At 37.2% G+C, this 72,089-nt stretch overlaps 4 protein-coding genes across 15 annotated transcripts; 1 reads left to right on the top strand and 3 right to left on the bottom strand.

The window, feature by feature from the left end:
- Nucleotides 1-25,242: 25,242 nt before the first annotated feature.
- On the bottom strand, nt 25,243-26,043 carry LOC114318007 (uncharacterized). The gene has a single exon (XM_028264818.2). It carries the CDS (start codon nt 25,945-25,947, stop codon nt 25,450-25,452), a length of 498 nt encoding a protein of 165 aa, XP_028120619.1. The 5' UTR covers nt 25,948-26,043; the 3' UTR covers nt 25,243-25,449.
- A 2,149-nt stretch (nt 26,044-28,192) lies between these two features.
- Nucleotides 28,193-53,156, bottom strand: LOC114318006 (FAD-dependent oxidoreductase family protein). Of its 12 annotated transcripts, none has more exons than XR_014350367.1 (12): nt 52,584-53,099; nt 51,359-51,508; nt 40,757-40,971; nt 40,587-40,657; nt 38,868-39,027; nt 38,248-38,434; nt 37,326-37,369; nt 37,080-37,238; nt 36,873-36,961; nt 36,410-36,554; nt 29,535-30,036; nt 28,193-29,462 (listed from the first exon to the last, which is right to left on the bottom strand). XR_014350367.1 is itself a non-coding variant. In XM_082905360.1 (10 exons), exons 2-9 carry the CDS (start codon nt 51,489-51,491, stop codon nt 36,450-36,452), a joined length of 1,119 nt encoding a protein of 372 aa, XP_082761486.1. In that variant the 5' UTR covers nt 51,492-51,660; nt 52,584-53,073; the 3' UTR covers nt 29,776-30,036; nt 36,410-36,449. The 12 variants fall into 12 exon arrangements, 3 of the variants coding, with proteins under 3 accessions (XP_082761486.1, XP_082761485.1, XP_082761487.1); XR_014350368.1 differs by having other exon boundaries at nt 29,535-30,031; XR_014350363.1 differs by lacking the exon at nt 37,326-37,369.
- LOC114318004 (linoleate 9S-lipoxygenase 6) lies at nt 28,520-32,748 on the top strand. The gene is made up of 9 exons (XM_082905358.1): nt 28,520-28,709; nt 28,791-29,071; nt 29,157-29,397; nt 29,496-29,822; nt 29,928-30,013; nt 30,498-30,587; nt 30,843-31,141; nt 31,493-31,756; nt 31,860-32,748. Exons 1-9 carry the CDS (start codon nt 28,520-28,522, stop codon nt 32,626-32,628), a joined length of 2,547 nt encoding a protein of 848 aa, XP_082761484.1. The 3' UTR covers nt 32,629-32,748.
- Nucleotides 53,157-61,897: 8,741 nt separating the features above from the next.
- On the bottom strand, nt 61,898-67,560 carry LOC114318003 (Polynucleotidyl transferase, ribonuclease H-like superfamily protein). The gene is made up of 8 exons (XM_028264815.2): nt 67,024-67,560; nt 65,068-65,198; nt 64,141-64,329; nt 63,948-64,060; nt 63,697-63,813; nt 63,497-63,611; nt 63,178-63,393; nt 61,898-62,936 (listed from the first exon to the last, which is right to left on the bottom strand). The coding sequence occupies exons 1-8, from the start codon at nt 67,362-67,364 to the stop codon at nt 62,284-62,286; spliced, it is 1,875 nt and encodes a 624-aa protein (XP_028120616.1). The 5' UTR covers nt 67,365-67,560; the 3' UTR covers nt 61,898-62,283.
- Nucleotides 67,561-72,089: the final 4,529 nt, after the last annotated feature.

Genomic DNA, 72,089 nt, shown 5'->3' with positions numbered 1-72,089 from the left:
CATCCTCATCTACATCTAAGTTGGTCCAATCCAATATGTGCGATGAATCTGGCTCATACTTCCGAAGCATGCTAATGTGAAACATATCATGAACTCCGAAAAGCTATGGCGGCAAGGCCAAACGATAAGCTACCTCTTTAATCCGCTTAAGGATCTCAAAAGGCCCAATGAATCGAGGGGACAACTTCTCACTCTTTCTAAACCTCATCAAACACCTCCTACGTGATATCTTCAAGAAGACATGATCTCTCACTTCAAAAGACAAGGGTCTCCTCCTACAGTCGGCATAACTTTTCTGGCGACTCTAGGCTGTAGTCAACCTCTTACGGATAAGTGCAACTTTCTCCGTCGTTTCTCAGACTAACTCCGGACCTAACATTAGTGCATCACCCATCTCAGCCCAACATACAAGAGATCTATACAATCGACCATACAAGACCCCAAATGGTGCCACACCAATACTCGACTAAAAGCTATTGTTATAGGCAAACTCCACTAAGGGTAAATGCCTCTTCCATGAACCCTTAAAGTCAAGGACACAATCTTGAAGCATATCCTCTAAAATCTAAATGGTACGCTCTGACTACCCATCAGTCTGAGGATGATACGCTCTACTAAAAGTCAGTCTAGTGTCCAAGGCACTCTGTAAACTCTGCCACAATCGGGCCGTGAAACGTGGATCTTTATCCGAAACAATTATCATTGAGACCCCATGAAACTTGACTATGTCCCTAATGTAAAGGTCGACAAGATAATCTACCGATTCATTTACACGCATAGGTATAAAGTACGCCGACTTAGTCAACTGGTCAACTGGCAGCACCACCCCGTTGAGTCCTCGGACGGCCCACAACAAATCCATCATGACATGCTCTCACTTCCACTCGGCTATGGGCAAAGGTTGCAACAAACCCGTTGGCCTCTGATGTTCGACCTTCACTTGTTGACAAGTAAGGTATTTCGACACAAATACGGCTACATCCTTCTTCATTCCCCTCCACCAAGACTGGTAGCTAAGGTCGTGATACATTTTTGTGCCTTCCGGATACACCGCAAGGCGTAAATGGTGAAACTCTAGGAATACTTCCTCTCAGAAAGGCTCTGGTACGAAGAGACGGTCACAGTATCTAATACTCGCATCGGGATACACATTGAAGCCTTTCTCCACCTTCCCACTGGAGATCTTCTCCGGAAGGGATTCTACCTCAAGGTCACCATTTTGTGCTTTTATCACTCGGTTCACAAGTGTAGGTTGTGCAACTACAAAACAAGGCTGCAGACTCAATAGACTCTCCAAGATGCAAATCAAACTCCCCAATAGCACCCAACATCTCCCATTCCTGGATGGCAACATTAGCCACACTACCAATGGATTTTCTACTCAAGGCATGGGCAACCGCATTGGCTTTTCCCAGATGATAATGCAATTCAAAGTCACAATCTTCTATGAACTCCATCCACCTCCTCTGCCTCAGATTCAAGTCTTTCTGTGTAAACAGATACTTTAGATTCTTATGATCAAAAAACACCTCAAACTTCTCATTATACAGATAATGTCTCCAAATCTTTAGGGCAAAAATCACTGCCGCTAACTCTAGGTCGTGGGTAGGGTAGTTCCTCTCATGTGTTTTCAACTGCCGTAAGCCATAGGCTACTACCTTTCCCTCTTGCATTAAAGCACAACCCAAGCCTTCCCGTGAGGCATCACAATATACCGAATAACTCAAACCTCTCTCCGGAATAATCAATACTGGAGCAGTAGTAAGTCTAACCTTACGCTCTTGAAAAGACTTCTCACAAGTCTTATTCCACACAAACTTAACTCTCTTCCTCGTCAGTCTAGTTAATGGGGAGGCTAATCTAGAGAAATCATTCACAAACTGATAGCAATACCTAGCCAAACCCAAGAAACTACGGATCTCAAAAGCATTCTTAGGTTGCTTCCAATCTTGCATTGCCTCTATCTTGGATGAATCTACAGCCACCCCTTTTCCAGATACTACATGGCCTAAGAACTTAACTTCTTCCAGCCAGAATTCACACTTCCCAAACTTAGCATACAGTTTATGGGCTCTAAGCAACTCAAACACTATTCGTAAGTGTTCCTCGTGCTCCTCCTCTGAGGGTGAGAAAATCAAGATGTCGTCCACAAAAACGACCACAAAACGATCTAGGAATTCACGGAAGATCTGGTTCATCAAGTCCATAAACACAGTTGGTGCATTGGTGAGCCTAAAGGGCATCACTAGAAACTCATAATGGCCATACCGCGTACGGAATGTCATCTTTGGGATGTCCTTCTCCCTCACTCTTAACTGGTGCTAACCCAATCTTAAGTCTATCTTAGAAAAGCAACAAGACCTCTTCAACTGATCAAATAAATCATCTATACGAGGCATTAGGTATTTGTTCTTGACAGTTACCCGGCTTAATTTTTGGTAATCTATGCAAAGTCGCAAAGCACCATCTTTCTTCTTAGCAAAAAGAGTCGGTGCTCCCCACGGCGAAGTACTAGGGCAGATGAAACCCTTATCTAACAATTTATGGAGTTGAATCTTCAACTCACTCAACTTGGTAGGTGCAAATCTATATGGTGCCATAGAAATTGGTGTTGTGCCAAGCACTAGATCAATAGAGAACACAATCTCTCCGTAAGGTGGTAAACTAGTAAGGTCCTCTAGAAAGACATCTGAGTATTCACTAACCATCCTTGGCAACTCAAGTCTGACTTCATCACACTCAGTGCTCAAGAAGTTAGCAAGAAGGCAACTAAGCTCACTCTGCCCACGTGGATCATACACCAGTGATAAGATTTTATCAACCCAGTCCCTCAAGAAATAGAAGTAATCACCGCTCAAGGCACATATAGTAACCCTCTGACGGTAGCAATCTATGACAGCCCGATAAAATGACAACCAATCCATACCCAATATAACGTCAAAGCGAGACATACCAATCAATACAAATGCAAATGGAGGTCGGCGACCAGCAACGTCTATATCACAACTCCGACACCCCTGTTTCAAGACAACCTCACCACTAATAGATGACTCTAAACAGATAGGTGTAATAATCCCGACCTCCGATTAATGCTAAACCATGATTATTTATGCCTAACAGTAATTTAGAAGGAATCCGAAATTAAATTACATATGTGTTGCATTATCTTTGTGCTTTTATCTGTTTGCCATAAAATGATCTATTCATGTTTTATGTTTTAAACTGCTAATTGAAGGCCTTGTCAGCGGCCGAATCCAAAACTGATTAGTGTTTTGTGCTAATTAGAATTAATGTAATTTTATGATAAATTTAGTTGAAATTTGATTTGATATGATTAAATTGGATTAAATGAGCTAAATTACATTAGTTCAAGTTAATTACATCATTGCCCTTGAGTGGGCCACTTTCTCATACATTGTTTAGACTTGATTCATACACCATTTTCAGCCTTTTCCTTGCCTAAACCGTGAGAGAGAGGAAGTGAGGGAGGAGATTGATTTCATCTAGAGATTTTGCTTGGAATTGAAAGAATTGAAGAGTAGTTGCATATTTGAGCTTCTAGGCTTGGAATTCAAGACTTAAGGTAGGAGATTCCCCTTTCAATTGTGCATTTAAGTTTAATTCTTACATGGTTCATGGAAGATTAGAGTTTAAAGTCTAGAATTGGTTTAAAGAGTTGGCTTTGAGAGTGAATTCAGGCATGCATGCACATATTCTTGGATTTTGGAGTTATTCTTCATGAATTTCCACATGCATGTCCACATTTTTGTTATAGTCCATGAATTCATCCTATTCTTGAGCTTAATCTTGTTTTGGATCATGTTTTGGAGCATTAGAAGTCATGAGAATTCATGCATGTTACATTTAAGTTATGTTCTTGAAGTTTTATTTGAAATTCTGTTTAATTGACTCACCTCTAGGCTTTGATTTTACAAATTGATCTTTGAAACATCTTATACTATGAGTTTACAAGCGTTTTCCAGAAAATGGGCCCAAGAGGTCGAGTTTTGAGGTGTTGAATGCTTGGTTTGAGCTTGGGAGGCAAATCTGGAAATTCCAGAATTTGGCTTCCTCGCTCGAGCGAAGGATTCCATGCTCGAGCGACCATCATTTGTTCAGAGCTCCGCTCGAGCGAAGAAATGATGGCTCAAGCGTAAATTGCAAGCTCTCAAGTTTTTGGTGCACGCAGACGCACGCTCGAGCGACGAGACCTACACTCGAGCGAAGAGCTGTGTCTCACGCTCGAGCGAGCATCGAGCGGGTATCGAGCGTAAAATTTCAACAACCAGTACTTTTGCATTTTACAGACCGCTCGAGTGAAGGAGTCTACGCTCAAGCGACCTCTCTGTTTTGACAAGCTCGCTCGAGCGAGACCCTTGTTTTTAGCAAGTTTTGAAAAATGTTTTCCAAGGCATCTTTGCATCCTCATTCTATCCTAGGCATTCCTAGGCCATGTTTAAGACTCTATAGTGAGGATTTAAGGTTAGAAACACACTAAGAACCAACGACGTAAGTTTTGTGCAATTAGAATGTGTGTTTCAAGTGTGTGTCCGTTGTGTGTTCATGTAGGTCACGCGCCTCAGAACAAGTGAGAGCGGCTTTACCATCTAGTTAGGGCTACCAATCATCTGTGAGTAATAACTTTGTAAAGTTATGTTTACTTTTAAGTATTTTCTGGATATTATGATACGAAGTAATTAGTTCTCTGAAATGCCATGCTATGTTTGAAATGAATGAATGGTTGTCCAAAATTCTAAAAGTTATTCGTTGCATCCTTAGCATCATATGATATGCGTCCTTTTATAGGTCATCGGGTCCCTTTATGGGTCATCAGAAACGTCTCTGTGCACATGAGTCATCAGAATGCCTTCGAGGCCGTCCCTTTATGGGCCATCGGATTTGTTAACGCTAAGGGATGTACCACGTATGATTATATGCGAAATCTGAATATGGAATGATTATAAATATGTATATGAATCTGTCTCTGTTAAGAATTTGATTTCTAACTCTGTGATGGACATCATTCATTAAATCCTTTGCTCTGTTATTATTCATTGGGCTTTAGCTCACAGTTTATATTATGTATGTAGGTGAGGCGACATGTGACTAGGGCCAAAGTTGACGGCCTTCCATTTTGTTTTAATCAGCCAACTGTTGTGCCTCCCGAGGAGGTTCCGAACGAAGTTTAAAGCCATGGCTATTGTTTTTGTTATCATGCTAGTCTTTGTGTATGCTCTGTAAAGTCAGGTCTTGGGAAGTACTTTCTGTAAATACCTTATGAATATTGTGTATCTGGACTGGCATGTTTATGTATATGTAAATAAGTTTTGAAATGTTCTGTGCCATGTACGTTATCATAGCTCATTGGACCTTGTTTATTTTGTATTATTGCTTACGTAGCCCCTTATTATTTGCTAATCTATTCAGAGGCCTTTGGTAATCCACGGATTACTGGCCGGTTACGGTGCTAAACCTACAAGGGCGGGTTTGGGTCGTGACAATAGGGGATGCTAACTGAGCCAACTTAAACTCCAAAATCGATGCAAATACAGATGAGATAAAGAATGGGATGCACCCGTATTAATCAACACATTAGCAATTGAATTGAAAAACAATAAGGTACCTCTCACTACCGAAGGCACTAGTACTAAATCTGACACAATAACAGTATACACACGTCCTATAGGCCTTTGTTGAACCTGCTTACCCCCTGGAGCATAAGCCTGATGCACTGATTGAGTCGAAGAGGCTCCCTGATTGGCCCTCGAGGCCTATGCTAACTATGTTGGCTAGTGGCTTTGTGTTTGTCTTGAACCAGACACACTGGGTATGCCACCCAACTGAGGGAAAAATCTCTTCATGTGCCCCGCCTGCTCACACTAATAACAAGTAAACGGCTGCCCTCTCCTCTAACTCTAGATCTGAGAACGAGTCGAAGACGATGTAGATTGTTGCCCTCATCCTCTTTGCGGACAAGCTAGAGACTTGTGGTCTAACTGGCCACACTTGTAACAAGTGAAATCTCTCTGACCACCTCTCCTAGAACCTAAACTTGGCACTGGAAAAAATGAACCTCAACTGAGCTCCCTGGGACTGCTGTGGGTTAGAACCCCTCTGCCTCTTACTGTCTCCTTGCACCTCCTAACCCCTCTTGAAACCCCTTATCCTCTTCTCCTCCGCATGCATCACGGTCTCTAGGTGAGTCGCCGCCTCCACAAGGCATCCGTAATCTGTAATCATTGACCCAGCCACTTTGAACATAAGCCCGGTTCTCAACCTCTTCTCGAACTCTAAGCATTGACGCTCCTCAGTCGCAACAAGTTCTTGTGCAAACCTCGACAGACTAGTAAATACTGCCTCAAACTCGGCCACTGGTGTGCTCAACTGCTTGAGCTGAGAAAACGGATCCCTCAACTTCTCCCTAATAGTGGGAGGCAAGAACTTGTCCAGGAAGGTGTCAACGAAAACCTCCCAAGTCACTCCAATGCACCCAAGTGCATACTTCCACCATTAGCCTGCATCTCCTTTTAGTTAGAAGGATGCCAAGGTCACCCTCAAACCCCCATCTTTGAAGCCGAGCATCTCAAATGTCATCACCATCTGCTCTAGCCACTCATCTACTTTTAGTGGCTCCTTGGGATCACCCAAAAATTCATCTTGATTCGACCGGAAGAACTCCTGCTTCAGAAAAGATGGCCATGCCTCAGCTACTCGTGCCTGGACTTGATTCTCAGCCTTGAGAATGTCCGTGGATTTCCTCAATACTCCAGCCATTTCGCGGGCTAAGGCGCCCATGGCCTGTTAACCAAGTGGTTCGGCCACATTGGCCTGACTAACACCCTCCTCCTGTACCGAAATGTCATTCGGTATCAGTATCTCCTGCCATCTAAGCCTACCACGTCTACCACACCTACTACCACGTCCACGTCCTGACATCCTAATGAAGATAAAAAAAAAAAAAAAAAAGATTAGCACATTTACAAATGTGCCGAAACTAATTCACTCACGTCCTAATGTGGTGGACAATGATAATTCACTTCACATAAACACGTAGTCACATAAACATATACGAATTTCATTCCCGGATAATGACCGTCCTGCGGCGTTGCCAGAGTTCTAATTAGAAAGAACAATAATCAAGTGCTCTTCTAATAGAACTTCTAGAAACCCGTAGACTTAATCAATATCCTAGAAATTTAATCCTATACCCATATAATCACATAAGCACGTTATTATATAAGCACATATCATTCATACTAAAATCTTTAACAAGCGAGACAAACCCATTATGGTACTAACCACTTCTTACGTACCCAAAGTATTCAAACTCGGTACGCTCTGATACCAAGTTGTCATGCCTCAAAATAAACATGACAAACCCATCTCATTTGTGAAAATAGAATTGAAACAACATACTTTCATTCATCAAAGTTAATATACAAATGGTAACACATGCGATATACATTCATAAATGCCCTATCCTAAATGTCACGACCCAAACCTGCCCCTATAGGTTCAACGTCGTAACCGGCCAGTAATCCTGGAATTACCAAAGGCCTCTCAACCGAATTACAAAATATAAGGGGTTACAGAAGCAAATATACAAAGTACAATGTCCATAGAGTCGTGTAGACATACATGGGACAAAAAAGATTTAAAACTTATATATATAATGTCAAACTTCCATACGTCATGTGTCGCTATACAGATACAGATAGTGTCATAAGAGACTTAGCCCAAAGTACAGATAGACAAAAACGAAACAAAAACATCATTCACATGATTCACAAACATGACTTGACAAACGAGAACCTCTTCAGGAGGCACGGTAGCTGGCTGACAAAACAAAACTCTCTAGACAATAGCTTAGGCCTGGTTACACACCTACTCACTACATACAAAATATAAATAGTAAGCGAAAACTCAGTGAATAATAATAGAATAAAGGGTTTAATGAATGTTGTCCATTACAGTTACAGAAAACGGAATTCATAATCATGTTTAGAAATCATGGTTCATATCACAAATAGATTCAAAATTATACTCATAATCAGAATTTGCAGTTAATCATACATGGTACATCTATTAGCACTAGCGGAAACAATTGACCCATAAGAGACGGCCATAAAGGCATACAATTGACTTATGTGCACGAAGACGGTACAATTCGCTCATGAGACGTATAGTTGGCCCATAATTGGGACGTTCTTAAGGATCCATATGCAGTTGGCTCATGAGACGTACAGTTGGCCCAAAATTCGGACACAACAGAACAGATAACAGATGTCGTCTGAAGCTAAGGATGCCATGAATATATTTCAGAAATATTGGACAACCACTTATTCATACAGAAAATAATATTTCAAAAAACAGATTATCTTATATCATTCAAAAAATACTTATAATTGAACATAGCTTTATAAAGTTATTATTCACAGATGACACCAATTGCAGAATAGATGAAGCAGACAAATCAGATAGCTTATGGTGCATAACCTACAAACAACACATAACATATACACATTGAATCACACGCTCGGGATTCATTACAGTCATTGTGTTTCGTTCGTAGTATGTTTCTAAGTCTTATCCTCATTATTGTGTCTTAATCATGGCCTAGGAATGCTTAGGATATGATGAGGATGCCAAAATGCACTTTGAAACACTTAGTCAATTATGCTAAAAACAGGGGCCTCATTTGAGCGCAACTTCCTTCACTCGAGCGGACGCCCAAACATGAGAATGTCGCTCAAGTGCAACTTCATTTGCTCGTACGGTCTGCAAACTCTGAAAAAGTACTAGTTGTGTGATTTTTTCACTCGAGCGTGAGACTGAGGTCTTCGCTCGAGTGTAACTCTTGTCGCTCAAGCGGTCTACAAAAATGTGTAAACTTCTGGGTGCATGCATTTTACACTCGAGCCAACTTTTCGTCGCTCGAGAGAATGTACAAAAACAAAAGTGGTCACTCGAACGTAAGATCTGTCGCTCGAGCGGAGAGACAGAATCTGGAATTTCCAGATTGCTCTTCCAAGTTTGAAACTCAAATTCAAAGCTACAAATCATGGTATTTTGGGCCAAAAACTTAAGAAGACAGTTGTAAACTTATGAAACATCATGAATTAAGGTTCATTACACAAAATCAAGGCCCAGAAGCAAGTGAATTCTTTAAAACCAAACTTGAACAATATATATACATAACATGCATGTGCTGTTAAGAACTCTAACCTTCAACAACATGTACAAATGGAGTGTTAAAGTGCAAAACCACAATGAGCTCCCATAATTGAACAACAATAGGTTCTTGTATGTGAGAATTTGTTGAAATCAAAACTCAAAATCCATGAAATGCCCATACATGTATGAAATGTTCATCTTCTCTACTTTACTACCTCATTTCTTGCATAATTCAACTTACTCCCCTAGGATTCATGTTCTAGATATCATAATTATATAATGTAAATGTTGAATCCTTACCTTAACTTCTCAATTAAGCTCTGGTTGGTGAATTCACTAAGGCTTCAAACCAACTCCCTTGAATTCTCTAGCAATTTCTTCCAAGCTCAAGTTTTGATCTCAACCCTCTAGGTCTCCTCTTCCTCTCTCTCACGTTTTGTTTCTTCTAGGCTCAAAGATGATGAAGAAAAGATGACTCAAGTGGTGTGTATAGGTTTTTTATAGGCTTGATTAAGACACTTAATTAATTAAGCTTACCACTAAACAAATTAGCTCTAATTAGTCTAACTATTTCATTCCGAATCGAATTTCAATTAAACCTACCATAAAATTCTAAAAATTCTAACTAACACAGAAATCAAGTCAATTTCGTAATCAGATGCCGATATGGCTTTCAATTCGCAGTACAAAACAAAAACACAAACAGATATACTTACGCAAAACAGATAGAATCTCATATAGCATATCACACGTGCAATTAATGCAAAATTCTGCCTTAATTACTTATTAGGCATCCTTAATCATGGTTTAGCAGTTAATCATGGGTCGGGATTATTACACTGAATCTACAGCATGTGTTACTAGTAATCAAAAAATGAAAGTTGAACAGATATTTAAATGTCCTAACGGCTTTCATCTTTCCAAGTCATTCATTCGTTGCAACAAAATGAGTCTAACTCAATACAGTTAAAGCCCTTGGCTATACAAATTAAATACAACAAAAATAAGCCCTTGCTCCAAGTCTCTCCAAGCTATTATCTTGGCGAAGGCATGTCACCAACACCTGAAAATAATTTTCCCAATAGGGTGAGCCAAAACCCAGTAGAAACAATCTAACATAATATATGAAACTTAACAAAGGTATAAACATGAAATGTATATCTAATGCCCATCATAAAATCAATCATATCTTACAACATCATAATATGCCAAATTCTTTTATTCAAATCTATTTTATTTCAATTTCATTTATGTCAATTCATTTCATCTCAATTCATGAGTCATGTTCATTATTATCCGGACCACCCAACTAAGACTACAACTCAGTGGTTCTCAAACCTACATAATCAATGCACAACACTTCAATTTGTCATTTTACGAAAATTTCATTCGCCGGGAATCGACACTCATGTATACGCGCAATTTTCGAGTCTTACATTCAGGACACACATGCCAACTTAATTCAATGGAGTTCATCCTCTTTCTCTTTCCACATATAGAGTACATCCCTTTTCTCCTCCCAAATAGCATACATGTACAATCTATTATAACACAGTCATATTTAATGACAACAATGAGAGATTAGTTTCAATTCGCTCAATCCTCATGCAATTTCTACAACAATCATGACTATTCTCCACCAATAGCCCAAAACAGATATATCTAAACAGATATACAATCTTTACAATAGATAAATTATCAAAATTTTCATAGGTGCGAGATAATACATATCTAACTCCATCATTTGTATGAACAACCTTCCAATTTCACACTTTTACTACCAATCCATTATTTATACAAAATAATCATTTGAGTCATTTTAGGACCAAGCTCTCCTTTTTCCCAAGTTTATCTCAAACACCCAAATCAACTATGTTAACACAATACAAGTTCATATCTACTTCCATAACAGTTCCCGTTACATTCATTCGAAAACCCCTCTTGAGATTTTAAATCAAAACCCTAGGTTTGTCTAAAATCCTCCAAATCCCAATCTTGTCCATACAACATCAAACAACTAAGTTAAAAACTATATGAAAGTATAAAAAATCCCTACCTCGAGCTTAGAAGACCAAAGAAAAAGATGGAAGAGCTTCAAAGACACTGAAACCAAGCTTTAATATGATCAAAAGAGAGCTCTTGAGACGTGCACCTTTTCAACAAAGGCACAAGGTTAAAGAACCCACTAGATCTAGTAAATATATATATATATATATATTGTGTGTGTGTGTGTGTGTGTTTTAGAGAGAGAGAGAGTCGGTCTAGGGCTTTTAAGAGAAAAGATGTCAAAAAGTGATATAAAAAGGTATTTCTGCGAACTGATATACGCGCAGCTCGCTCGAGCGCAAGAGTTGTCGCTCGAACGACCAGACACAAATAAATCACCTCGCTCGAGCGCAGAATACACATTCCCAGAAGTTTTACAAACAGAAGACCATCACTCGAGCGCAAGAGTTCTCGCTCAAACGAAGAACACTACCCTCCTAGTATCTTTGCAAGCCTGCAAAAGTACTGGGAGCTCACAAAGCTCGTTTGAGCGCAAAAAGCTTCGCTCGAGCAACCAATTTAAACCAACTAGCAACCAACTTGTTCCAAACACAACCAAGGCGCTTCAATACTTAATTTCAATGAGGAATAAGAGAGGAAAAGACAAGAACAACAATACAGAATCATGAAACTCAAGCCTGAGATACAATAAGGGCCGGTTCAAAACCAGAATCGCTATATATTATGTGTTCATTGTTCTTGTTTATGAATACAACTATGATGCTAGATACCCATCAACTTCAGCCTCTTATAAAGCCCAAAGTATCAGATGAGTGTGCATTTTGCCATTCGTGGGGCCATTGAGAGAATCATTGTCTCAAAAAGAGACATCTACCTGCCCCATCTCTTTAGTAGTCTCAAAATCAGTTCCATGTTCCTCCCACCGTTTCGACTACATCCGCTCTGGCTCTTGATCCTAACTTGGCTTCCTTGAGTGCTCAGATTAGTTAACTTCAATATATACTGTCTACCCCTCAGCCATCCCTGTCTGCCTCCATTGTTTCCTCTCTTCATTCAGGTTTGCTTTGGTCTTCTTCAGGTATTTCTTCGTTTGTCTAAATTTTTGACTCTGATACCTTTCATCATATGAGTCCCCATCTCTCATTCCTTTAAAATTGTACTCCTCCTCCCTTTCCTATTATTGTTAATGCTGCTAATGGGTCTGGTATGTCCATTACATCTGTTGGGTCTATTTTACCGTCTGCTATGTCTGTTGTCTTTATTCCAACTATCCTTTATGTTCCTCAGTTATCTGTCAGTTTATTATCCATCATTTAGCTTGATACCTCTGATTTTGATGTTCTCTTTTCTTCTATCTATTCTGTGCAGGATCGAATGTCCAAACAGCAGATTGGGACTGGCTATAGAGTTGAAGACTTTTATGTGGTGGAGAGCTTGCATCTGCCTATGACAAACTCTTCAACTGTTTTTTTCTTTTTTTTTAGTTAGATTCTATGTCTAGTCCTTTCTTCTTGTGATATTCTAGATTATGGCACTTATTTGCTGACCACTTATGGTCTTTAGCTCTGTCAGGTATATTAGGTAAAGCTTCTCCTAGTGAACTAACTGAATGTCGGTGGTGTAAACTTGCCAAAATGACAGGCTTATCGTTTCGTAAAAGTACTTCTATATCCGATACACCGTTTTCTTTAGTTCATACTGATGTTTGGGGCCCTTCTTCTATTCTCACCAAAAGGGGTTCTGCATACTATGTGTCTTTTGTTGATAACTGCACCCGTTACATTTGGGTTTATCTTATGACTCATAAGTCCAATTTGTATCAGATATACCATATCTTTCAGTTTATGATTACTACTTAGTTTGGGTCTACAATTAAAGTTTTACAGTTTGACTTGGGTGGGAAATATTTTAAAAATGAGTTTGTGAGTATTTGGCCAATTTAGGTACCATTCGCTAAACTTCTTGTACAGATACACCTGCTCAAAATAGTCGAGTTGAGCGTAAACACCATCATCTCCTTGAGACAACTAGGTCTCTTCTTTTTTCTATTTCAGTTCCGGCTCCATTTTAGGGGGAGGTCGTTCTTACTGCTGCTTTTCTTCTCAACCGTATACCTACTTCCCTTCTTCTGGTCGGTCTCCTTATAAGATTTTATTCTCCCAAATTCCTAACTACTTCCTCATTCGTGTGTTTGGGTCTACCTACTTTGTCATTCTTTCCTGCAAAGATAGGACCAAACTTAGTGTCTGGTCTATCCTCTATGTCTTTTGGGGTTATAATCCTATTTAGGAAGGCTATTTGTGATAACCTTATTCTGTGTTACGCTAATTAATCTTAATTATACTTATAATTATATGCTTGATATGATCTTGAGTGCTAATTACATGAGTATATATGTGTTTTTGAATTTTGATCTGTTCACCGTAGGAAAATCTGTCTGATTTTCTATTATAAAATTTAAATTGAAGGTCGTAGAGATGACAAAAAGTGAAATTGACTGTCCCATTGTGATTAGCGTAATTTTTAGAGCCTGCGGTGAAATTTAATTAAAATTGATTTGGATCAAAATAATTAGATTAGTTTGATTTAAATAAGTCTATTTGATTAGGCCTAAGTCTTGATTAGTTAATATCATTAATGAGACCTATATATGTGCTAATTAGAGGCTTAGCTCATATTTTTGAGCTCATTTCTCACCATTGGCTAAGTTATACACCTTAGAGGGGGAAAACACTTGATTTCGAGAGAGAAATGGACCAAATTCTTGGTGAATTGACTTTAAGATTGAAGATTTGGGAAGCTAGGCTCAAGAAGTTACTAGAGTTAGAAGGATTGAAGGCTCCAAGTGAGTATTTAAACTCTAATTCATGAGTTAAAGTTCATGAATATGTGTATTCAAGAAGAATTGGTGAATTGGTGTAGAATACAAACTTAATATGAAGAATTTGGTGCTAAATTACACATGCATACATGATTTTGTTGAGCCACATGATTTTGACAATAATTTCTACCATTTGAAATGGTATTAGAGTCTATATTATACATGCATGCATAATCCATGCAGTTATGAAGCTTGGTTGCATGTGTTTTGAAGTTGTCAAGAAGAATATGAAATAATTTGGGAATTAGATCCTGGTTTTGGACAATTGGTCTCAAATTACCTATGTTCTCATGCTATATAATGTCTTTCCATGTTTTTGTACAAAAAACACGAGCCTTAGACCTGTGAACATCAAGTTTGAGCTTCAAACACAATTCTAGAAATTTCAAAATTCGGCATGTTTGCTCGAACGAGGAAAGCGTCACTCGAGCGTAAAAATCAAGCTCCCAGAAGTTTTGCAAAGAATTGCACGGTAGCTCGAGCGACAAACCTTGCACCCAAGTAAACCATGTTTTATTTGACACATCGCTTGAGCGACGAAAGTCTCGCTCAAGCGTAAAATTCATACATCCAGTACTTTTACAAAGTTTTACAGACCGCTCGAGTGACCAAAGCTACGCTCGAGCGAGGTGCCCTATTTTAGAAATTTTTGAAAAGCTGTGTTATGTTCCAAATTCCGTTCTCTTTTGTTTCTGAGTATTCTTAGGCACGCATTGAGCATCCTAAATGAATTAAAGGACACGAAAGAAGCCTAAGAATATTAAGCAAATTAAAGAACAGATTGAATTGTATTATGACCCAATGTATTATGAATTATGTAGGGTCAAATACAAGGACGAATCAAGCACCGGAGCATTGTAAGTAATATCTTAGTAAAGATAATTTGTGTATATACTATGTTCTAAATGTTACATGTGTGGTAAGGTTCTAAACTTCTATTTTGATACTGTGAATGAGTATTCTATTCGCTTAGTTCACACTGAAATAAAAAGAAGTAAATGATACACAAGTATGAAATGGACCCAAGGCCGTTCAGTTACTTGAAAAGGATATAAAATGGGCCTAAGGCCGTTTTGCATAAATGTTGAATGGACCACAGGCCATTCCGAGTAAGGAAATGATTGGACCTAAGGTTGTTTTGAATGCAAAGGCAAATGTGAACATGATCATCAATCATGAGTGCGCACAATTGTAAATATGAATTGGTTGGACCCAAGGTCGTTTCGCCTATGAATTAGACCCAAGGTCGTTTTGCATATAATGGACCAAAGGTTGTTTTGCAAGTACGAATTGGACCTGAGGTCGTTTGGTATATAAATATGGATATGATATATGACATGTTGGACCTAAGGTCATTTTGCATTGATATCGATCAACAAGTTTGGTTTATAACTTATGATTAAATGAATCTCATTCATGAACTCCTTTACTTTGGTATTATTCACTGGGCGTTAGCTCGCTCCTTATTTATATATATGTAGGTGAACAGCAAGATATCCAGCCCCAGCCCCACTGAGCATTGAGAAACCGAGTTTTGAGGAGTCAACCAAGGTCGCCTCACGCAAGAGGCCTTATTTTTGTTTTGCTTTCCCTTTTGTTCTCTTATGGTCACGTATGACCAAATTTGTGTATAACCTTGGTTTTTGTTAATAGTAACTTTTGAACGGTCTTGGATTTTTATAATACATATATGAATGTTTATATAGTGTGAGTTATTACATATATGAGAATGTTTTGGTTAAGCCATATATACACACAGCTCATTAGACAATCTTTGTAAATTTTGCCTTCCGTATTTTGGCCCCCTATTATTAGTCACGCTTTGGTTTTTTACTGAGACCGCGGGTAATCTCCTGATTACTAGTCGGTTATGACTCTAATCCATAGGGACGGGTTTAGTCATGACACTATGGATGTTATGACCCTATTTCCGTCGTCTTTATGTCTCCAGTCATGTTTCTTTTCTCGAACGTCTGCCTTACTTTCAACTTCCTACTATCACTACTCCGGTTTCCAAAGAGGATTTGGTTCCCATTGATCCATTTCCTTCTGAGGTTCCTCCTGATGAGCACATCTCTACTATTCCCTATGACCTTGTTCCTTGTTCTCCACCTTCCACCCCTCCTGTTGAGTACCTCTCCACTAACCCCTCTGAGGTTATTCCTCCTCCTACTTCACCTCTAGTTTCCTCTCCTCCTTTAACTTCTTCTCCGCTTCTGTTGTTAGTATATTCTCGTCGCACGGCTCTTCCTCCACCAGTTGTCTCTGCTCCTACTGCTGACCCTCATGCTTCTGACAACTCTGATCCTGTTGCACACCGCTATCTTACTCGGGTGCATCATCCTTCGAACAGGTTGGGTTGGTCTAATATATGTTTTTCTGCTTCCTATTGTACTTTTTTGTCTGCTATTCATTCTTTTTCATATCCTCAGCCTTACAAGAAGGCCTGTTAGGATCCCCATTAGATTCAAGCCATGTAGGATGAGTTGTCTATTTTACACAAAACTAGTACTTAGGTGTTGGTTCATTTGTCTACTAGTAAGAATTTGGTTGGTTGCAAATGGGTCTACAAAGTCAAGACTCATTCTGATGGTTCTCTTGAGCATTATAAAGCTCATCCGATTGCCAAAGGTTTCTCACAGTAGTATGGTATTGATTATGAGGAGACCTTTGCTCCTATAGCCAAGATGACTACTGTCCATACTTTGATCTCAGTCGTTGCTGTTCATTCTTGGCCTCTTTATCAGATGGATGTTAAGAATACTTTTCTTAATGGCCATCTCACCGAGAAGGTTTACATGCGTCCTCCCCCTGGCCTTCACCATTTCTCTGAATAGGTTTGTCGTCTTCGGCGTGCTCTATATGGTCTAAAGCAGTCTCCTCGTGCTTGGTATGATCACTTTCATATTGCTGTTATTACGCTTGGGTTTCATCCTTGTGCTCAGGACTCTGCTTTATTCATTCTCCACACCTCTGCTGAATTTGTTGCCTTATTATTGTATGTGAATGATATGATCATTACTGGCTCTGACTCTTCTGCTATCTCTGAGGTCAAACAGTATCTTTTCCGCACTTTTGAAATGAAAGATCTGGGCCCCTTGCGATATTTTCTTCATATTGAGGTAGTTTCTTTTCCCAATGGCCATTTTCTCTCTCAGGCCAAGTATGCCAATGAGATTATTCATCGCATCTGTCTTACTGACACTAAGATTTCTGATACCCCCATTGAGCTTAATTTGAAGCTCATCCCTTCTGATGGTGTTCTTCTAGATAATCCTACTTTATATCGAGAGCTCGTAGGTTGCTTAGTCTATCTAACGGTTACTCGCCCTAATCCTGCCTATGCTGTTCATATGGTTAGTCAGTTCGTTTCTGCTCTTTGTTCTACACATTGGGCTGCTTTGGTTTGGATTCTTCGCTATCTCCGGAGTACTATATTTCAGGGTTTACTGTTGTCTTCTACTTCCTCCTTAGACATGGTCATTTATTCTAATTCTGATTGGGTTAATGATGTCACTGATCGCAAGTCCATGTCTGGCTTCTGCATGTTTCTTAGTGATTCATTAATTTCTTGGAAGAGGAAGAAATAGACTGTTGTTGCACATTCCACTGCCGAGGCTGAGTACTGTGCTATGACTCATGTCACTGTTGAGATTATTTGGCTTCGTTGTCTCTTGACTGATTTAGGTGTTCCTCAGTCTTCTTCGATCTCCTTTATTGTGACAACCGCAGTGCTATTCAGATTGTACATAACATTATCTTTCATGAGTGGACGAAGCACATTAAGATTGATTGTCATTTTGTACGTCAACATCTGCAGTCTAACTCCATCTCGTTTCCCTTCGTCTCTTTGGCATTGCAACTTGCTGATTTCTTTTTGAAGATTCACACAACTGCTCGATTTCAGTTTTTTCTTTGCAAACTCTCAGTGTTTTCTGCTAAAACACCTTAAGTTTGAGCGAAGTGTGAGAATATTATGTAATTATGAAAATATATCAATTACGTTGATTGTAAATATCTAATTAATTCTATAGGGTTATTTCTTATTATAGATTAGGTTTAAGATTGCTATAAATATTTGTTGTAAGCTCTGTATTATTGACAATTGAATGTATTTTATTCAGAAAACTAGCGAGTGTATGTCCCTAGCATTTTTCTATTGGGTCCCGTTTGTTTTTAAAAATAGAATTGAGGAGATTTATAGTAACAGAATTAATAATGAAAAGATTGTTAGAGAATGGATTAATAGTGAGAGAATTAAGTAAAATTATATTTGTTTTGATGATAGTTATTAGTGTCGGAATTTTTAAATTATTTTTATATAAAATAAATATAAAATAATAAAACAAATAAAAAATATAAAAACATTAAACATTAATGTTCAAAAAAAAAATCCCAACATGTAAAAAATGAAAAAATAAATAAATAATTTTCAGAAAAAACAAAACAAATAAAACAATGATTTTTACTTAACAAAAAATACAAAAAATTAAACATTAATGTTCCAAAAAAAATACCCAACATGTAAAAAATAAAAAAATTTAGTCTAATGAACTATTTTTCTAATACCACCTCAATCCCAATCTCCCTTCCAATGCCCAATCTAATCCCCTCCACCATCTCAATTTCTTTTCCAATTGTACAAACAAACACAATACTAAATGAGTCTCACCTCTATCTTAATCACATCCCTCCCTCTATACCCAAAACAAACCCGAGAGGGAGTCTCACCTCTATTCTAATCTCATTCCTCCAACGAACTCGAGAAGGAGTCTCACCTCTATTCTAATCTCATTCCTCCAACGAACTCGAGAAGGAGTCTCACCTCTATTCTAATCTCTTCCCCTTCCTGTATACTCCAAAACAAAACAGGAAGGGGGGTTTGTGGGGGGTATCTCACCTCTAATTTTTTGCCCATTTTTGTGATCCAACTCTTTCCTTTCAGTACTTACCGATTTAAAATTTTTTGCTTTTGGCTATTTGCTAATTTAAAATTTGTAAGGGTTCGAAGTCCATGTCCAAATCTGACTCAAATAATAATGTTCTACATAATTTCTGAATTAGTAGTTTTAGATTAACATGTTTATAAATTGCGTTTTGGTAGGAGATTCAAATTACAATAAAAAGAATAAAATCCTCTTTTAGACTAACATGACTCTAAATTGTGAGTTTTGGTAAGAGTTTCAAATTACAACCAAAATGAAAAAGATTTCGTTTCTTAATCCGATATTATTTAATCCAATTTTACTTGTTCAAACAAGAAACCCTAATCCAATCCACAATGCAGCTTTGTTTCCATTTTTCAGGAATAGCAAATCAATTTTATATGATTTGAGCAACAATTACTAGATCAAAGTAGGATTTCATTTTTTATGTTTGGACGATTTTATTCATTTGATTTTCCAACTAAAAAAAAATTGATTTCAATCCCAAAAATTCTAGTAGTGTTTGAAAGATGAAAATGTAATCCAACCATGTGCCCGTTAAGATCATTGGAATAGAGAAGATCAAACGGACGAGTAAATCGGAATCTGAAAATCAATGTTCATATTGCAAACGAAGAAATTGCCACAAAACATTGAGTGCTTTGGGACAGAGTGCGTTTGCTCACAAAAACAAAATCTCTTTTCATTTCATATTTTCGTTCAAATCTTATCAACACAGCAATCTCTCATGAAACTACCAAAAATAATACAAAATTAAAGAAAGAAAGAAAGAAAGAATGTTCCAGTAATTAAAGGGCCTGAAAAATCAGCGGAATCGGGTCAGATTCAGGCGAGTGTAACTGGATGGATTTTGGTGTCGCAAGTTTTTTGTATGTATATAATTGACTGAATCGTAGCTATTGTCGAGATCCAGTCAAGAAGCTGACTTGCTTTTCATCATTCGCTTACAAAAAAATTGAAAACCTAAAAGAATCGATTTGATAAACCGAACATGAGAGAGAAACAGATGAAGAAAGAGAGCAGAGGCGGATCGCAGAGGGTAGACGTCGAGGTTAATGCTAAGTGGACTACAGATATATATAGGGGAAAAAAGAAGGGAGATTAGGGTTTGGGGAAGGTGTTAGCATGGATTGGATTCGGGATTCGTAGAAAAATTTTAAACAGATTGGACTCTAAAATCTAAATGGACCCTATCTTCAGCCCATTCTGTAGAGTCCAGCTACAGCCCCACTTATACCCATGAAAATGTTACAAAACTTAGGTAAATTATCAATGGATTTTAATAATTACATTTAATTCTTATCAAATTTTATTGAAAATAAATCTTCGCAAAATTATTGCTAAATATAATTTTTTATGATGCTTTTTTAAATATGTCGTTAAAAAATTTATAATTAGTGACTTTTTTTATCACGATTTTTATAAATTGTCGTTAAAACTTACAATTAGTAACTTTTTTTATGACAAATTTTTCAAATTGTTATTAAAAGTTAAAAATTAGTAACTTTTATTCCTGACGATTTTTTTAAATTACCATTAAAACTTATAATTAGTAACATTTTTGTAACAATTTTTTTAAACTACCATTAAAAATTAACAATTAATGACATTTTTTAATAATATTTTATAAAAATATTATTAATTATCACAGAATCTATTAAACAATAAATCTACCTATTAAAACCTACGTGTTATTGCTGAAATTTTTCACATCTCTTCCCCCAAGATCCTCTCCTTCAAGCAACTGTTATGATGTTTTTTATTTTTGGCAGTGGCTTGTTATTTGACACTACCAAGTTCCTCATCACCATTATTCAACTAATTTTTACATAATCCACTTTAAATTAATCGAAACCTTTTTCTCTCACTCTAATCTAGGTAATACTAAGTTTTTTGAATTTTTTGATTTGTTACTTATCCGTTTTTTGAATTTTTGATTTCCTATTTTTCTAAGATAGATAAATTGTAATTATTGTTGTAAGTTAACTTCCCCAATTATAATTTTTAGTATTCAGATTTTGTTATTTAAGAATTTTTGTATTTAAAAATATTTGATTGTGAGTTTTAGTTTGTGAAAATTGTAATAGGGAAAATTAGTTGAATTTTTTTTACAAAAATAAAAACTAAAAATTTGATGCCAGAAAAGATGATTTTGTCAAACGTTTAGTCAAATTTAGGACAAGATTTAGCCCCGTCAATTTTTTTTTTTTTTTTTTTTTGCCCTGTATGTTGCTCACCATTAGAGAGTTGTTCTAATGAGATCTAGTCAAATTTTTTTAGCTTTGTAATCTGCATTTCCATATTATCCAAAGCCGAAGATAACGAAGCTCATTCTGTCAGGCTCACACAAGCACACCTACGAAATCAGTGACTTAATTTAAGAATCACATAATGACATGACATGGTTCTCAGAATCTAAGAAGTCATCATATCCACCACCATTTTTGTCCATAAGATATACGAGTCATGTTAGGCAAGTTTTGAAATGTTTCAAAAAAAAAAAAAAAGTTAAAAAGTTATAAAAAAAATAAATTAACACTATTTACAAATTAAAAATATTAAAAAATTAATATACATAATATTTTAATCAAACAAAATTTATAAAATTTTGGGAGCTGAATTGATCATTTAGTACCGTGTGAGGAAAAAAAAAAAGAATTAAATATATAAAATCATTAAGTTGGACGGAAATGTTGGGCTCGTGGGGGGCCACCACATGTCCTGTTTTGATAATCCGAACAGTTCAATATGTAAAACTCACCCAGAACTAAATGCCTGTAAAAAATCACGTTGATCGGAAATCAGTAACTACATGATCAAATCAATTTTGTATAAAAAATGGATGGTGTTATAGTTAACAGTTAACAAGAAAAACTAACACGATCAGATAGCTATTGATATCCAATCAAAGTGATTTTTTACAAATATATAGTACTCGACGAGTTCTACACATTGAACGGTTCCGATTAACAAAACGGGACCTGTAGTGAGCCCCCATAAGCCGAACAACACCGTCCAATTTATATCCAAAAAGGAGAGAATCAATCTCCTACCCCTACCATCTGCCGCGCTGCCCCTTACGCTTCCGTCCGTACGGCCTATTCCATCACTAACTTCTCTTATACACTTATTTATACAATTTTTTAATACACATTTTTTCATAAAAAGTCAAAAAATTAACCCAAACATCCATATTTTTTTCCTCAATTTTTTAGTTTAAAAAAACAAAAAGTGCACTTATTTAAAACACCCCTTGGGACTGATTTGGCAACCTTAGAAAAAGTCAAAAAGTCAAAAAATTACCAAAAAAGTTATGACTATTCACCAAAAAAAAATATTAAAAAATTAATATACAAATATTAAAATAAATCAACTTTTTGGCCCAAGATTGATATTGACGTGATCAACTAGTCAGTGAGAGAAAAAAAAATTACAACTGGCCAATCACAAAATTAGATGGTGAAGTTGGGCCTATGGGGGCCCACCATGGGTTCCGTTTTGATAATCTGAACCGTTAATATATAGAACTCATCTAGTACTATATACCTGCAAAAAATCACGTCTATCGGATATCGCTAACTATATGATCAAATCAGTTTTGTATAAAAATATATGGTGTTATATAATTAACAGTTAGCCAAAAAAACTAACACGATCATATAGTTATCGATATTCAATTAATGTGATTTTTTACAAGCATATAGTACTCGACGAATTTTACACATTCAACGGTTCCGATTACACAATATTTTCTCATTTACTCACCCAGCCGACTCCATTGTCAGTCCGTACGGCCTCCTATCCTATCTTCTCATACACACTTACTTATATAATTTTTTAATACACATTTTTTCATAAAAATCAAAAAATTAACCCAAATATTCATATTTTTTTCTTCAACTTTTTAATCTAAAAAGACAAAAAATATACTTATTTAAGACACTCCAAACAACCCCGTTAGTCCTAATCATAGATTATGTGCAATCTCTCCACTTTCTTGCATCTCAATAGGAAAATCCGAATTCATACTACACAAGGTACCAACTACTAAGGCCAAGTTTAGGATGTTCCAAAAAAGTCAAAAAGTCAAAAAGTTACTTAAAAAGTTAAAAAGTTAACACTATTCACCAAAAGTCAACAATTACGGCTGCACAACTCCCAATTCAAATTTTTCCCTACAAATCAATTTTTACAATTTTTTATTACACATTTTTCAATAAAAAGTCAAAAAGTTAACCCAAACATCCATATTTTCAACCTCAATTTTTTAGTCCAAAAAGACAAAAAGTACACTTATTTAGTCTTCCCAAACTTGACCTAACAGTAAACGGATGCAAACTCTTTCATTCCTGTTATTGCTAGTGACATAAGCAGATGGTATAAACAGACACAAGTAAAAACAGAGTCAAATTTAAGGCAATATACAAAGAAAAACAATGTGCATTCAATTTTGCCCAAAAAAGTGCCTGCTCACAGGTAAGGCCTAATGTATTTATTTTGGGGCAAAGTATTCGAAGAACGGAGGAACTAAGTGAGAAATGTCAAAATTCTAATCAATAATCTAAAGAGTGTTCCATATAGGAGAACCAACAAATAAAATTGAAACAAATAATTACAGATCAACATGTATATTAGTAAGCATTAAAGAAAGGCTAAGCTACTTGCAGAGTAGGCGAAGGCACTGAAAAGCAATTTGCTTTCAATCAAGGAAGCCCTAATGAACAGGGTAAAAAAATGTGGGTCGCCAATATACCAGTCAGGCTAGGAAACCTACTCCGAATTCAAACAACCAATTCCCATTGGCTTTTGGAACAATGATGCAGATAATCGACTCTGCAGATCATCAGCAAGGAATCCCGTGTTTGACAACTCTTATTTTGCCCATGCAATTGGGGTTTCTGGAAGACAGCAATAGCAATGACGGAGGTGATAAAGAGAACATAAGAAAAGATGGAAAGAGAGAGAGTAGCTTTACAAATTGAGGAGAGGCAATTGCTGGAAAATAATAATTGGAGGGCAAAAATATTCTGAAGTATGCCATGGAATCAGACCTGCCATTTCAATAAAGCTACAAGACCCTTCTCGGGGACTAGAGCCAAGAAAAAGAAGAAATCAGTAAAGACCATGACGAGAAGAATTTATTTGTCAATAATGATGTGAGCTCCCTCTTGTTGATCTTGGCCATGTCAATGGTTTTTCCCATGGACGGGTTTTTTTTTTGGATGACAAAGAACCCCCACCCTGCAAGGCAAGGGCCATTTTGGACCCACATTTGCAGGGTAAACCCCAGATTCCTAAAGAAAGTTTTTTCTTCAAGTTTTTCATGTAAAATCAATTGTTTCTCTCTTGATTATTGTTGCAATTTGTGTTTTTGTTTAGCTAAATTGATATCCACTAATCAAGGCTAAGAAAATTATACAAAATTTTGAATTGAAATTCTTCTTTAAGAGTTTGGTCTAGTATTCACTTGCTATCAGCTAATAAGCACTGACCCAGTATGGGGATACCTCAAATGATTACAAATAAGTAAGAAGAACTCACTACAAATGCAAGTCCAGAGACTAGGCACGTAAACTCCCAAAAGATAAAAAAGATAAGATTTTAATCAAATTAAAATCACTGAAACCATTTCTAACAATAGTCTCCTGTTGGAATGATGCTTTCATTTTAATATTTAACATTTAACTATCCAGAACTCTTATGTGCCAAACTAATTCAAATATTTAATTCAAACTAAAGGAATAGTGTCATGAAAACAATTAGCATGGCTAAATGACTTTGCCAAAGATCAACCTTCATACTTTCAAACTGGATCCCTACGTAAAGGTTCAAGTCTGAATCATGTTATTCACGTCAAACTACATCACTGCAGTTCGATAAGTAGCAACAAACCCAACTAGAGCTTAACACCAGATCATAATAATAGAGCTGTTGGTATGCAAATTGAACACATGTACATGGAAATGCCATATTTGCACAACAAACCACCAACTGTGTTCAAAACCATGTTAGAAGCGGGGGGCATGGGTACCTCTAGCACTTAAAAGAGAACCCAAAAAAAGGTTCTAAACCTTATCCTCCACAATCTCTGTGAAAATTTCATCTTAATGCAATCTCATGGAAAAGCAACACAAAGCTAGATGCTGAATTAGATATATGTATAACATATATTAAGGAGTTTATTGGAGTAGATTGAAATTGTTTTCTTTAACAATGGTATTGACACCAACAAAATTTATGGAAACAAGCACAAAGATATATTGAATTCCAAGAATTCCAAATACGAACTTTAACATAATCTTACACAAATTGTGTCTCATCAAATTGACCATAAAAATTAAATAAAACAGCAATGAGTACCAAAAAGTGTGCACATTATTCAATTCAAAAACCCTAAATGTTCATTTCAAAATCCTTACAGTAGTCAAATTCTCGACTCTTTTACGGGATGTCCCACGGCTTAGGCTCGGGAACGGCCACAACCATACCCTGGAGGTCCGGCGTCAGAACCACCTGACACCCGAGTCTCGAGTGCTTGTTCAAAACCCTATTCCTCGAATTCCTCTTGAGCACGTACTGCTCTTCGTACGAGGGTTGAGGCAGTCGCTCGAGCCACTCCTGAGCGATGTTGACCTCGCACTCGGCCGAGCACGCGTCGATCTCCTCCAGCCTGTGCGAAGCTGGATCGATCAGGCCGGCGTTGGCTAGGGCTTTCAGGAGAGTGTGGCCTGAGAGACCTACGATCTCGCGCTTCTTGCCGTCGAGATCGATCGCGAAGAGCTTCACGATTCGATCAGAGACTTTCTTGGATGATGATGATGAAGAAGATAGTGAGGATGATGAAGCGGATGATCGGGTGATTATGGCTTTGGAGGAGAGAGAGAGTGAAGGGTTTCGATATAATTGGGTTGTGAGTCTCTGTAAACCTGCCATCGCCATTGTTGAGATTTCGAAAAGGGTTCGAGAAAAAAATAGCAAAAGTTACCGAGCTGTGGACAAGATGGCCTTGGGCATGGTTCGTCTTCCTCTCTCCGGTGAATATGATACGGTGCGGTCAAGTGAATAATACATTTTTTTTTTTGGACTTAGACGACAGTCCAGTCCGGCCCATTACAAGCTCATTTTGGGTCTCTCGACGATCCTAAACGTTCAATGTGTAAAACTCGTTCAATGATCCATGTAAAAAATTATATTGATCGGATATCCATAGCTACTTGATCATATCATATTTGTATGAATAATTTATTTTTGAAATTATAATTATCGTTGATACAAATTTAATCTAATTAAGTGACTATTGATATGTGATAAACGTGATTTTTGTTTAGAAGAAATACTCAATGAGATCTACATATTAAATGGTTCAGATTATTCCATGATAGGCTCTCGAAAGCTCAATAATACTCTCTAATTCGATTTTCGAACTAGAGCGAAGTCATTGCATTTTTTTTAATGTAAAACATTTATTAAAATTTTAAATTTTTTATATTCTTTTAATATTAATAAAACTCCTAACAGCAAATTTGAGTAAAAATTTTGATTAAAAATTTCATCGAAACCAAGAGTTTTAATATTAAAATTTTAATTTTCATCAAGCAATCAGTCGACTGGGAGGATGCCTGGGCAGTTAATCAGCCTAGTGTAAATTTTCTTTAAATTTTTCCTAATCCAATCATCCACCCAATTGTTCGGCAGATCATCCATTCGATCGTCCACCAACAGTCACCTGCGAGATTTGATAAAAGGTTAAATGCTTCATTGATTTGATGAAAAAAGTAGGACTCTCTTCATTTAGTACCAATTTGGTGAAATGATTGGAATACCGTTTTCATCAAATTTAAATTTGATGAAAGATTTGAGTTTGGATTGAAAATGGTCTAACAGCATCTCCATCTCCAACGTTGTATAAAAAAAATTATCAAATTTGAGTAAAAAATTAATGAAAAGTTTGATTTGATACATGTTCACACCAATACTAAAATTAGAATTTTCATTAAATTTTTTCACATATCTGGTTGTCCAGGAACTCGTCTGAACATGAACAAAAAGCTACTGTATCAAATTACCATAGACGGACATTCGATCCAACAGTAACGATTTAAATTTGATGAAAGATCTAGTCTCCCTCCATTTAATGAAATATCTGCTTCTCCCTCTATTTGATAGCACTTTGATGAAAACATTAGAGCTCACTTCTTAAGACTTTTTTATCAAATTTAAATTTGATGACAAATTTGAGTAAATGTTGGAAATGGCCTAAAATATGGTGATATGAGTAATTTGTTTATACAAAAGACAGCAAAATTTGTATTTATAACGATATTTCTATCAATTCGCCATTTTTTTTACTTTATTAAATTTGTTTAATAATTTAAATTAAAAACATAATTTGATATAGCTCATTTGAGAATTTAGTTTTTCATTAAATCTTTTTTAAAATATCTAAACTATACTAAAAATCTCTTTTAACCAATTATAATACATAAAAAAAATTATCTCAAATCCTTCGTCATTTAAAAGTTCATCAAATTTAAGTGAAAAAATAATTATTGAAAAATTGATACAAAATTTGATGCATCTTTCATTCTATGAAATTTTTAGTAAAAACTTGATTTGATACAAGTTTAATGAATGAATTAGGTATCATTTTTATCAAATTTTTTTACTAAATTTAAATTTAACGAAAAATTGAAGATATTTGAAGTGAGAAATTAATGCATAGCACCACCCCTTCTTTTTTTTTGGCAAAAAATATTTGCCAAAAAATTGATGCATTTGACAAATAACTAATAAAAAAATGCTTCTAATGGCTCATTATAATTATCATTATTATTCTTATTTTTATTTTTTTAGTTTGTTACCTAAAAAAGCATTAAACGAACAAGACTAATATTTTTATGGAGAAAAAAAAATGTCTGCATTGCAGCAGTGTGGGTGGGGAGCTTGGCACTGTAGATTGCTAAAAAGTGTTTTTAAGTAGGAATGTCCACGTTTACTACGGGTCGGACTTCCTTTTCTCCCTCCAATATATCCCCAAAAAATGTAAATGAGAGAGAGAGAGAGAAGAATAAGAAACTGCATATTGTGACTGGTTTGGTACCAGAATGTTGAATTCTTTAAGTTTTGGCAAGTATAAACACGTACACAATCATAGAGTGAAATTGATGTATTTGAAAGTAAAATAGAAAAAAGACCTAAGAATACAAGTTTGATTCTATTGTTTGAAAGTTGTTCAAGCCAGTTCTGATACAAACATGGAAAATGAAAACACTGCAACAAAGCAATGGATCAGATCCATTGCTAAAGAGTAAAGAACCAAAGGTGAGCACAAATGTTTACTTTTCTTCCTATGCACATTCTTTTCTTCTCCAATTACATTCCACTCAATTTATTATTTTCTTCAAACCCAAGCAATCTTCAGATCCCAAACACTCAAAATTCATAAAGAATGTGATTCAGAAACACATCAATTAGAGATTGAGCAAAAACCCAGAAAAAAGAAAGGATAATCATGGAACAACGTGGAGGCGGCCTGTGTTCCAGCCTCCAGAATTGTGTGAATGCCATCCATAAAGCTCATACTAGTCATTCCACCAAACATATCATAAAGGGACAAATTATCGTTCAACGGAGCCGCGGAGAATCAGTTCCTGGATCAGCCGCTTCAGTCCAACTATTTAGTTGCTCTCAAGTCGACCCTAGTAAGTCAAACTGTCAGTAGCACACACCTCAAACATTATCATAAGATGATGCTAATGATGATATGATGTTTTATCCAACAGACACTGGAAAAGGGAAGATGAGTGGGATAGCGAAACTCAGAGATGGGAAGACTAACAAGCATTCCGGCATAAAAATCACTACATATGAAATAAAGTTTCATGTAGAGCCAGAGTTTGGAATTCCAGGAGCTATTGTCATAAAAAACCAACACAAGGATAGGTTTTTCCTTCAATCTGCCAGTCTCAAAGATTCTGGCAACCGGACCGTTTATTTTGACTGCAACTCATGGGTTTACCCTACTCACAAAACAAAGACTAACCGGCTCTTCTTTTCAAACATTGTAAGCCATATACTAAATTGGTTTTGCTTTTCATGTTTCCCAGTGTGTTCAAAATTGCAAAGCATGTTGTTGTTGTGTTGTCTAGAGTTATCTCCCAAACCAAACACCAAAAGCATTGGTGGAACTGAGGAAGGAAGAACTTACTAGCTTGAGAGGAGATGGAACAGGGGAAAGAAAAGAATGGGAACGAATTTACGACTACGACTACTATAATGACCTTGGCAATCCCAATAAAGGATCACAGCACATGAGGCCCATCTTGGGTGGCTCTAAAACATATCCCTATCCCCGCAGGTGTAGAACTGGCCGCCCTGGTCGCAACCAAGGTATTTGTACCATTCTAGCTTTCCCAATGTCATAATCCAACTTTGTATGCACACTGCATGTAATTCTACAACATACAAATGTTTAAATCCTCTGACAGATAACCAGACAGAAACAATCAAGTTAGATGTGTACGTACCCCCAGATGAGCGACTCAGCCCCAAGAAACTATCAGAGTTCATATCTAATTCAATCCAGGCCGCTCTACATTTCGTTTTACCTGAGGCAAAATCATTGTTTGGAAAAGATAGTGGCAATTTTGAGTCCTTCGATGAGATACGTGACTTGTTTACTAGCAGCAGAAATCAAGTAGTTGAAGGATGGGTTGCAGAGAAATTGAAGAGGATGGTGACACCCGATCTTTTCAAGAAGATTACACAAGCAAGCAAAGAGAAACCTACAGAGTTTCCATTACCTCGAATAGCAGGTGATACGTGCTTATAAGTTACGGTATATGATTAGAAGGCATAACATTTGCAAGGTAGAAGTCATTTTTTTCCCTTTTAATTTTGAGATTTTTTGAAAATTTCAGAAAATGAATTGGCATGGAAGGATGATGAGGAATTCGTGCAACAGATGCTAGCAGGAATTAATCCAGCAGTAATCCAGTCCTTGGAGGTATGTTCAAAAACCAGGCTGTGCTACAAAAAAAATAAAAATAAAATAAAATAAATTATCATTAAGGCACCTAAACAGAAACAGTCAAAGCAGATCAAAAATGATGGCAGAACATAAGATTAACATAATGTCAAATTATTTCTAAATTGGGTACTCTGCATTCGATGAAATATTATGTTGGAAAGAGCATTTTATGATCGAGAAGCTTCAATTAATATGAATTTTTTTTTTTTGAAATTCTTGTTATCAATTGTAGCAAATTTCACTAGCAGAATAAACAAGGCAGTGAATCCAAAACCTTAGTCTAACTAGACAGGGACACAATCACTTCCAACACTATTTTGAACCTAATATAAACAATATAAACCTTCACCAATCTCTTCATATATTTTATGCAAAATACTAAAATAAATTTACATGATTTCATTCCATTAGTGAAGTCTGAGCAAAAGCATTAATCTTCAAATTTTGACACTTACCACAGACATTCCCCCCAAAGAGCAAAGATGGAGTGTGGAGTACTATCAAGCAATCACACATAGAGCACAACCTCGATGGACTGACTATTGAAGAGGTAATCTCTCTCTCTCTCTCAATTAATATCAAGCCAAATAGCAAGTTGTTTAAGCTTGGTTTGAAAATTTAACAAGCTTGAAAATGTGGTCAAACTTGGCATGTTCACATAACAAGCAAATCTCGAATGAGCTGAACACAAGTCGAGCTCAAGTAGCTTGATTCTATTTACAATCCTAGTCCCAACAAAATGTGTTTAAAGAACAGTTTTTGATACATGAATTCATACTTTTCTCACAATCTAATTACATTGCAGGCTATGTATCAATGGAGAATTTTCATCTTGGATCATCATGACTACCTCATGCCATTCTTAAACAGAATGAACACAAAGGGTGTATGTGCTTACGCATCTCGAACGCTACTGTTCTTAAGGAACGATGAAACGTTAAAGCCACTGGCAATAGAACTGAGCTTGCCTAGCTCCTCTGGTGGCGAGGAGATCCACAGAGTGTTTATTCCATCAATGCAGGGCACCGAGGCTGCACTGTGGCAGTTCGCTAAAAGTCATGTTGCAGTCAATGATTCTTGTCACCACCAGCTGATCAGCCACTGGTAAGTTATTTAAGCAATTTTGCAACCTTGCAGTAGTTAAATTTCTGAACATGCCTAGTCATCTTCACTAAAAAATTTATTGAAAGTTCAATTTTTTTTATCCCCCTTAGTCTTAAGTGGTGTTTAATCAAAAGATGAAATGTCACAAATACCGTTCTAGGTTTTCTGATAATTCTCTCAATCAATATCCATTCAATCAAAGGTAATCGTTTCTTTTACACAATCTCCATATATATATATATATATATGCCTAGCATAGCTAATAAGGACATTAAAGAAAAATGGAAACAAATTATAAAACCAAATTCTCCTAGAAATACTAGGTTTCCAATTGATGCATGTATATTATAGGTTAAAAACTCATGCAGTAGTTGAGCCATTCATCATAGCCACCAGAAGGCAGTTGAGTGCAATGCACCCCATTCATCGGCTACTGGATCCTCATTTTAAAGACACCATGCACATGAATGCCCTGGCTCGGAGTGTTCTCATTAACTCAGGTGGAATCCTTGAGAAGACATTAGCTACTGGTGAAATCTCAATGGAGCTGTCTTCTGCGCTCTATAAAGATTGGAGATTTGATGAACAAGGCCTCCCTGCGGATCTACTCAAAAGGTATGGAAACTACTCTCCTATAATGCAGACACAAGAGAGACTATCTGTATAAACCTCAAAATACTTTCTTTCTTTTCCTAAATTTACATAACATAAATTTCAGAGATATGACCTTTCCTAACCCAGACAGGCCTGGCGGGGTTCAGCTCCTCTTTGAAGACTATCCCTATGGTGCAGATGGACTGGAGATATGGGCTGCCATTAAAACATGTGTAACCAACTTCTGCTCACTCTTCTACACAAATGATGACTCTCTAAGGTCTGATGATGAAATCCAAGCATGGTGGTTGGAAATTCGAAATGTGGGTCATGGGGATAAGTGCAATGAAACGTGGTGGTACTCAATGACAACTCTTACTGATCTAATAGAGGCTCTTACAACTCTCATATGGACATCATCAGCTCTTCATGCTGCAGTGAACTTTGGGCAATATGGATATGCTGGCTATCCTCTAAATCGTCCTACATTGTGTCGAAAGTTCATTCCCAAGGAAGGGACACAAGATTTTGCTGAGTTTCTAAGCGATCCTGATAAATATTATCTTCGGATGTTGCCTGAAAGATTCGAAATGACCCTCAGTGTAGCATTGGTAGAGGTCCTATCTCAGCACACATCAGATGAAGTGTACTTGGGTCACCAGTCATCGGTGGTATGGACAGACAATGAACAGATTCATCAGATATTTAAGCAATTTCGTGAGAACCTTCTACAAGTTGAAAAAAGAATATCAGAAAGGAATAAAAATCCCCAGCTTAAGAACCGATGGGGTCCTGCCAAGATAACATACAAGCTTTTGTACCCTGATACATCCAATGATGGATTCAAAGGGGGAATCACTGGAAAGGGGATACCTAATAGCATATCAATTTAACATAAATTGATAATTCCGAAATGTACTTTCTTGTCGTCTTATAGTTTATTCAATCTGTAATACATACATCCAACAACAAAGCAGGGTATAGTTTGAACAAAGCATTTCCTTGCATGAATAGTCTCTTTCAACTCATACAGTAATGCAGAATCACCTACAAAAGTGAGAAAACAAATCACTCTGTCTTATGAGGGCATATCGACAGTTTACAGGTTTCAAGTGAGTTACTAAACTCATCTTATTATTTGAGCATGTTCAGATGTACAAATGGAATTTGTAAGTGGTTCTAAACTCAATCTCCATCTTATGCATAATGCTTCAATCTATAATGATTACACAATGTTATTCATGGTGCTTGGAATTACATTGACAAATTATACAACTCTATGTAGACAGTAGAAATCTAGAGCAGAAAATTACAACACTTGAAGACATGAGTAGGATAAAAGAATCCAGAATCTAGAACATTTCAAGCTGGACCACAATACACAGTACAACATAGGTATATCACTTAATAACAAAGAACAAAGAAATTTGTGTATAACACTGTTGAGATGTGTACCATAATAAGCAGAGGAAACAAAAATTAATAATAAGTGGAGGAAGCATACAAAGCTTTAATGTGTTGGAAGACGAATTTAAAAGTAAGAAACTACCAAATGGAGAGTACATGTTGCAGGTCTTAAAGAAATACGAGAAGACAAAAGAACACATTCAGGGAGCCATGGTGCTGTGACTTCCAGATTATCTTAAGAACATATTCTATGTAAAAATATATGTATTATTGATTGATATCTGATTGATGTATTGATGTGTAAATTACAGATGGTGAGGTACTCATTATATAGGAGAGGATTGGGGAGTAGGTGAGTGTGTGTGGTAGGTGAGTTGAGTGGAGGTGGTAGGTGATGATATATTTTAACAGCCCCCCGCAAACTCAAGGAGGATAGAAACTAACCAACTTGAGTTTGGAGAGAGGAGCAAAACAAGAAAATACATAAAAATAAAAAAAGATAGGAGACACTGTATGGTCGTGTCAGACCGTTGGTGAAGACACTGAAAGGTGGTGCCATAACGTTGTAGAGGACAGTTTATGGGGTCATGTCGGACCGTTGTAGAAGACAGTTTATGGGGTCATGTCGGACCGTTGTAGAAACTAACCGGAATCAATGTCGGGACAGTTTACAGAGTCTTGTCGGACCCTTGTAGAAACTAACCGGAATCTATGTCGGGACAGTTTACAGAGTCTTGTCGGACCCATAAAGGAGCTAACCGGAATCAATGTCGGGACAGTTTACAGAGTCTTGTACAGAGTCTTGTCGGACCCATAAAGGAGCTAACCGGAATCAATGTCGGGACAGTTTACAGAGTCTTGTCGGACCCATAAAAAATCGCATCCTCAAAAGGTGCGCCCAATTTTTCAAAAGGCGTGCCATCAAAAGGCGTGCCCAATCCATAAAAAGGCGTGCCATCAAAAGGCGTGCCCAAGTCATCAAAAGGTGTGCCGGACATGATGGCGAGGCACGTGGGCGCCTTGGCTTGCGTGCCCGTTTGTCGGCTGGTGGCAAGAGGCGCGCGATGCGCGTGGCTGCCTTGGCTATTTAACCAAGGTTGATGCTGAGGCAAAAAACCTGCGAGAGATATTCTGAGAGAGATTCTGTAACACTCTGTTTTCTGAGAGAGCTAGAAAATGGCTTCATCGTCTTCCCGCGGGCTACTCACCCTCTTTCCCGACCTCAACGAGTCAACGAGAGAGAGAACTGGTGCGGTGGCACTGGAAACTCAACCAAGCGCCCCGGAGTTTGCTCCGTTGAACTTTCCGATGCGGTCGGTGGAGCAAAGAATGGCAGTGCAGTCGGATGTGGAGGCCAATCAGTATACTCTGAAGGCATGTGTGGAAAGCATGACGGCGGTCACAAACTTGTCGAACCGGCTGCAGGGTAGGACAAATGAGGTGCAGCATTTAAACTCCCAGCTGGCTCTGCTCCAACGCATGTATAAGGATGCGCGAGCAGAGATAAGCGTGCTAAGGGCAGAAAACAAGGAGCTGAAGCGGAAGGCCACCGTGATGTTCCGATTTGGAGGTCCTCCATATGCTGCAGTGGAGGAGTATGAGGGAGTGAACGTGCTCGGTGGCGTAGAAAACACGGAGGCAGCACCGTCAAGGGCTGCTCAGGACGGAGGCAAGAAGAAGAGACCTGCAGCAGAGTAGAGAAGAAAAATCCCACTGTGGGTGTGGGTGTGTGTGGTTGTATTTTTTTTTTTTTTTTTTTTTTTTTTTTTTTTTTTTGGTGTAAAATGGTGATCGGGGTTGATCCCTAATATAAATAAAACAAAGTGTTGTGCAAATCTGTAATTTTTTTTATTTATTTATTTTTTTTGTTTTTTGTTTTTTTTAATAAAAAAAATGGAATGAAAAATTATTTGAAAAAAACTGGCTCACTGTTCGTGGAAAAGTGTTTAAAAGAAATAAAGAAAAGAGGGAAGTGAGTTGGTGGACTAAGCACTGAGAGAATAATAAAAAAAAAATGAGAACAACGCTGGTGGAGTAATATAATAAAAAATATATATATATATATATATATATATAAAATAAAGAAAGGTGGAGAGAGACATGCCCATGTGGGGCGGTGGGTTGGAAAATATTTTTAAAAAAAAAAGAGAGAGAAAGTGTGTGCTATGTCCGTTGTTTGCTCTTTTCTTCTTTATTCTTCTCAAGAGAGAGAGAGATGGCAGACAGTGTGGTGACATTCTTGCGGAAGAGTTGAAAGTCTTGGGTGGAGTCAAAGGAGACCTTGTGTTCATCAAAGACGAGCTAAAGGGCATGAGGGCCTTCCTGAGGGTTGCAGATGCAATGGAAAGAAGTGATCCGGTGCTCCAAACATGGGTTAAGCAAGTTAGAGACGTCGTTTATGACACCGATGACGTTCTAGAGGAATTTATGCTTCGCCTGGCCAGTTATCATCGCCGTGGATTACATGGGTTTCTTTGTAAGATTTACTATGAAATTAAGAGCATGAAGCTTCATCGTCAAATTGCTTATGAGATACGAGACATCACAGTCCGAGGGAGTTCTCGATTGGTAAGGCGGCGCGAGCGGCGATCCAGAGCTCGACGGCGTGGAATGCGACTTCGAACTGGTCGCAAGGTATGGCTTCGCAGTTCGGACGCGGATAGGCGACGCGGAGGTCGGCGCCGTGCATCGGAGCCGGAGAGAGATCTGTGATGGTGAGTGGCTTCGGGAGGTTCTCGATGGGATCTAGCGTTTGGTGGCCGTTAACAGCGGTGATACAGATCTTTGAAAAACATTTTGGATTATCATTGATGGGTCCCGAGTCTGATCAAGATTACAGACCAATGAAAGCAGCTGGGACAGTTGGATATATTGATCCAGAGTACTATGGCGATGAATCAGACGCCGAGAGCAACGGCGTGGTTGGCGAGGGAGGTGACGAAGAGTGAAGGTATGTGTAGAGAATTTTAGCGGACTATGTTGAGGTCCGGCGGGCGGCCAAGGCGAGGTTGCCGCCCGCCGGTGAAGCGAAAAAAATACTAAGTTCTTAACTTAGCTCTGATACCATGTAAAAATATATGTATTATTGATTGATATCTGATTGATGTATTGATGTGTAAATTACAGATGGTGAGGTACTCATTATATAGGAGAGGATTGGGGAGTAGGTGAGTGTGTGTGGTAGGTGAGTTGAGTGGAGGTGGTAGGTGATGATATATTTTAACATTCTAAAACTACAACTCACAAAATAAAATAAAAACAGCTCACATAACAGGTATGCCACTGGATCTCTGATCCTCAAGCATGGTTATTTAAACATGCAGCTTCTACTTTCCAAGGCAAAAGGTGCATGGTCAACTTTCCCAGGATTGCCCAACACCATATTGGCAACCATTTCAGCAGTACCCAGAGCCTGGAAAATTGGGTAAAAATGATCAAGTATATATTTCATGAACTAGTGACAACTACAACTTTAGCTTGATCAATATGAACCCAGAAAGACAGGGTCACTTATATCTACTTCAATTTAAAAAAGAGAAAAATATGGGCTTATTAACAAACCACACATATACTAGAGTAATCCTTCAAAATGAAAAAAAAAAATAATAATAAGGTTCTGATTTTTTGAAACAAATATAATACGCAAATCATATTGGAGCAATTTTTAAATGATTCTATATTTTTCTGGAATTTCACAAGCAAAAGAGTAGAGAAAACCAGAGAAAATTACCAATGAAAGTCCTTCCCCTTCGTGGCCAGCAGCAAGGAACAAGTTTGACAAACCAGGAACCGGCCCAATCATTGGCTTCCCATCTGGCACTGAAACAAGTGAAATTTTATATTATTACAACAGTTTATAGGTGATAACCATATCTCCAGTATCATAATAATTCAAATCTACACCTCAATTGACAAATGAGACAGATTGCCTACTTACTGTAAGGTCTTAATCCTATTCTCACTTCTCTACTTTCCCTGAAATCTCTAAGAGAGAATTCTATTAAAGCCGGAAAGAACTCCACCGCCCGCTCCCATATGCAATTGATAATGGACTCATCAATTTCTGTATCGAACCCAACAAACTGGCGGCTGCTCCCTGAAAAGACAGATATAAGATGGAAGAATATACAAATGTGTAATCAGCAGGAGCAAACCTGAAACTAAAATTAGAATGTAATAATACCACATAGATTCGAACAAGAACTGTGATCTCTTCCATTCTAAGTCCTGCAAATGTATAAGCATTGAAACCATTGAACAGGTACCTAGGAGGCCCCGAACCAACCTCCAGCACATACAAGAAATAACCATGGTCTATTGATGACAACATGAAAAATAATCATAACATTTTCTTAAAAAGTAAGGAATGGCAAGGTAGGTGTCAGCTCCATTCATTATGATCATCTAGAATCACCTTTAAACCACTATTATCCTCTTGGAACCATCAGAAAGGAGGTTGCAGATCAAGTCCATATATTTCAAAGAAGCTTTGAGTTTTCTCACTTCTTCAGTTAACTCAAATACCTCCAATAGCTTAATGTTTACTGGGAGGGAAAAAGAAAAACTAAAACGGGAAATTCTAGACAATGACACCATGGTGTCATAAGAACATACTACTTTGAAGTTTAACATCAACTTTGACTGATTCAAATTTAAGATAAGAATAGTTCTAATGCAACATCAGTGGAGCTCTATAGTAAAAAATTTCCTTTCTACACATCGGTTAGGTGTTGAAAGAAAAGGGAAGATACAATACCTTTGAAAGGTCATAAAGGAAATTAATTGTTGAATACAAAGAAAATGTCATATTGTCACTATAGATAGACAGAAAGATAAGTTTTTCCCATCCCACTTCAAGATTCAGGGCCTTTTGGAGGTTGCATGTGAGCTTGGACTTCTTTAGACCAAGTGTGGAAGTGCTTGTGCATTATATTTCCCTAAGGACAATATATATATATATATATATATATTTTTTGGTTTAAAAACAAGGTTTAAAATCTCAATATAGTAGTATAGCAAAGAAAAAAAATGAAAAAGTATAGATTAACGATAATCTGGAAAAAGGATAAAATGGAAACAGAGTTGAAGAAGGACAAAACAGTTACCAAGAACAAGGTTTCCCCAAGCATCCATGGTGGCTGTCATTGAAATTGATGAAATTTGTGCATGAACTGGCCCTGATGCAGAAACCGAGGAATCCAGAGCTGCAGCTTCATGATCAACGTAACCCACCTCCATCAGACCATGATTCAGTTTGATAGCATTCAAATTCTCCAGCACAAGCAGGTGTCCCTGTCATGCAGATCATCCCTGACGCAAAATTTACAAACATAACCTAAAGCAATTATTGCAACAAATTTTAAAGCACGGTTTGCCTTAGCATGTGTAAAGCTGTCCCGCATCAGATATGAGACCAGGTTTGGGAGCAATTTTCTCCCCAGTTTTTACACTGAGAGACAGTCACCCAGTCAAAAACAGGCATTTTTTGCTATTCCTAATCACCATTTCCAGACCTATTTAATTAAGGCAACTTCAATGTTGCCATTACTCAACCAATACATCAATCTCAAAAACAGTAATTGGACCACGCTATACCGTTGAAAGACGCTATTGACTGATTTTTAGAACCATAGGAAAAATTAAATATCTTAAGCAGCAAAATATGCATGCCAAAACAAATTAAGCATCTTAAACAACGCAAGTATATCCTGTTCTAGATTCTAACCTTTCTAGGCTTTACAGGGACATCCAAGTGAATGTCTGAGTCCCCAATCAAGTCATGCATCAAAGACCCACTCCAACAACCAGTGGCAATTACAACAACCTTCTTACTATACAAGATGTTTTTGGAAGTCTGAACGGCTTTGACCTCCCCACTACCAGATCTGAACATTTAAGGAATATACTAGTTAGTCACAACCATAGTTGTCAAATCGAAATTCGTATCGTGAATGAAAATGACCTTGTACCGAATCGCGAATCAAATCGAATCATGAATCGTAAAGATTCGGTCACTTTTTAAAAATTACATAAAAATATATATTTATACATTTAGATGTTAAATATATCTTATGAATATGAAATATTTAGACTTAAATCAATGAAAACGTTATTTTGAGAGATAATCACAGTTTAATAGGTAAGAAGCTAACAAAGATTCTTATGTAAAATCACTATTTTTACTTTTTTTTCTTTTTAGATATTTCTTATCAACCATTCTTAATAAAGATAATAACTAAGCCTCCGTTTGGGAAGTAAGTTGGCTTTTTGGCTTTTTTGGCTATTTTAGCCTGGACTAAAAAGTTTGGTTTGGGGAGGGCTTTTTGGCTTTTTGAGTTTTTGACTTTTTTTGTGAGAGAAGAATGTAATGATTATGGGTTGGATGTGATATTTTGTTTTTTGTGACTAAAATAGCCTATTTTGTCTTTTGTGGCTAAAATAGCCAAAAAAGCCCCGTTTAGCTCTTGCCAAACGGATTTTAAATAGACAAACTATCAATTTCCCAAATAATAATAATTAACAACGATATTGATATTTGGACAATAAGTATACATACTTTTTAAGTAACAGTGAGCAAATAATAAGAAAGAATTATTTAGAATGTTTTATTTTAAAACCTAAAACATTTTTAAATGTATAACTGACCTCACATATGTAATATTCAATTATATTCAATTTAATAAAATAGTAATAGATAATTTATAGTGTAATTTTAATCTTAAACATTTTTAGAAGATATATTATGATTTTTTAAAGGGGGAAAAAATGAGAAAAAAGGTTAAAAATATGTTAGGTCTGACTAAATCTGATTGGATTCTATTAAAAACTTCATGATCACTAAAATAACAATAAATTATGTATCTATGTTGGTTATTTTGGTATTAAACGCTATTAGAAGTTGTATTATGTCATTTTCACTAAAAACATGGAGAAAAAAATAGTCGAGAATATGTCGGACAAAATAATTTAAAAAATTGCATGAATCGTAAAAAGTGAATTGAATTGTGAATCGATTGTGAATCGTGTGATTCGTTAGAGATTTACTTCCAAAATAGATTCACCCATAGATTCGTATCGATTTTGCAAAAAATTCGATTCGAATCGAATCGCGAATCATAAAATTCTGGTAACAGAGAGATTCACCCATAGATTCATATCGATTTTGTAAAAATTGTGAATCGAATCGCGAATCGTAAGATTCTAATAACAGAGGTCACAACCAATAATTCATACAAGGAAGGAGTGGTTTGGGATGATCTAAATAAGTGCACTTTTTGACTTTTCATGAAATATAGGTTAGGTTTGAAATGATGTGGTAGAGAGGTGATGTGATTTAAATAGGATAGTGACTTTTTGACTTTTTTAGGGTACCCCAAACAAGGCCTTATTATTCTTTCATTTCATACAAAAAATTCAGCATGGTCGAAAAAGAATAACAAGGAACCTCAATAAACTGGTTGCTGGCTGATGATAGAATTCTGCATATCTGCCTTCTGCTGCAAAATGTCTGTTAGCCTACATATCAACCATATATGCATTATTATACTGGCAGATAGCCAAAAACATTCAAAAACAAAGTATTTCTCAAAGGTAAGAAGAGAAACTTCGAGTGACCTTCTCAATAAAGGCAACCGTACATTGAGCATCCAATTGACAGTCATCAGGCAGAAAAGCTGCCCCACCTTCCTCACCAACCATCAGTGCAGGTTCTTCTAACAGCAAATCACAGGAAGACAAGAACTCGGCTCTCAGCCCAGCTTCAGATAGCTGATCCACCTTTCTCTTTAACATGGCTGACTGTTTAGGGGTTTTACCAACTAACAAGCTTCCTATTGATAAGAACATCAAATAATCAGTATTGTAAAGGAAGAAAAGAATAATTATTGGAATAGCAATGAACACTTCATTCTATCAAATTAATTAACAACCCTCACATACAACTGTGAAGATTGTGTCTTTTATTGTATTTTATATTAGTCATTTAGGGTAGTTTCGTCTCTTAAATTATTAAGGTTTATTTCATTTAGGTTATATATATTTGTACTCAGAGATTCATTCGAAATATACAATATATGTTCTTTGTTATCATGATATCAGAGCAGGTTCTGAGTCAAACCTCTAGGAGTCCCTGAGTCAACTTTTTCTTCCCTGTGGTTTGTCTGGTTCGATTGAAGGCTTCTAGCGACCAACAGTTCTCTCGCAACTGCCTCTGCCTGGCTTCGAGACCCGATTGACTTGTCTCGCGACTGCCTCAACTATTCTTCCTCATGATTGTCGTTCATGGTTCTCTCGTCAATTTCAGCACGATTTCTTAACTCTCTTTGATCTCTCTCTGGTTGTTCGTGGTTCTTTGGTTGCTAGGATTGGGACTCTCTCCTGCTTCGATCTCTCTCTGGTTGTTTGTGGTTCTCTGGTCGCTAGGATTGGGACTCTCTTCTTTGCACTTCCTCATCGTGGTCTCTGGTTCAGTGTGTATCTCTCTGTCTGGTACTATTCTCTTTTATTTGTACTGGGTTGTTTGATTACAGCAATATGGTTGATGATAAATTGCAAGCTATCACCACTAAGTTGGATGGCACAAATTATTCTTGTTGGTCTCATTTAATGAAAAATTTTATCATGGGTAAAGGCATGTGGAACTATGTTATTGGTGTGACTACTCGACTAATGGAATCCAAAGAAACTGAGGCTGATGTTGCTAAATGGAATAAGAAAAATGCACAAATTCTTACTTAGTTTCATAATTCAGTTCAAACCACCATTGGTATGAATTTCTCCAAGTATTCTACTTCTAAATAAATTTGGGACTATTTGAAAACTATGTACCTTAAGTCTAACTTTGCAAAACAGTATGAACTTGAGATGTCTAATCGCAGTGCTAGTCAGAAAGATAAGTCCATTCAGGAATTTTACAATGAGATGACTACTTATTCGGATCAACTTGCTCTAATGGAACCATCAGATTTGCAATTACTTGACAGTTATACCAAGTATCGGGAGAAGTAACGTCTTGTTCAGTTTCTTATGGCCCTTCGTGATCAATTTGAGCCACTTTGGCGCAATTCTTCATCTTCTCCCTTGCCTTCTGTCAATGGTGCTATCCATGAGCTTATTGCGGAAGAAACTCGGTTCAAGGTGGCTCATGGTGCTCCTCATTCCCAGTTAGTTTTTACCACTCCTCCGCTCTTGCCCACCCCATCATCTCCTTTATTTCAAGTTACTACTAAGCTCAAGCCTCCGGTTTTTACGGATGAGTCTAACTTCTGTCATCAGAAAGGCCATTGGAAACATGCTTGTCCTAAGCTGTTGCAGCCTAAGGGCCGTTCGTCTGGTCCACCATCTTCTAAGCCGACATCTTTGGGATCTCGCTTATCTGCCGCCTTTTCTGCATCAGTTTCTGAGAATGGTCCATCTTCCAATATGCAGTCTATGTTTGAGCAGTTCAAGTCTTTCATGGTGGCCAATCCAACTCTTTCGTCCCAAGCTTCCGTTATGACTACCACTCAATTAGATTTGTTTGGTTCATCCTCTTCAGGTAATAGCTATACTTCGTGGATTTTTTATTCTAATTGTTCACATCATATGACCCTTGTTGCATCTCTTCTTAGTAATTGTGTCTCCCCTCCTTCTCCTATCACTATTGCTACTGCTAATGATTTCTCTATGCCTGTATCCTCTATTGGTTCTATTTCCTCTTCCCATTTGTCTCTTTCTCCTGTATTTTTTGTACCTCACCTCTCACTCAGTCTTATTTCTATTAGTCAATTATCTGATTCCGGTTTTGATGTTGTTTTCTCTTCCTCTTATTGTGTTGTGCAAGATCGACTCTCCAAGAAGCAGATTGGGATCGAGCATAGAGTTGGAGAACTATATATCTTGGACAGCTTACATGTTCCTTTAGATTTGTCTTCGACTACATTGTCTTCTTTTTGTTTAAATAATAAATCTTCTTTATTTTATATTTGGCATTCTAAGTTAGGTTATTTGTCGAGTGATTGTTTGAGGATGTTAGTTCAATCTAGATATTTAGGCGATTTTTCCATTGCTGATATTTCAAAGTGTCTTAGTTATAAACTGTCTAAAATGTCTGCTTTTTCTTTTAATAAAAGTAGTTTTATTTCATCTTCTCCTTTTCAATTGGTTTATACTAATGTTTGGAGTCCTTTCCCTATAGTTACCAAGGGAGGTTTGCAATATTATGTGTCTTTTGTGGATGATTATAGTCAATTTACATGGGTTTATTTGATGACATGAAAATCTGATTTTTACAAAATATATTCCAATTTTCACTCCATGATATGCACTCAATTTTCCACCACCATTAAAGTTCTCCGTTCTGATTTGGAAGGTGAGTATTACTTGTCTGAGTTTGAGGAATTTTTAGCTACTCATGGCACTATTCATTAGTCTTCTTGTTCAGACACTCCTGTCCAAAATGGTCGAGCTGAGCGCAAACATCGACATCTCCTTGATACAGCTCGTTTTTTACTACTTTCATCCTTTGTCCCTTCTGTCTTTTGGGGAGTGTAGACATCCCATTTTTGACTGCCTTTAAGACTTGGACGCGACTGATGGTTTTGAAAGATGCGCAGGGCAAAGGTTCAATTTCTTCGGCAAGGAGAGAGAGTCAAATCTCAACTTCATACCCCTTTTTGGACCAAAATAATCTTGATCAAAAGATTTTAGACCTTGAAACCCTCTCTTTCAAAAACGTTTTTGAAATAAAGTTTCTACGATGTCCCGACGCTCGCATTTTGTTAAATGTCGCGCTTTTCGATAAACCGAGCGAGGACAAAGTGGAAATGAATGAAGGAGAGATGAACTCTTTTGAAAAATCTTTCAAAACACCTTGTTTAGGGGTTTGGAGTTGAAGAAAAGAGGAGAGGAGAGAAGAAAACAAGGTTGGGAGAAGTTCGGCATGAATCCGGGTAGGACCGAATCTGCGCGACTTCACGGAAACTGGCATAACTTTTTCCACAGGAGGAATTTTAATGCAAGGTTTGCGCCATTGGAAAGCTAACTTCCGGGGCTTCAATTTGGACACTTGAATGGCCACCATTGGACTTTCCAATCACCGGCCGGCCACCTTTCTTTCCGGTAGAACCATTTTTTGTTCTGAAAAGTAGCAGACCGGCCAGAAAATCTAGCAGGCCGGCCACCTATTTGGTGAATGGCCTTTTTTGCCCTTTTGAGCTGGCCGGCCATGATCCTTGTCCCAAGTGCATTCCAGCCATGTATTTTGTTTTGCACTTCACCCATGTCCGAGGGTTTGGCCTTTTGGGGGGGAAACTTGAATTTGAAATTTCCCCCCTTTTCTCCACTCCTTTGCCTATAAAACCAGCCCCTCCCCTTTAGTTTTAAGGGTTACAAAAATTGGTTCTAAGCCTCTTTCATTCAATCCCTCTTCCCTTCTATTCCAAACATCAAAACCCTTTTGTTCTTGGACCATTCCTACACCCTTTACCCTACAACCCATAGCACCCCTCCTCCTCACTCCATTCCAGCAGCTCGAACGCCATTTCCAGAGCTTAAAAGTCCCCAAACTTGGTCCAAAGGCTGTCAAAGATTGGTTCTTCAAGGGTAAGTCTTCTTTTCCTCTTTTCTTGCTTTATTTTGATCTATATTCTAGCTCCTTGTGCTCGCATATTTGGGCTCCGACCCTAACTGAAAATAGTCTTATTTTAAGCTCTATTTCATGTTTGATTAAGGGCTTCTCCCTGTTTGAGACTTCTTTTTTACACTTTGTGTTAAAAGCCTCTTTTAGGCCTCTTTCTTGCCTAGTATTTTAGGCCTATTTGTAAACTGTTTCGAGCTTTGCTATAAACTGTGAGTTGCCTTATTTTGAGCCCCTCTTCAACTTTGTTGAAGGCCTCTTCACTGTTTGAGACTTCCTTCTATCACTTGCCTCTTTATCCCTCTTTTGGCCCCTTTGTTTGCATGGTTTTTTAGCTCCTTGTGCTTGTATTTTTGGGCTCCGACCCGAACTGTAAAGAGTCATATTTTGACCCCCTCTTCATGTTTGATCAAGGGTCCTTTGCTGTTTGAGGCTCCCTTTTTGCTCTTTGTGTTTAAACCTTCTTTTAGGCCTATTTTTGCATAGTGTTTTAAGCTTACTTGTGTACTGTTTTGGACTTGGTCATAAACCGTAAAGTGCATTATTTTGAGCCCCTCTTCAACTTTGTTGAAGGGCTCTTCATTGTTTGGGGCCGGCAGCTGCCACTTGCTTCTTTGTCCCTCTTTTGGGGTCTTTTTTGCATGATAGATTAGCCCTACTTGTGTTTGTTTTTGGGACTTGTTATAAACTGGAAATATGCATGTTTTGGGACTGCCTTGAATCTGTCTTCATGCTTCATGATCAAATAATGCATGCTTTGTATAGCTATAAGTCATTCCACGTGCCTAGTTTCGGGTTTCGGGGTTCATTTCATGCATCAGATACCATGTTTCCATGTTTCGGGACCATTTTGCATCACATTTCAGTGCTGAAATTTGCATGTTTGCATACCATGTTCCATGCCTTGCCATGCTTTGGTAGAGTGGCATTCGTGCCTTAGATTCGGTCCTCGATTTGCGTGCACGTGTGCACGTATTTCGAGTATCTCATTTTCATCTAGTGGCCTCTGATGTGAGTGTGGCTGAGGTCCACTCATGTTGGTGTAAGTCCATTATGCATTGTGTATGCCATTTCATTTCATAGCATTGCGTATGCTAGGTTGCATGTTAGAGCATTGTGTATGCCTTGTTACCTCGTGCATTGTGTATGCCATTTCATAGCATTGTGTATGCTAGGTTGCATGTTAGGATTGCATTCATGCATGTCATGCATATCGCATTGTGCTTGGGATAGGAGTTAGACCAAGCACGGGAAACGAGGGACGTTTCGTACTCCAAGTGACGGAACGTGTCTCAATTCCTCGGTCGCCGACACTCCGGATTATCCATGATGACGTCTAGGCCCTGTTGTGTTTTCATGTGCATTCATTTCATATTGAGTCGTGCAATTCGACTCCTCGGCCATCATGTATCGAGATGCGTGATTGGTGGCACGAGGATCGAGGACTACACTCCCTGAAGAGTAGTCATGCATACATATGTGAAAATACTTTGCCATGCCCCTTTGTTGCTCTTTGTTACAGCAAATTAGAAATCGGCAGCCTTCCAGAGCTTGGCACGCATTCCAAGAACAATTGCAAACAGAGGCAAACCAGGGCATCACAAGGGATTTTCCGACAAAGGCAACCGGAGCATGCATCATTCATCATTCAGAACAAAGCCGAGGCAGTCCATAGCTTGCATGCTAGTTTATCGCTTTCCTAGATTAATTTGTTAATTAATTAGGATTCTGTATTTATTCGGATTGTAATTATTCATTTGGGACTGTATATTATTTATTCGGACCCTTCGAGCGAGGGCACAACTGTAATAAGTGTGCGTGTGTGTGATGTATGTCTTCCAACCCCACGTCTTTCTCCCTTTTATTTACCCGCTTATGATGGTTAGATTAGGGCATGTTTCAATTAACATACAGTATGATAGCATGTTTGCATTCATTCATCTGTCTTGCATGCATCGGGCTCGGCGCATCATACTAACTGTATTGAATTTTCAATTCCAAGTTGAATACATGTTAGCTGTAGCATTTCATATGCCATGTTTAGAATAGCCGAGCCTGCTATAGTTGCACTTTTGCATGTGTTGCATTAGGCATTTCTGTATAATTAGGATCATGCATGGATTTCTAATTAGTTTCTATTTTGGCTTGAAGTACTCGGTAAGTTTTATGCTTTAGCATCCTCGCATGCGTGTGAGTGACTGCCATGATAGCATGCTTACCATGAGGCTAATTGCTTATGTGATATAACTGCCTGAATGCCTATGGGTGAAAGTTGGGTTATTTAGATTGGAACAATTCATTCACTGTGTGTTTTAAGCCCACTAGATAGTGGCAAAATCATGTTTTCTAAGCCCACCTGAGGGTGGCAAATCCACGTCTTAGCCTACTTGCGAGTAGCACCATCAAACCATTTTCAAACAAACAAACATGAAATGTTTTGTTCCAATTCAGGCGATCCAGTCTATACTTATATGCTGTGCGCATCACATAGTAAATCTAGGCTAATAACCGGAATAAGAACGCATAATGTTTTCAAAAATAGATATCATGGTTAGTAAAGGCCGATCTTTGATCGGGCGAGCGGGGGTGCTCACGAAGTGACCTTCCCCAATCGTACCCAAGTTCCCGAGCCGAGGCAACTTTGGTGATGACGGACATGTGGCCATAGGCAAACGAGTCAGGGTTTCCTAAATTTCCCCAAAATAAAACATTTAGGTGGCGACTCTATATCTGGCAAAGCAGTCCATGTTTGGCACTTCTTTCAAAATCTGTTTTCTCAAAACGATTAGCCGGATTTGGACTCTTTGGTTCAGATTTAGAACCGTGACAAATTGAGAGTCCGAACTGTAGTGAGCCCAATATCGAACGGAACGGGGGACTCGTTCCTCCCGGGGCGTTCGGGGACGTCTACAGGAAGAAGTTGTGCTCACTGCTACATATCTTCTCAATCAGATGCCTACTCCTCTTCTCTCCAGCTCATCTCCGAATGAGCGTCTTCTTGGTGTTACTCTTAATTATTCTCTTCTTCGTGTTTTTGGTTCTGCATGCTTTGTGCTCCTTCCTAAACGGGAGTGCTCTAAGCTTAGTTCTCGTTGTGTCCTGTGTCTTTTTAGGGTATGACATTAATCAGAAAAGTTATCGGTGCTATGATCCTGCCACCAAAAAACTTTTTGTGTCTAGGCATGTTACCTTTTTAAAAAAACTACCGTACTACACTATATCTCCCTCCCCTGTCCCTATTACCAAGGATGAATTGGTTCATATTGACCCATTTCCTACTGATGTTTCTCCCGATGAGTTTGTTTCTGGTATTGAGATCTCTACCTTGCCTCTTCTTAGTACTTCTAATATCTCGCCAGCTACTCCCTCTCCACCAGCCGCTTCCCCTGCTCCTCTTTTTGTTTATCAGCGCCGCAAAGCACTTCTGAGCTCTCCCGTCTCTAGCTCTACCGTCCCTCCAGTTGTTTCTTTAGATCCCGCTCCTCCTGCACATCACTTTCTAACGCGTGACCGTCATCCTCCGAACTGGTATGGTTTTAGTAATACTTGTTTTTCTCTTTCCTATTAGTCTTTTCTTTCTTGTCTCCATACTTATTTTGAGCCTAGGTTCTACAAGGAAGCTTGTCATGATCCCAATTGGATTGCTAACATAAATGACGAGTTAACTGCTTTAGCTAATACTCAGACTTGGATTTGGTTCCATTACCTGCTGACAAAAATGTTGCAGGCTGTAAATTGGTCTATAAGTCAAAATCCTTTCTGATGGTTTTTTGGAACGATACAAGACTCGTTTGGTTGCCCAAGGCTTTTCTCAGGAGTATGGGATTGATCACGATGAGACTTTTGCCCCCGTTGCCAAGATGACTACCGTTCACACTCTTACCTCTGTTGCTGCTGCCCATCACTAGCCTTTGTTTCAACTCGATGTCAAAATGCTTTTCTGAATGGGCATCTTGCTAAAAAAGTGTACATGTGCCCTCCACCAGGTCTCTCTCACCTATGACGCACGGATACTTCAAATAGGATGACGTATCCGTATCGTATCCATATCGGATTCCGATACTCGCGGATACGTATCGGATACTTAATTTTGAAGTATCGGATACTCCAAGTCATGTTTACTTGTTGTATGAAATTAGAATTGTAACATTTCTTGCATAGTAATATAATATAATTACAAGTATAAATATAAGAATATTTTTCTAATACTTTGTTAAGTTCTTCGATAAGAAGAGCATAGTGAGTTAAATAATAGAATTTATTAAATTGATGTATCCTAATTATTTCATGCACGTCCCATATAACATAAAAAATAGGAATTAACAAGAGAATATAACAATGGTAAAATTAAATATCAATAAATAAATAAGCAAGTAAACTTGAATACAATATTTTTCACTAGTGTCAAAGGAAAAAGCATAGGGACAAGTTGTGAATTGTTCTATTATTATAATATAAATATATTAAACTTAATATTGAAATGAAATATTTGCAAGACCTATTAAAAATTTAAAAAGTAAACAAGCTACTAGCTTAAATTAATACAAAATTCTTAAAGATTAGTATTTTGCATTATAAAATTACATTGTGATTTTTCAACGTTCTTTAACTTATGTGTAACTCACTATTAATAATTTTAAAAATATATTTTTCACAAACGTATCCTAGTCGTACAAGTACCCTATTTTTTTAGGTTTTGTCGTATCGCCATATCCGTATCGTGTCGTATTCGTATCTCGTATCCATATCTATGCTTCTTAGTCTCTCACCCTCCTGGTGTGCTTTGTCGTCTTCATCGTGCTCTCTATGGTCTCAAGCAATCTCCTCGTGCTTGGTATGAGCGATTTCACTCTATTGCACTTTGGCTTGGTTTTTGCCCTAGTCATCACGATTGTGCTTTATTTGTTCGTCATAATTCTGTTGGCCTAGTTCTCCTTCTCTTATATTTGGATGATATGATCATCACTGGCTCTGATTGTAGTACTATTGAGGAGGTTAAGTATCAGTTGTTTCAGGAGTTCGAGATGAAGGATTTGGGGTCTCTTCGGTATTTTCTTAGTATTGAGGTTGCTACTTCTCCTACTGGGTATCTTCTCTCTCAGACTAAATATGCTCGTGATATTCTTTCTCGTGCCAATCTCACTGATGACAAAATTGTCGACACTCCTCTTGAGTTGCATGCTAAGTTTTCTGCTTCCAATGGCGTTCCTCTTGAGGATCCCACTTTATATCGTGAGTTGGTTGGGTGCTTTGTTTATCTCACCGTTACTCGTCCAAATGTATCCTATGTTGTGCACATTCTCAGTCAATTTGTTTCTGCCTCTCGTTCCACACACTAGGCTACCTTACTCCATACTCAGCGCTACCTTCGAGGCACTTTGTTGCAATGTTTGCTGTTATCTGCCTCTTCGGACTTGACTCTTTGTGCCTATGCTGACACTGATTGGGTAGGTGACATCTCTGATCGCAAATCCACTTCTGGTCTTTGTGTTTTCCTCGGCAATTCTCTCATATCTTGGAAGTAAGAAACAATCTGTTGTTACTCGTTCCACCGCTGAGGCTAAGTATCGCGCCATGGCTTATGCTACTTCCGAGATCGTTTGACTTCGTTGGCTTCTCTCCAATATGGGTGTCTCTCTTTCTGATCCGACTCCGTTGTATTGTGATAATCAAAGTGCTGTTCAGATTGCCCATAATTCAATCTTCCATGAGCAGACCAAGCATGTTGAAATCGATTGTCATTTTGTCCAACAAAATCTTCAGACTGGCACTATTGCTCTCCCTTTTGTTCCCTCCTCTCTTCAGTTGGCTGATTTTTTTACGAAGACTCACACTGTTACTCGTTTTCGTTTTTCTTCTTGGTAAACTTTTAATGCTTTCTGTGCTCACATCCTCAGTCTGATGGGAGGTGTGAAGATTGTGTCTTTTATTGTATTTTATATTAGTTATTTAGGGTAGTTTCGTCTATTAGATTATTAGGGTTTATTTCATTTAGGTTATATATATATATATATATATTTGTACTCAGAGATTCATTCGAAATATACAATATATGTTCTTTGTTATCAACAACACCACAACCACACTACCATAGTAGGAAACATTTTCCTATTTGCTTTGAGAATTAGCTGCGATTGGATAAAGTTGGGACGACATGATAAATCCCTAAGTTCAATCATCATGCCGATGTAAAGGGGAAAAAAACAAGAACATTTACTTATACCGGGGTCAAAGTTTTAAATAATTTTTCGTTCTAAATTCTATCAATATATAGGTACAATTAATGAACAAAAATAAGTAAAAAAATAACCTTTGGACTAGTGAAAGTAAAAAAATAAAAGCTCCAAATAAATTAAAAAATAAAAAATAAAAAATAAAAGAAAGGAAAGAAATTGTAAGGTTGATAGTTCTGAGGGTAATGAGCTTTGGTTTGGACTAGTGTACTAACTAATCAACATCAATGCTTTACTTAAAACTCACTTGATCTCCAAGGGTAGTGAAAGTTAAATATAAGACAAAATGCTAGAAAAGAAGAAGAAAAACCTGAGTTAATTTTGCACTATATTACAGGGTACTATATTAACTCAAGAAAATAAGATTACCTGTCTTCTTCCAACCGAGTATCTCCAAAGGATTCATGCCTTGCTGCTGTACGTTCTCTGCCATCATCTCCCACAGTTTACGGCTTCTCATTGCTAGCTCCCATTTATCATTCCCAGGTTCTTTGTGAACCATCCATAAATAGCCCTGCCCTAGAACCAGCCGAAATGGCAGAGGAGAAGAGATCCAACAACCAATCAGATAAGAGAAAAAAGAAGCATGCACTGAATAGAGAGCCTGAGCATTTTTTTTTTCCTTCACTGGCTTGACCAGAATTGTTCATGCACTTCAAATCTATTCAAACCTATCAAGGTCATGATTAAAAAAATGAGGACCCTCACGCTAAGCTTGAGACATTTTGTGACTAATGACAAGCCAACCATATTTTATAAGAATTCATTCTACGTGAACATTTTTTGAGAATCTTTAAGAAATATAAAAAACCGAGCTTGCATGAACTGTGTTCGCATTGTTGAACATTTAATCAAATTCAACCAACCATGATGCTATTGGATGCCTCAAAAAACATAGCATGAACCAATAACAAACATAGAATAGAATTAATCACTTTTCCAAAGCATTAATAAATAAATGGTCTTACATTGGCTGATATGAATCTCTATTGGCATGGATCGTCCAGATATTTAATTTAACATTAGGGAAAAGAAATGTCACAAGTGAGTTGTTTCAACTATCAAAAGATACCTCAATACAAATTGCCAATACAAACATGTATACGTTGACAAACAGTTGAATAGAAGTAAAGAACATATTGTTACTTCGTCCCACTCTCCGTATAATGCTGCCTCTTTAGTTTCTTATATTTGCAAATACTACCTCATTCAGTGCATCTTCTATTTAATCATACTACATGCTGCAACCTTCTTCTCTCTGCTAATTTCTTTTCCTACTTTTGAGCGTTTACAAATATATGCGATTTTCATGCTCTAATATTTTAAATTATCAATGAAGTACATGGAGATCCCAACGTGTAGTGTATGCATTTACCAATTCATAAGTCATAATGTCAACAACAGAGTCGTTTTCAGAAACCAAACTGTAGCCAACCATGGCATCTTCTTCAAAAAAAAAAAAAAAAATCTTTGGGGACTCACTTTTGAACACTCAAACTTTCCCCAACCATGCTAGTTTATGTTCTCTTCTTTTCCTACATTTTCTAAGCAACCAAACAGAAAATACAAGCGAAAACTCCAAGAGAAATATTACCAGCACCAGTAGCGCCAGAGCAAGGCACAGCTGCGTCAACCACGGCGACGGAAAGATCCGACTCGAGCAGAAACTGCCGGGCGATTGACATCCCGATGATTCCAGCACCGACTATAACCACATCGAAAGAATGGGACGACGACGACGCATTGATCGGGGCTAAACCTGCAAACCGAGCCGTATCGGATCGTTTCCTTTGGATTGAAGCGGAGAGAGATTTTCCGATAAATTTGTTACCAAACAAGCTTGAATTCGAAGCAAAAGTACACGACAATGGCTTCCGGAGGGATAAGACGACCACGTTCGTGTTGGGGTTAGGGTTTGGAGTGACATTTGAAGCAATCGAAGCCATTTCTATTACACTTGTGGCACTATACTAGCGTGGTTTCAGTTTTAGGGGAAGCTACGCAGCTTTGTGCTTGCTAATGCAGAGTCCGGTGATCAAAGTCCCCGAGCGAAGTGGAGTGGAGGTCAACGTTTCTAATGCGCTATCTGATCAATCAAGGACCCAAGCCCAAGTAATAATGTGGACTATCTTGTTCGGTCGGTGCAACCTATGGGCCCAACTCTCTTGCTGGTAGTGGTGTGCATGATACGGTTCGAGTGATTTAAGTGTAAAATTATAAATTAGATGTTGATTGGCAAATTGTAATTTTAGGTAGATTGGTAAATTGAAAAATATTTTAATTAATTATTAAATATTTACATAATATTTTTTATTTATATAATACAAATTAATTTTACTTAATATGTTATATATATAACTACTAATTTGTAACAAATTTCACATATTAAATTTCTCTCACACTCATTTAATTAGAGATTAAGAAATATATATGTATTAATTACACCGGAACGGAACGGTTTCGATAGCAAATTATAAATTTTAAAATTTAATCCGTGATTAGCAAATAAAGTGATATAAATTGAGACATATTGATGCAATTTTAATCGATTATGCGATATTTTACGCAGCCATACTTGTTGGTTTGGTGCAATGGTTGAAAGTTGTTAATTAAAAAATAAAACTCAAATCATTTTTTTCCGCTTTTTAAATAAATAATTTTTTTGTTTATTTAAATTATTTTTGTTTTATAAATTATAATTAAAAGTTGTCTCAAATAGTCTTACACAAATAACTCATATAAATTACATCAAATAATCTATCAATTGAATAAATTATTGGGTGTTTTGAGAAATTAGTAAAAAGTTGACTTTTGACTTTTTACCAAGTTTTTTAACTTTTTGGAAAGTGATTTGGGAAGTTGGTAAAAAACTGAATTTTAACTTTTTGGTTTAATATTTGTTTATGGTATCAAATCAAATTAAAATGACCAAATACCCTTACCTAACATAAGAAATTTATTTTTACTTTTTTGTCATAAGTCTCAATTTGTAATTTTATCTCTCCCTAAATGAATTTTGTTACGTTTTTTGCTGCTAACTTTTTTTCCTTTAGATAAAAAACGTGACTTTTTACTTGACTTTTCAAAACGGTACTATGTAGTAATCTTGAGATAGTACATGTAATTTATTTTTTCGTTGATTGAAAAAATATTTTTTTTTAAAATAACCGTACTAATGGCACATAGTTGCCGAAGTGACAAATTAAAGTAAAACTATTATTTTCAATTGGCAAAAATTAAATTAAAACTTAAACATAACAATAGTATCATTACTATCACTTAAAACAGATATATCATCGCAATCAAAGAATGATAAAACACCACACAACAATCTAATAAATATATACTAGTCTATCCAACTTTGTTATAATTACATGACAAGTTATAATTGAAGGGGGCATCAAACCCCCACTTACGTAAATAAAATGTATTCTCTTCCTACGAAACCAAACAGAGCATACAAGCCAAAACTTCCAAAGACAACCTGCTCCAGTAGCGCCAGAGCAGGGCACAGCTGCGTCAACCACGGCAACGGAGAGATCCGACTCCAGCATCAACTGCCGGGCGATTGTCAGCCCGATAATTCCTGCACCAACCACGACCACATCGAAAGAATGGGACGACGCATTGATCGGTGCCGAACCTGAAAACCGAGCCGTATGAAATCGTTTCGTTTGAGCAGAAGCGGACAAAGATTTTCCGAGAAAATTGTTGCCAAACAAGCTTGAATTCGAGGCAAAAGTACGAGACAAGGGCTTTCGCAGAGAGAAGACGACATTTGAAGCGATCGCAGCCATTTTTCTTAAATTCAGTGTTAGCTTGGCTCTCTCAGTTGGCCTGATAATCAAAAGAATCAAGGCCAAAGTGGTGGTATTTGAAGTAATGTTCATGTCAACATCTGTAATGCGTGATGACTGATCTTTCAAGGGGCCGAGGCCGAGTAACGACGAACCAAAGTGACTTTAAACCACAGTATTGTGGACTCTCTGTCTGCCAACGGCCGGCGTAACTGACAAACGATAGAACTGAATTCTAGTTAATGTTTTACATGTATATTTTACATAAAATTTTGATGGTTAGTTAATTTGTTACAATACTTTTTTCCCATTTGTAAAATCTTTGAATTGAAGATAGAACTGAATTCTAGTTCAAGCTGGATTAATTGGATGGTGTACATGCAAGGAATCTTCTCTCAAAACAAAAATATGCGAGAATATTAGGCTCCGTTGGTAAGGCTCTTAAATTATAGTTTCATCCATTGATTTTATAAGAAAATTGAGAGAGATTGAGAGAGCAATTTAGCTCTGTATGTTTTTGATGTATTTAGCAATCAAATGGAACCTCCATTATATAGGAGATGGTTTACAAGACAGAATGATATGAAGCCACCGAAAGGTAGCAAAAGGAAAGGAAAAGCAAGCATCTCTGTGCTAACACCAACTATGCAACAACTAGCAAAAGGAAAAGAAAAGAAAGCATACAACTATGCAACAACTATCTACAATATTATCTATTAAATATAATATCTACATATATTATCTACTATTATAATATTAACATCCCCCCTCAAACTCAAGGAGGACAAACATCAACCAACTTGAGTTTGGAGACAAGGTCAATGAAGCGGCCAGGAGAATGAGCTTTGGTGAAGATATCAGCAGGTTGATCAACAGAAGAGATCGGATGGAGATGGACAGTACCATGAGTAACGTGTTGCCGAATAAAATGACAGTCAATCTCAATGTGCTTGGTGCGATCATGAAAAACATCATTGTGAGCAATTTGAAGAGCACTGTGATTGTCACAAAAGAGGGCAGTAGCGCCAGAGGAAGTAACACCCATGTCAGCAAGAAGCCAACGAAGCCAGAGAAGCTCCTGAGTAGTATCAGCAAGGGCACGGTATTCGGCTTCGGTACTAGAATGAGCAGTAAGAGATTGTTTCTTACTGCGCCAAGAAATAAGAGAATCACCCAAAAAAAAGCAAAACCCAGTAGTAGAGCGGCGGTCAGTAGGATCGCCAGCCCAATCAGCATCAGAGAAAGCACGAAGCTGGAGAGAGGAGCGGGCGGAATAATGAAGACCATGAAACATGGTGCCTTTGAGATAGCGAATGATACGAATTAAGGCAGCATAATGTGTGGTACGAGGAGCCGACATAAACTGGCTGACAATATGGACGGCATAGGCAATATCAGGACGAGTAACAGTGAGATAGACAAGACTGCCAACCAGCTGACGATATAGAGTAGCATCAGAGAGAAGAGTGCCATCAAGAGGGGTAAGACGACTCTGAGGCTCCAGGGGAGTTGAGGCAGTCTTGCAATCGGTAAGACCAGCACGGGTGAGAAGATCAGATGTGTACTTAGCCTGAGAGAGAAAAGAACCCGTGGAATCATGGAAGATTTCAAGACCCAAGAAATAGCTGAGAGGACCAAGGTCTTTCATCTCGAAATGATGGCTAAGAAATTGTTTAAGATGAAGAATACCATTGACATCATCACCGGTGATAATCATATCATCCACATAAAGAAGAAGCAAGGTGGTCCCTTGAGCAGTTTTGCGGAAAAACAGTGCAGTATCATAAGAGCTGGAGGTGAAACCACAGTCATGAATAGTAGAGCTGAACTTGGCAAACCAAGCGCGGGGAGCTTGTTTGAGACCATATAAAGCACGTTGAAGTTTGCAGACTTTATGAGGTGGATAAGTAGACCCAGGGGGAGGTTGCATGTAGACCTCCTCAAGAAGAACACCATTAAGAAAGGCATTTTTCACATCCATTTGATAAAGATCCCAGTGTCGGGTAGTAGCAACTGCAATGAGGCTGCAAACAGAGGTGAGACGAGCAACAGGAGCAAAGGTCTCCTCATAGTCAATACCATATTCTTGATTGAAGCCTTTAGCAACAAGGCGAGCTTTATAGCGCTCAATAGAGCCATCAGAACAGGTTTTGATTTTGTATACCCATTTACAGCCAATGGCAGTCTTGCCAGGAGGAAGATCAACAATGTCCCAAGTGTGAGTTTTGTCTAAAGCCTGTAATTCATCAGTCATAGCTTGCTGCCAAAGAGGATTAGAGCGAGCCTCCCGATAGGAGGTGGGTTCATGAGTAGAAAAAGCAGTAGAACCAACAATAAAGTCACGAAGACGAGTAGAAGGTTGGATTACCCGGTGTGGTCGAGCAGGAGGAGGAGGAGCCACAGGAAGAGACTCAACAAGGGGTGAGGAGTCCGAGGGAGCAAGATCAGGACCATCAGAGCTGGCAGGTGCTTGAGAAAGACCAGTAGGCAAGGCAGTCTCAAGAGAGTCAGGCATGGGCAGTGAAGGAAGCTCATCAGAAAACAGATCTGCAGAAGGGTTAGTAAAACACAGAGAGGGTGAGGGAACGGATAAACGGAATTGAGAGAGGGAGGAAAACATTGTGTGTTCCCAAAAGACCACATGACGAGAGATACGGAGACGCTGGGAGAGAGGATCCCAACAGCGATACCCTTTATGTTCAATACCATACCCCAAGAAGCAACAAAGGCGAGAACGAGGTTCAAGTTTGGTACGTTCATGAGGTTGGAGAAGAACAAAACAGGCAGAGCCAAAAACCCTAAAGGTGTCGTAAGGGGGACGGGTGCCATGTAAACGCTCATATGGAGTGTGATTATGAATGACTGGTGTAGGGATACAATTGATAGTGTAAGCAGCAGTGAGAGCGGCTTCACCCCAAAAATTTTCGGGACAAGAGGAAGAGAGAAGGAGGGCTCGAGTAGTGTCAAGTAGATGCCGATGTTTTCGTTCAGCACGGCCATTTTGTTGGGACGTACCTGGACAGGAACGATGAGGTTGAGTACCATGACTCCTAAGGAAAGAAAGAAAGTCAAAATCTTTATATTCCATGGCATTGTCGGAGCGAAAAATCTTAATAGTTTTAGAAAATTGGGTTTTAACCATTGCAGCAAAATTGTAATAAAGTTGTTTGAGTTCAGAGCGATTTTTCATAAGAAACAACCATGTAAAACGAGAAAAATCATCTATAAAAACAACAAAATAACGTGCGCCTCCCATAGTAGGAGTAGGAGAGGGTCCCCAAATATCAGAATGAATGAGATCAAAGGGCGCAAGAGAAACAGAATCACTTTTATTAAACGACAAAGCAGGTTGTTTTGCAAGTTGACAGGACACACAATTGAAAGCATCAGAACTTACAGTACCCAAATGACCACTAGAAATTAAAGACTTCAAACGACCAATAGAAAGATGGCCCAAACGATAGTGCCAAAGCTGAAAATGAGATAAAGGAGGAGCAGTGGTAGCAGTGGTAGGAGCAGTGATTTGAGAGGAATCCGGAACATGAAGATGGATAAGTTCGTAGAGACGTCCTTGCTTACGGCCGATCCCAAGAGTTTGCCCCGTCCGAGGGTCCTGCACCAAACAACCAGTATGGGAAAAGGTAACAGTTAGACCATGCTCACATAATTGACTAATGGAGATAAGATTTAAAGTGAGAGCAGACATAAGATATACATGGGATAAAGATAAGTGAGAGGTGGAAACAGACCCAACATGACTTACAGACAGAAGAGACCCATCAGCAGTATGGATAGAAGGAACATGAGAAGTCGAAGAGAGAGGAGTAAAAATAGTAGGATCAAAGGTCATGTGATTACAACAAGCGGAGTCAAAGTACCAGGAAGTGTTACCTGCGGTGGTAGACAAAGCAGGAGATGGAGGAGTACCGGAATGCTGCCAAAAATGTTGAAACATGGCTTCAACATCGGTATGAGAGAAGACCGGAGTGGAAGGATCTGCAGGGACAGAAGAAGGTGAATCTTCGGAGGCGGCAGCAGCAGTGCGTGGAGCAGGCATGTTTTTAAATGGAGTCCCAGAACGGTGAGAGTTGCTGCGGGAAAGATTCCCGGTGGAAGGACCATGGCGAGAGGCACGGGTAGGATTGCGGAAGCAATCTTGTTGGAGATGACCGGGGCCAGTCTTGTTGCAAAATCGACAAAGACGAACGAGACAATGAACCAGAAGATGAGTCGATGGAAGATTGCGGTTGTGACAATAGTTGCAGGTAGTGGACCGCTGTGGTGAAGGAGAACTCCGAATCTGGGGAGTAGCAAGAACAGAGTCCACAGGGTGTGGATGGAGAGTACCAAACCTGGTTTCCTCGGACAGGAGTTCAGAAACGGCTTGCTCAAGAGTGGGTAAAGGAGTGCGATGTAGGAGAGATGCGCGGACGGGCTCAAAACGAGGAGTGAGAGCCATGAGAAACTGAACCAAGCGTTGTTGGTCACGGTAGGTAGTAAACAAGGCAGCATCCTCAGTATGAGGCCATGGAGGCTCAGAAAGAGCGAGTTGATCCCAAACATAATACATTTGGGAGAGGAAATCATTAATGGTCTGAGTGTTTTCTTGGCGCATACGGTGAAGATGACTCAGAAGCTGATATTGGTGAGCAAGACCGGTAGTCTGATAGCGTTCTTGCAAAAAATCCCAGATGGCCTTGGCTGGAGAGGAAGCAGACTCAAGTTGGAACCTACCAAACTGAAGGCTGATGGATGTAATAGAAGTATTGCGAAGCCAGGTGATGATCTGATAATTTTTACTATCCCAATCTTCTAGTCGATCGATATATTTGGCAGCGGAGTCCGTGGCAGCGGAGTCCGTGGCAGCGGATTCCGTGGTTGTTGGGACTGGTTTGCACACATCCCCAGTAATGATACGCCAAAGTTTCTTGCCTTTGAGGAAGCCAGACATGGCTTGTGCCCAAAGGACATAATTAGTCCCGTCAAGAATAACGGAAATAGGGTGATTAGAGGAATCCGGGCGATCCATGAGGGAAAAATAGCACAATGGCGGTAGAATCTGAAAAAACCGAGGTTACCAATGAATTCAGAAGGCCGAAATTAGTGGGAAAAGGAGTGAAACGACCCAAAATATGACCACAGAGGCACAAAAATGAGAGGCAAAGGGGCGCGGCGCACGTTAGCAAGAAAGGCTCGGCGCACGTTAGCAAAAACAGGCAGGCAGTGCACGGTAGCAGAGAGGGCTGACGTGTGCTGACGTCAGAAACACGCGGCGCACGCTAACAAGGTAGTGCGCGGTGCACGTTAGCACGGGACAGTGTGGAGGACGCGTAGAGCGCGTGTGTGGCGGAAGGCGGAGGCAGGCGACGCGCCGGTCACAGAAGCGGCGCGTGAGAGCGCGTGTAACGTCTGATGGGGCTGAAATTGGTGGCGTTAGAATCGTCCGGAGGAGACGAAGGCTCTGGTGTGGTGAAAAATGTATTTCAGAGATGGACGAAAAAGGGATACAGATGAAATGCAATCTGTAGAAAAAAAAAAATATGTTGGCAGAAGAGGCTAGGCAGAAAACCTGTGCTCTGATACCATATAAGAAAATTGAGAGAGATTGAGAGAGCAATTTAGCTCTGTATGTTTTTGATGTATTTAGCAATCAAATGGAACCTCCATTATATAGGAGATGGTTTACAAGACAGAATGATATGAAGCCACCGAAAGGTAGCAAAAGGAAAGGAAAAGCAAGCATCTCTGTGCTAGCACCAACTATGCAACAACTAGCAAAAGGAAAAGAAAAGAAAGCATACAACTATGCAACAACTATCTACAGATATTATCTATTAAATATAATATCTACATATATTATCTACTATTATAATATTAACAGATTTGAATGTGGTATTTGTTTTGGGCTTTCAAATCATAATTTTATACTTATTTTTCAAAACTCAATTCAAAATATAATTATTACTTTTCAAAACTCATAACCAAACACATAATTCAAAACTTTTTTCAAAACTCAATTCAAATTAATATTTTAATATTTTAAATATTTAAATATTTTAAAAATATTTTAATTTTGTTAAGATTTTAAATATTTTAATATTTAAATATATTACGATTTTTTTAATTTTTTAATTTTTTGAATATTTTTAAATATTTTAATTTTTAAATATTATGATTTTAATTTTTTAAATTTTAAAATTTTTTTAAAAAATAAATTCAAACTCTATTTTATAAATTTTTTTTTAATATTTTAATTTTTTCGTTATATATTTGGTTACAATTTGAGTGTAAAGTTGTGAAAGTAATATGGAGTTTCGAGTTATGTGTTTGGTTATGAGTTTTAAAAATAATTTCTTAATTGAGTATTGTTTTGTGTGTTTGGTTACGATTTGAGTGTAGAGTTGTTTTTAAACTTAAAATATTAAAATTTTAAATTATTTAAATTTTTACGATTTAAATTTTTTAAATATTTATTTTAATTTTTTTACTTATTAAATTTTTTAGATTATTTAAATATATATGATTTAAATTTTTTGAATATTTATTTTGAAAAAAAATTATTTCCTTTGTAGTATTTTCAATTAAAAAATTGATTAATGTTATTTTCTGTTAATAATAATTTTTTTTAATTGAATTTTAAAAAGAGTTCGGTTATGAGTATTGATCAGAATTTTCAATAGTGTGAAAGTAATGTGTTTTGTTATAAGTTATAACAATTTGAATTAAGTTTTGAAAACTCTTTCCAAAACTCATAACCAAACAAATTTTCTTAAGTCACATGTCAAATCAAACTTTCAAAACTCAATTCCAATTCAAAACTCAATTCAACACTCTATTAAAAAAAAAACATAATAACCAAACAAATTTTCTACACTCAAATCATAATTTCACAACTCACGAACTTAAAATACAATACATAGTTTCAAATCATATTTATAATACTTTACCAAACGCCACCTTAATTTTTATTGATCTAAAACGGTAGATCCCCTTTACTCAGAAAGTTTATTGACTCTAAAATTGTAGATCTCACTATTTTGAACTATATTAACACAAGTAGAATCAATTTTCCACCGATAGTCCAAAGAAAAAAATATATGAAAAGAATGTGTTTTTCTACAACATCAATGCAGCAGCCTTTTTTCTTTTTCTTTATATTTATTTTTTTTTCAAATAAAAAAGACAATAACGCAAAACAGTTTCTTCCAAGGGAAATTATGTAACACTATCCTCCAACTCAGCAACAGTGCCACTCAACAACTGACCTTTCTCTCTTTTTGGATGAACTAAACAAATAACCCAGCCCTCATGAACTCAAATTTTCAAGTATTTAAGCCAGTTTAAAGCCAATAAAGTCAAACTTGCCTCTCAAATACAAGATGGCACTAACCAATCTCAAAATTGTTACACGATCACAGTCCATCGCCCTACTCTGCCCAGCATATAGATTTAAGCATCATGGTTCTCGCATCAAGGAAAAATAAGAAACGCCATGCCTTACAAATCATCGAGGTTAATCATCAAGTCACTATCCCAATAGATCTCTGATGACTCCTCGGAATGAGCTTCAGAAAGGCTGTCAGCATCTCCCAAGGCTTTCTCCAAAGAATCTGCTAAATCTGCTTCCAATATGCCCAACCTACACGCTCTCCTGTATGTCTGATAAGTCGCAGCTCTTAGGCCTTCCGATATCATCTCCCCCAGTGATTCACAGCTTATCCCTCCAGAGTCCATTGCTTCGAGAAAGCTCTCTGATAAACCAGGATTCCAGAAAGCAACAACAGCACAACTCTTATCCAGCAGTCGAATATCAAATTCTTCAGAGAACACATCATGGGAATCATGGAGAAGTTTCTTGAGTGTTCTGGCAGACATCCCACCTCTAAATCCCCACAAGAAAACCAAATCCTTACTGTCAACTTTTCTTCTGTTGTCTGTCCAAACTGAGACATCCTCATCAATAGTGTGGTCTTGGGAACTTGTGGAGCAAGGATTGAAAATGTTTGTATAGTCTTCGAGTACAGAAGGCAAATGGCCATTTTCATCCTCGTGAGTTACAGGGGCAATTTTCAGAATAGAGCACAGTTTAGCAAACAATTCACTTATCCTCAGAACATCATGGCCATGGATCTTGCTCTCACTTGCATCATCTGAAAGATTGAAACTTGGCCCGTTAATGGAACATGAAATTACTGTTAACCTCGTGAAACATCAGATACAATTAATTAGTAGCAATTTCAATTCTCCAAATATGACAAAAACTATATTGGCAAATACCCAGGAATTCCATGTCACCAAGAGAACCAATCATGAAAGCATATTCCAATCAATATACTACTTAAAACAGATTGTGCTGTAAGCATGAGAGACAAGTATGTAAGAGTGACTTGCCTTGGTGAGAAATCTCCATATCAATAGGCGCAAAGAACCGTCTTTTTAAATACGAAATAGCTGCAGGTAAATTGGTCACCTTTTTCATAAGGCCAATTTCCTTCATCAGATGGTTGACATCGAGTATGTGGGGGAAAACCAAACGCACAGAGCACCTGAACTCATCCATGCTAGAAGGTAGTGAGGAAAGGAATTTTGAATAAATGAATGTAAAATCTGCACCAAGGAAAAAATAGGAGTGGAAAATCAATAAATGTAAGGAAATAGGTTGGCCAGTATAGTTTAAATTGACTGAAAGTTGTTCATTCAAGAGATAGACCATTAAGTGAGTTGTGGGCAACAACAGGTTTCTGAGAAGTAGAAATCAAATCGATCACCTCTCGAAAGCCACGAACACGCTTATTTTGTTCATCTTCCAGATTTTGAAGCTCCCTCTATCAATTAAATAAAACTATGATTACATAGACCATTTGTAGGTTGAACATGCATTATCACCAATGATTATGGTTTGCTGTATACCTCAAAAGTTTCCTTGTCCTCTTTTGAACTTGTCAAAACAACTCGAACTGCCTGAGTTTCCCCACCCTTGGTTGGAATTAATAAAGGTACAAGGTCTTCAGAGAAATCTCTCAGCATCTGCAACCAAACCAATTACATTTCACAATACTACTGAGCAACTCAATCAGAACAATATTTAGGGAGGTAATTAATAATCTGCTATTCCTTCCATCAAATCATGTGGCATGGTTGCATGAGAGTTCAGTTTTTACCTCTAGTGCAAGCTGCACTTGACGTTCACTGCAAACATCTATGCTCAAGCATGGCCTGGACCCATACTCTTCACTTCCTAAGATAAGTTTTCTCAGGGATTTGATTAAAGCTTCTGTCAAATACAAGAAAATAGTTTAGGAATGCAGGAACAAGATCAAACGTAACAAGAAAGTAATGCAACATTTTCCTTACCTTCAGCCCTTGTGCTTGTGTCTTTAAATGCATTTCTCCAATGCCTAACTCGTGATTTGATCCTTTCAACAAAAACTGCATCAGCCACCGAAAGGGCAGAGGAAGATTGTATTACATATTTACTAGGCACAGGGTTCCCTATTCGGTCTTTCGAAGCTGATTCTTGTGCTCTGGATAAATATGATATGCCTGTACAAGGCAATGAAAAAAAAAAAAAAAAGAAAAAAAAAGGCACTTCAGGTTTAACATTAGAGATTTTGTGTGAGCTTAAAAAAATGGGCAAATTGAAACACAGATTAAATCATAATAGTTTAAAAGGCAACATCAAGGTTTGCATGCATTCTCATGCAAGTACTTGTTAATAAGGGGTAAAACAAGTGCTAGGACATCGGACTGCAACCCTTTATTAGTTGGTGTAAGCCTCCTTAATAAGGGGTAGCGAAACAGATACCACAGCACTTTGGAAAAAGACTCTACAACAGCGCTGGTTGAAAATCCAACAGAGGCTGCTGCCAAGACATATCGGCATATTAATTCTGGAAGCCATAGGTATTGTTAAAACTTAGACTCCCATACGCAAATTTACAACCTGATCCCAAAATAAAAGTTCTGAATAAAGTAACAGGTAATTCTTCAAGCACTTCACGAAGGGATAGAAACTTTATCATCATACTAATGGATATTTCAAAGGGATACATGCTGGCCAACCCTTAAAGAAAGACAGGGACTTCCACCACTCAAAAATACATGGAGAATAAGAATTACATGATTGTTTGAAAGAACAGCTCCCTCCCTCTCTCTCAGCATTTAATTTCAAGGTAAAGAAATGAACTCTCCTATGTAAAGAATACATCACAAGGTTACAATTAAAACCATAATCATCCATCCATAAGATCTCTGCTCCAGTAATTCAAACAAGTACCTTACCATTGTATATACAGGCATTGAAATCAAAACCTTCTCGAGCCATAGAGGTCAAGTATGATGACTGACATGAAAAACTATATGAGGGCATCCCTATTTTCAACTCATCCCTTGGAAAGAGATGAAAGTTGTATCTGTACCAAAAAAATAAAACACGGTCATCTATCAATTATCAAATGATAAAAATAAATCATCATTTAAACAACGAAAAGAAGAAGAAGAAGATTGTTTAGGCTTTCCAAAAACTATATACAATCTTCAGGAGGACCTTAGTAATGACACAGCTCTTAAGAGCCACAAGTACTGCTTTTACTCCACTTTTATAGAAAAATTCAAATTTCTAAGGAAAAAGAGATAATCAACAACAATTAACATTCCACTAACCACCCATAAAAATAATTCCAAGTTTTAAACTACTGTTTTTTTTTTTTTTTTTTTTTTGGACAAAAGTTTTAAACTATTGTTGTGACCCTCAAACTTTTAATTTCTTATTTGAGCCTTCCAACTTTCATATTGAAGATTCAAAATAGCACAACTCATTAACAAAGGTGAAATTTTTTTAAATCTATTATATCATTTGTCAACTTGCATCTATTATATGTTAAGCTGCAGTCAACCATCACCTGAGATTAGTTGTGGTTTCCTCTCTCCATTTTTTCATTTCCTTTAGAAATTATACTAAAGTATAACCTAGGAAGCACGAATACAGATACGGATACGATACAATACGGATACGGTGATAGGGCAAAATTTGAAAAACTAGGATACGGATACGGCGGAGATACGTTCGTAAAAAATATTATTTTTACAATTTTTAGTAATGCAGTATGCATAAAAATAAAACCTAAAGCAAAAGACAACTTGATAAAGAAGAAAGATTCCTATAAAACTAAGAGTCTTCAAGGTCAATAGCTTCAACTTGTTCCTCTTCATCAGTGAATATAACAGGACCTTAGCTAAAGCCAAAAAACCATTCTTAAGTAGAAATTTCAGCAAATATATTTTTTTAAGTCATCAATGATAACCTAGGAAGCACGGGTACAGATATGGCGATATGGGGATATGGATATGGCAATACGTCAAAATTTGGAAAGTATGATACAGGTACGACAGGGATACGTTCGTAAAAAAAAATATTTTTATAATTTTAATAATGTAATATGCATGAAAATAAAATTTAAAGTAAATTAATAAATAAAGAGAGGGATTCCTATTAACCTCAAAGTCTTCAAACATCCAAAACTAAAAGTAAAAGCAAAAACAAAAGCAAAAGCAAATGCAAATTAAACATTATCCTTACATGCCACAACACCAAAAAAAAATGAGACCAGAGAGAAAAAACATGAGAGAGTGAGAAAGCGAGAGAGAAGTGAGGGAGATAATAAAGATACATCAATTTGACAAATTCTATTACTTTAACTCTCACTATATTCCTCTTATCAAAGAGCTAAACAAAATATTATAAGTAATATGTAACTTCGAGTATCCGATACTTCAAAATTAATAAAAAATTAATTAAGAAATATCCGATGCTTTTAAGAAGTATCCGATACGTATCTACGAATATCCAAGGAGTATCAGTATCCGATAAGTATCCAATACGGATACATCTCCCTTTTTGAAGTATCCGTGCTTCATAGAGTAACCTTTTACCACTAGATCAACACTGAGAAGCTGTGTCTATTAAATAAACAGTTCCCCACAATTACCACTTCAAGTTCCTATTTTTGCATCCATTTCCATCTTACTCTTATAACAATTTACACATTAATTAGAAAAAAAAAAACAATTATTTGCAACTCTCACAACTATGTATGACTCAATTATCTAACGTACAACCATTCAACAGACTCATACTCACTACCCATTGTCACTTCAGCAATTCTAATCCAAATACACCAAATCATGCAAAAAATATAAAATAAATATATGCAGTAGTTGAATATATGGGGTACTTACGGGTGGGCGATGACCTTGGAAGCTCTAATGGAGAAGGGGCAGACGGCGAACTGAAGAACCTGAAACCTCTCGGCGGCGTATTTGGCCTTGAAATAGGCGGTGTCGGCGGTGTCAATGGGGAGCACTCGGTGCCAAGGAGAAGAGAACGAACCTGTCTTCTGCAACGACACGGCCACGAAGTCTGAGTCGCCGAGGTGGTTCTTGATCTGGTCTAAGGCCTCCGAGAAATTGGCCTTGGTAACTTGCTTTACAGGCCACCGGCGGCGGTGGTTGGTGGTGGTTGTGGTGGCGGTGGCGGTGGAGAGGAAGCGCCTCTGAAGCATAGGAGGCCGAGGAATCATCTACGCAACTGCTACAGTGTATGACTAAGGTGTGGGCAAGACACCATTGTTAGGGCATTTGTCATTGTTAGGGCTTTTAGAAGCTGGATTTTGTTTCCTCCTGCTTTTTGTTTTGATTTAGGGTTAATTACACACTAATACTTGCTTTTTCTTTTCTTTCCTTTTTTTGGATAGGTCACTAACACTTGCTTAATGTGTCATTTTTAATCTCATCAATTTTAGATTTAGGTTTTTTTTCTTTTTTTAGATAGGTTTAGGTTTTTTTTTTTTTTTTTTTCTTTTTTTAGATAGGTCACTAAGAGCATCTCCAACCCACTAGGCATATGATGCTTGTTAGTCAAAATGCCTAATGTGACTCACTTTTTTCAACTCCAATGCACTAGGCATATGCTTAGGCATTTTGGCTCAGCTCACATTCACTAGCTACATGTAGCTAGCCTTCAAGGCTAGGCAAAATGTATTTAATCATTAAGATTATTTCCCTCCATCTTTGTTGCTGACGTGACATTCTATAAAGTTAATAGTATTTGGATGAATAGCTAAAATAAAGAGCATGGTTGGAGCAGAAACATGAAATCGTTGATAGGCAAAATAAAATGTATACTTTATAGTAATATTTAGATAGGTAAAATGCCTAATATCATTGGAGATGCTCTAATACTTGATCCGTCATTTTTAATCTCATCAATTTTAGATTTAGGATTTTTTTTTTCCCCCTTAGGTAGGTCCCTAATACTTGCTTAATGTGTCATTTTTAATCTCATCAATATTAGATTTAGGGTTTTTTTTTCTTTTTTTTTTTTTTAAGATAGGTCACTAATACTTGCTTAATGTGTCATTTTTTATCTCTTCAATTTTAAAATTCATTTTTTATCTCATTAAATTTAAAATTGTAATCTAAAAATTAAAAACGTGAAAGTAATGTAATTTTCTAAATAATGGATCTATTATTCAACTACTATCGTTTAAAGGGTAAATTACATTTACCTCCCTTGAGGTTTCTGATAAAAGCAGGGACCTTCCCTGTGCTTTGAATAATTACAGTGACATCTCCTACTTTACCTGACAATATATACAAACCATCCTTCTGTTAACTAGTCGTTAGACAGGTGATGAAAATTTCTTACATCAGCATATTATGGTGACTAAATACCAAAATTACCCTTTGTTCCTTGTAACCAAACAACCCACAACATCACAAACAAACATTGCTCTTCTTCCTTTCCCTCCTCTCACACTCCTCCACTGGTAGCATTACTGCCATCACATCTCTCTCTCTCTCTCTCTCTCTCTCTCTCTCTCTCTAATCCTTACCACTTCCATCTCCTTATTATCCATTCCAAACACAACATTAAATTTATACAAAAATTGTAAGAACTAGTAGACTTCATAATAGCATGATTTGTCTCTGTGCAGAAGTAACAATTCATAATATTTGGGAACTATAATATGCAGCAAACAGAAACAACTAGAATGGCCTTAGCATATACATACAAATTTGTAAATTCATATTATTAGGCCATCCAGATTTAACATGAAAAATAAAAAATAAACTAAATTAATTTTTAAAAAATAAAATAAAATCAAAGAATACATGCTACACAGGCAATAAAAGTAAAATTCAAATAAAATGCTTCTCAAACAGATTCATTGTTCAAAGATTAGAACTAACCCAATAGATTTCAAAGAACTATGGTCCATATCTACCGCAACCCAATAATGAAATTGGGTTTCAATTGGTCTAGATTTTGGCATCTATAATGTATTGTGAACCATCATGCCAGAGAAAATGAAAATTAATGAAAAAGAATCCAAAAGAATAAAGCCAATCATGTTCAATTCTTTTTTCATTACAAGCAACAATAAATAAAGCTCATAAATCTGTTCTATTGTAACAATGGAATTGTATGGATTAAACAAAAATCAATGGTTGAGAAGGCAAGAGAAGAAAAAAGTATGGTTTAAACTAAAATCAATGAAATCTGGTTTCAAAGAAGAAAAAAGGAATAGAAAGCAAGTCAGCAAGATTTATGAACTTTTGCATCTATCAATGACTACCAGAATGCTTGGTGTGCAAAACTTATGTTTCCTATTTCTTCAACACTATCCCAATCTTAGGCTCACCATTGTCATCCTTGCAATCAAAAAGAGATAATGCCCTATTTTTATCAATTGATGCCATCTTCCCCATTTCATTCTCCCGCCGTTCGTTCCCCTTCTCTCTTCCTCTCCTTCCTTTTTTTTTTCTTATTCCGATCGTGACCAAGATGGCAACTAACCGTCACAAACCCAGATCGGTCAACGCTGCTGCCATCATCGGTCAACCCAAATCGGTAAGCGACGGACGGCGGAAATGTAGTGGAGGAAGAAGAAGAGGAGGAAAAGGAAAGACGGCAGTGGCAGACAGTGGAGAGAAGGGACACTGGTGAAGAAGAGCTTCTCTCTCTCTCTCTCTCTCTTATTTCTTCAGAGGGTTTAGATTGGTAAATTGAGGAAGGGAAAGGATCAATATAAATTATTAGGTTAAAAAAATATTAAATGGTATTTTTGTCTTTTTGTGCTCAAGTAAATGGGTAATATGGTCATTTTGTATAAGCAAATAACGTCGTTTGAGCAAAATTGACGGATTGGGGGAATCTTGGTATTGTCAGGTAAAGTAGGGGAGGTTACTGTAATTATTCAAACCACAGGGGAGGTCCCTGTATTTGTCAGAAACCTCAGGGGAAGTAAATGTAATTTACCTTTTTTTAAATTAATGCTATAATTATTCTTATATTTACAATTAGATTTTTGAAAAAAAAATAATGAATTTAGATATACAATTTTAAAATTAAAAAATAAAATAATATTCACTAATATTTTTTATTTTGAGAATAAAAAAAAATCAACATAAGTCTTCATTTGGGAAGAGCTGAAGGCTTTGTTTAGAGAGAGGGGTTGGGCTGGATTTGGAACTATTTTAGTTACCAAAAAAAAAAAATATAGGCTCTTTACTCAATAATATAAAATATCGCATTCAACACATAATTGTTACATTCATTCTCTCACAAAAAGTCAAAAAAGATAAAAAGTCATTCCCAAATAAGTTTTTTAGCCCCAGACTAAAATAGGTAAAATGTCAAAAAGTCAACCCACTTTCCAAATGAACCCAAAATAACTTGGCTTTTTGGCTATTTTAGTTTGGCTTTTTTAACTTAGTTTGGTTTTTATTTTTGACTTTTGTGAAATAAAAAATGTAATTATTATGGTTTGAATTAATAGTTAATTTTTATCTTTTGTACTTTTTTTTAGTCAAAAGTCAAAACCAAACATTGCTTAAAAGAAAAAACAGTTTGAAGAAGTAGACAAATTGAAGAAAATGGTAATATGTAGGGGTGTGCGCGGTGCGGTTTGAACGGTTTAAGAGTAAAATTACAAATTGAATAGCGGGTTGGCAGATTAACGGATTGACAAATTGCGGTTTGGGCGATTTTTGGCAGATTGACAGATTGAAAAATATTCTAACTAATTATCATACATTTTCATAATATATAACACTAATTTGTATAATAATTTTTAGATATATAATACAAAGTAATTTTACATAATATATTTCATATATATAACTACTAATTTGTAATAAATTTCATATTTTAAATATCTCTCACACTCATTTTTACATTGATATTTCATTTGAAGTTAAAGAATATACGTGTATTAACTATAACGGAACAAAACAGTTCGGCTGACGAATTATAAATTTTAAAGTTTAAACCATGGTTAGCTATTAAAGCGGTGCCGATTGATACGGATCAAGATACAGTTTAGCGAATTAAGCGATATTTTGTACAACCCTAGTAATATGTACTATTCAAAAAAAAAGAAAAAGAAAGTAATATGTGCTATTATTCACTTATATTTACGAGCATGTCAGTGACGCTTGAAAAAATAGGCAAATTGAAGAAAATGTGTCACGATCCAATTCCAGGGGTTTAGGGTTAGAATCGCAGCTTATTAACTTATTCTAATCGTTGCAAATTAAATTGCGCAAGCGGAGGCAAACGGAAATAAAAATAATTAAACAGAAAGCTACTTCATTTTACTAAAAAAAAGAGTACATCCATAGGATTTTATTATTTATTATGCAGCGATCGACCATCAAAAAAAAAAAAACGACAGGAAGAAAAGAAAAACAAATTAACGGATGCGTATCAATTTCTTGCACAGGTTCCACTACACGTGTGACACCCGAATGTTTTAAACTTAACATTTCAATAAATAGAATTCAGAAATTAAAAATAATAAATAAATAACAATAATAATAATAAAATAAGTATATATATATATATACACGTAGTGACAATGATAATAATAAATAAAGGCATAATTTAGGAGATTGGGAATTTTATGGTTAAAGAAATACGTCGTGAAACATTACACATTAAATATTTTAGTAAGTGGTAAGTAGTGATTTATAGTTGAGTAGTGAGGTTTTATACGTGAACCTAATTTATAGTCATATATAATTTTAGGAGTCATCTTCAATTACCAAATAAAGTAATAACTTTTAAATTAAAAACAAATGGTCAAAACATGTCTAAGTTCCAAGAAGCTGGATTAGTCAATGATCATAGAATTCAAACAAGTTAATAAATAAAATGGATAAGGGTGGACTCAGTTTTACACGCGTCAAATTTCGGAAATTTCTGAGACTTACTACCCACGTTTCACCTTCCTATAAATAGG

The sequence above is a fragment of the Camellia sinensis genome, chromosome 14 (genome assembly GCF_055761805.1).
Source record: "Camellia sinensis isolate YWXY chromosome 14, ASM5576180v1, whole genome shotgun sequence".
In the NCBI taxonomy this organism is placed as follows: Eukaryota; Viridiplantae; Streptophyta; class Magnoliopsida; order Ericales; family Theaceae; genus Camellia; species Camellia sinensis.
This window is presented reverse-complemented; position numbering and strand designations above follow the sequence as displayed.

What these genes read in the sequence shown, in the direction of transcription:
- LOC114318007 (XM_028264818.2), bottom strand. Translation starts at nt 25,947, where the DNA reads ATGGCGATGGCAGGTTTACAGAGACTCACAACCCAATTATATCGAAAC.
- LOC114318004 (XM_082905358.1), top strand. Translation starts at nt 28,520, where the DNA reads ATGGAACAACGTGGAGGCGGCCTGTGTTCCAGCCTCCAGAATTGTGTG. An exon ending in GGCTCTTCTTTTCAAACATT is followed by an intron (nt 29,072 to 29,156) that starts GTAAGCCATATA and finishes TGTGTTGTCTAG; the next exon opens with AGTTATCTCCCAAACCAAAC. An exon ending in CACCAGCTGATCAGCCACTG is followed by an intron (nt 31,142 to 31,492) that starts GTAAGTTATTTA and finishes TGTATATTATAG; the next exon opens with GTTAAAAACTCATGCAGTAG.
- LOC114318006 (XM_082905359.1), bottom strand. Translation starts at nt 52,935, where the DNA reads ATGGCTTCGATTGCTTCAAATGTCACTCCAAACCCTAACCCCAACACG. An exon ending in CGGTTGCCTTTATTGAGAAG is followed by an intron (nt 40,658 to 40,756) that starts GTCACTCGAAGT and finishes GTTGATATGTAG; the next exon opens with GCTAACAGACATTTTGCAGC. An exon ending in AAGGGGAAGGACTTTCATTG is followed by an intron (nt 36,555 to 36,872) that starts GTAATTTTCTCT and finishes CCAATTTTCCAG; the next exon opens with GCTCTGGGTACTGCTGAAAT.
- LOC114318003 (XM_028264815.2), bottom strand. Translation starts at nt 67,364, where the DNA reads ATGATTCCTCGGCCTCCTATGCTTCAGAGGCGCTTCCTCTCCACCGCC. An exon ending in TGCCCACAACTCACTTAATG is followed by an intron (nt 63,394 to 63,496) that starts GTCTATCTCTTG and finishes TCCTTGGTGCAG; the next exon opens with ATTTTACATTCATTTATTCA. An exon ending in TATGGAGATTTCTCACCAAG is followed by an intron (nt 62,937 to 63,177) that starts GCAAGTCACTCT and finishes TCAATCTTTCAG; the next exon opens with ATGATGCAAGTGAGAGCAAG.